Raw genomic sequence first — 72,089 nt, 5'->3', positions numbered from 1 at the left:
TTTAGGAAGGTTAGATTTAAGTGCATTAGCCTATGTAGAGCTACATGTCTGCATTGAACTATGTGTGATAGGTGCAGTGTGTGTACTACTGCCAAGCTGATTGACATTAGGAATGCTTTTATGTGAGAGCTTTGCCTCCAGTGACATTGTGTAAATACATCTCTCACATACCTTATCAGTTTGAGAATTAGCTGGTTGTCAGTGAACATCAGACAATTTCTACATTACCCCAGGATGCCCATATCCTCCAGTCTGGTAACAGAGATAGTGGGAAAGTTGATATTCATGGCAATAGGCTGTTTTTATTGATTAGAAGGTTGTGGGGAGAATATAAAGTAATGTCAGGAGTTTCTGGTTTGCAACTCTGGCAGCAGTGTTTGTCACTGCAAACTAGCTGCCCTATGTGCAACTAGGAATTGGTGAAATTTCAAGTGTGCTTTCACAGGAAAACATGTCACTCAAGTTATTTGAGTCTATACATGGCACTACCAAACATTTGAGGGAAAACTAATAAGTAAACCCTGATGATTTACGGATGATGTATTTAGACAGATATTCTGAAGTTAGAAGCCAATCAAGAAGTACTTACTGAAACAAAATAATTAGCTTGTCAGGAATGATGAAAAGAGGGGAGTCACCTGAATGGCTACTGCATGACTACTGCTAGTGTTGGTCTCACCACAGCTTCACTCTTCTGGGATACAACACTCCTTTCCTTCTTTTCTCACCAGAAGCAAAACAGTAGCACCAATCTCAAGATGAGATGCAGGCCACAGCCTGTTTGTTGATCAGTGGTCTTGTCCTAGATGATGCAGGTGTCTGTAGGCTTGTTGTAGCCTTTTCTAGTAGATTCCTTGCATAGAAACTGGACAAATTAGAATGGTCCCACACAAACACTAACTGACCAATCAGAGACAGACAGAAATCTATGCCCTCTGCTCTTTCTGTCACTAGGATTAAAATATTAAAATATAAGCACAAATTTGAAGCTGGCACCTATGAAGCAGTTGTCAGGCTTTCTGGTGTATCAGCAGTCTCCAGGAAGTAATGTTCCTATGCTCCTCTCACCATGAACAAAACAGAAGCACTAATCCCAAGATGACTACTTAGAAGCAGAATGTGGGCTCTCTAGTAATTGGTGGTCTTAGACTAGATGTTACAGATTTTGAAGGTAAGATGAAAAAATGGTTTAATATCATACGAATTACAGTGTGCATTGGGCAGTTAGATATGAAAGAGAGGATAACTGAAGCTTTAGCAATGTAAGTGGAGAGCCACTAATTTTAAAGGAGCAAAATACACTGAAAGTGGTTGAGCAATTTGTATTTTGGCTGTATGGAATAGGATAGCCAATATATGTAAATAGCTGAAGGGATTAACTTTGTTGTTTGATTTGTATGCATGACTTCACTGGCCAGCAATGTCCTTGACTTAGAATTTTTATGATTAAGCAGGATAAAAGAAAGGTTTCCCTCTTACAACTGCAGGCCTAAGCCACTGTTTCCTACAAGAGCATAGTTGTCAAGAAAGCAGAGTTCCTATATATCCTGTAAGTGTACTCATCCTTACAGGAGACTTCTGGGTACTCCTGAAATGAGTATACTTGTCACTGTTTTTAAAGTCTTATTTCTGAAGTCCTGGTGAAGGTACATACATAAATCTAAGTCACCTACAAGCTGACATAATTTGCTAAGCGTAACAGCAAAATAACCATTGAACGATGGACAGATATGGGAAGCGTATTTTCTCATCAGCGACTTTTACCCTTTGGTCGCTGAACTACTTTATGCACATCACTAGGCTTCAAAGAGATCTCCTGAAGGAGTTAGGAGATACTCTACAAGGTTCAGTAGCTGCAGGGGTTTCAGATAAAGTGACCTTTCAGCTGTCCACCTTAAATTCCATAGTTAACTCCTCCATGAGGCTGATTTCCTATGCAGAGGCTGGAGCGAGCAGAGCAGCGGGTTAAGGAGTTTCCCTAAGGAGGCACTCCTGGATGCGCTTGTGTAATTTTGCAGAACCTTTTAAGTCTACCTTTGTCAACACCCCTTTCGATGGTTCCTCATTCTTTGGACTGAAAGTCAATGACACTCTCACTAGATGCGAGCAGGAAAGGAAAACTCTCTCTGCCATTGGGGTGTGTTTTTCCATCCCTTCCAGACCCTATCCTAAGGGTCAGAATGGTGGAAAAATGTGGTTCAAGAAATCCCAGGGAGTTTTTCAGGACGCACGTGGTGAATCCTTCTCCAGGGGCAGAGGGGGACGTAATAATGGTAAATGCCATCCACGAGGCAAGGGGGGTCCACAAAATTAGTGTGACTGTGATTCCTTTCGTGGCCAACCCTTTCAGTGCCCCTGAAAGAAGGCTCATCTGTCCTACTCTGGAGGCAGTCGAGGGGGGCAATTATCTTTGTACCCAGAAGCCTGGTGAGATATCACAAAAGACAAGTGGGTACAAAGTATAATATCCAGAGGTTATTCCATTCCCCTTCTCCTTTCCCATCCCACAGCTCTGAAGGATCCCAGACGTTCCACCCTGTCTAAGGGAACTGGCAACTATAGAGATTCAAAAGTTGCTAGACAAAAGAGTCATCCAAGAAGTCCCCGCAGACCAAGTATAATTCGGAACTTACTCAAGATTCTTTTTAGTGCCAAAAAAGAACAGGGGACTGGAGACCCATATTGGATCTCAGCAAACTAAACAAATCTGTAAAGAAGTCCAATTTCCGAATGGTGACACTGCAGTCAGTTCTTCCTTTTTTAGGGAAATACGAATGGATGTTCTCAGTAGACCTCCAACCAAGATGCATAGCACCACATAAAAATGGACAGAGCATCAAGGAGTCACTTATGCTTCCAGCTGGGAGCCAGTCATTATCAGTTTCTGCCCTTTGGTCTCACTACAGCCCCCAGAGTGTTCACCAAATGTATGGCAGTAGTCATGGCTTACTTGAGATGGCTAGGAATACAGGTGTTTCCGTATCTAGACAACTGGCTCCTGACTGCCACCAACCAAGCATCTACTATAACAGTCCAGAGACGAAACCTTACAAATTTGTTCTTAAGTAGGAATAGCAATAAACTTAGGGAAATCTGCCGTGTTGCCTTGTCAAACAACAAACTTCCGATCTCCTGCCAAAGACAAAAGTAACAGTAAAAACAGTTCTGAAAGTTCTAGGGATGATGGCATCAATGATAACCCTAGTTCTATTAGCCAGGATACACATCAGCATTTTTCAGTGGCTTCTCTTTTCTCAGTGGTCCTTACAAGAACGTCCCATGTCCCACCAGATCAGAATTACAGAGTCTTGCAAGAAGGATCTAAGATGGTGGCTCCTCTTCAGTCATGTCACATCAGGTCGACCCTTTACTTCACAACAACCTCTGGCAACAGTGACCATGGACGCCTCCCAGATAGGGTGGGGGGGGGCATTATCTGGGGAGGACGGTACAAGGCACTTGGCAGGAACATGAGAACCATTTGCATATCAATGTCCTAGAGATGAGAGCAGTGCTGTTGGCATTGCAAGCACTTCAGGACTCTCTTCCTCTAGGAACAATTGCAATTCAGTCAGACAATATGTTGGTGGTTTGGTACATAAACAAACAAGAAGGAACCAAATCTTACCCCCTTTGCCGAGAGGCACTCAGAGTATGGCAATGGGCAATCTCTTCCCAACGTTTTCTGATAGCAACGCACATCCCTGGGAAATCCAACGTGATAGCAGACAGGCTAAGCAGAGCAATTCTCATGCCTCACGAGTGGTCCCTAAAGAAAGAGATAGCGTAAAGGATATTCTGGAAATGGGGTCAGCCTTGCTGCAACCTGTTTGTCACTCTCATGAATGCCAAATGCAGCAGCTATTTTGCCCTAATCCCCCCCTCTGGGGGAGCCACCCAAGGATGCTCTTGTTCACAATTGGCCCTTGGGACTACTGTATGCATTTCCTCCATTCCCCCTGATTCAGAAAGCCTACTCGTTGGGAAGCAGGGTGATTCTCATTGCTCCATACTGGCCTTGTCAGATTTGGTTTCCCTTCCTCTGGCCACATCTTCAGGAGGAACTGTGGACTCTGGACCTAGTTCCAGACCTTCTCACTGATATGTCAAGAACCCTCCACCCCTCCCTCCAAGGCCTCAATTTGACAGCATGGCTGCTACAGTTCCCAACTTAGTCAGGCTTCACAAATTTTACGCCGGTAGTTAAACACATAGTGGTATCCTCGCACAAAGCTACAACTAGGAAGCTATATTCTAGCAAATGGAAAAGGTTCCCACTCTAGGCTCAGAGTAAAAACATCGACCACTTTCTGCTTTGATCTCTTCTATCCCTGTCAGAGCTTTTTCAACAAGGTTCAGCGGCAGCTACTATCAAGGTGCATTTAGCTGCAATTTCTAATTTTCATACAGGAGATGGAACTTCTATCTTGATGTCACACAGATTATGTAAACCCTTTTTAAAGAGTACCTGTTTATTAAGACCCCCCCATTAAAGAGCCACTCTTGCCATGGGCTTGAATTTTGTTCTAACATATCTGACCTTTCCCCCTTTTGAACCCTCATCATGTTGTGACCTCAAATTTCTGTCTCGGAAAACAGTTTTCTTAGTTGCTATTACCTCTGCAAGAAGAGTCTCGGAATTGCAAGCTTTATCAGTCAAACCTCCTTATTTAATCTTCCATAAGGATAGGGTATCTCTCCAGACAAACCCATCATTTTTACCTAAAGTGTGTTCACAACATAACTTAAACCAATCTATTGAGCTGCCAGTGTTTTTCCCTAATCATGGCAACAAGGCAGAATACAAGCTACATCAGTTAGATGTGCATTGACAACTTCGCTTCTGTTTACCTAGAATCAAAGATTTCAGGAGGTCTGATCAATTGTTTGTTTCATTTTCAGAAGTCAAAAAAGGCATGCCAGTTTCTAAAGTCTAACTCTCAAACTGGCTCTCAAATTGTATTACCTTTATTTAAAGGTTAGGTTGTCATCACCCTAACAGAAACATGGCTAAAACCCCAAACCTCTTATAAAGACATTCTCCCCCCTGGTTATAATATACTCTGCATAGATCATCAAAACAAAAAAGAGGGTGGCATTGCCATCCTCTACTCCAACCACCTCACCATTACAAGTATTATGAAACCTACCCCATCCTTTTCTCCTGCTGAACTACTTACTGCTAACCTTAAAATAAATGACCACACCACTAACACAGTAGCAGCCATCTATATTCCTCCAGGAGACAACATTCCTCTGCTCGAAAATATTCTTTCATACTTTTCTCACTACATACCCAATGAAACTATCCTCCTTGGGGATGTCAAGATTAACTGGTTAACTCTCAGTAATCCAAACTCTAATACTCATATTAATTTATATGGCTTTACACAGCTAATCTCCCAACCTACTCATACAAACATCTCTCACTTATCTAGTACTCTTATTGACTGCGTACTTGTATCTAATCCTTCCAAATATCATAACCCTGAAACCCTACCAAACACCCCGAGGGATCACTTCCCTATAAAAGTTCTTAGGTTCACTCCCCACTTCTCAAAACCTCCTAAATTTATCACTTGTTGTAAACTCTCTAACTTTCATCCAGAAACCTTTAATGCCCTCCTCTCTAAAGTAAACTGGAAATTCCTTACCCAACTCCCACTAGAAGAAGCAGTCCTAGCTTTCAACTCCACCTTCCTTAGCATCTTAGGCTCACTTGCTCCCCCTTGCAAAGTCTGAATTAAGTCCACCATATCTCTGTGGCTTTCAAAAGCCACTCGTACCCTTATGATAAGTAGAGACAAACTATGGAAAAAATGGTCACAAACTAAGCTCTGTGCAGACTTACAAAAATATAAAGAACTCAGAAATATGACAGCAAAACACATAAGCAAAGATAAAAAGGACTTCTATAACAAACCTCCCACAGCCTTAAAATCTAATCCTAAAAAATTCTTGAACTCTATTAACCAAATATTACATTCCAGTAATCTTAGCTTCCCCAATCCATGCTCTAGACAAGACATCTGAAGAAACTGTCAGTATTTTCAATACCTATTTTATCGATTCAATATCCAAGCTACTGAACCCTAACCCAAACTCCTCTACTACTAACATCTCCAATTTTTCTGAACCTACTCCTAATACTGTCTCCTCAAATACCTTCTCCCTCAAACCTGTACTTACTAGCAAAATCAAAACTCTAGTCTCTAAATTAAAACCATGCTCAGCATCAGCTGACAATATTCCTTCCACTTTTCTTCTAATAGCAGCTGACTATCTTGCTCTCCCTGTATCTATCCTAATTAATTGCTCTAGCTCTGAATTTAAAGTCCCTTCTGTCTGGAAACAATGCTACACTCTACCTATACACAAAGGAGATAACTCCTCTGATATCTCCAACTTTAGACCTATCGCTATCCTCTCCCCTCTCTCTAAATTACTAGAAAAATGTATTCATAAACAAGTTATGCAGTATCTAATACAGGAAAATCTGCTTACACCCAATCAGCACGGCTTCAGACCCAAACATAGCACCACTACAGCTCTATTATCCTTCCTCAACACTGTCTCTATAGCCATGGATGACCATAAACTTATTTCTTACCTATTCTTGGACCTCTCAAAAGCTTTCAACACTGTCTCACACTCTCTTCTGCTGCACAAACTGCATAACCTCAACTTCTCCTCGGATACTGTTGCATGGTTCTCCAGCTACCTCACTGATAGATCTCAATCAGTGAGATATCAATCTGCACTCTCCCCTCCTCTCCCTGTCAAAATGGGTGTACCTCAAGGGTCTATCCTTGGGCCTTTACTTTTTAATATCTTTACTAGTCAGCTCTATACCTCCTGTCCTCAGTCATCTTTAGTGCAATACGCAGATGACTCTACAGTCATCACCACAGCCAACTCTCCCTCTAAGCTCTTCTCAGCTACTCAGACATCTTTTAACTTAGTTGAAACATGGCTCTCCAACAACCAGCTCATCCTTAACCCTAAAAAATCAAAGCTGTTACTCTTCCTACATAAAAAGTTCAACAATATTAAACCCTCCTTCTCCATACAGTCCCTTAATAACACTCCCATTCAGGTAGAATCCAGTACTAAGCTCTTAGCTGTAACCATCAACGATCAGCTTACATTTGACCTGCATGTTAATAACTGTATCAAAAAGACTCATTCAAAACTAGGACTCCTTTACTGTAACAAGAAATTCCTTACTTTTGAAGCCAAGATTACTCTCTCTCACCTACCTTCTACCCAGTCTAATGTACAATTCTCAAATTTTCACAAATCTTAACTCAGCACTCCTGACCAAACTTGAATCTACCTACAACAAGGTAGCTAGATTTGCTGCCCAACAAACCTACAAATCCCATCACTGTCTCTCTCTAAAACACCTAAATTGGCTTGAATTACCGTACCAGCTTCTTCTGTCTCAGCTCCAGATCATACATTCTATCCTATACCAGCCTTCCTACTGTCCAGCACTATCCCTTCTCATCCCCCATTATTCTGCCTCAAGACCTCTCTGAAGCTCTAACCAAGACCTACTACAAATCTGCAAACCCAAGTCTAAATTTGGACGCAATATGTACAGCTATCACCCCACTATTGCCTGGAATATGCTCCCACTAGAAATCAGGACCCTTACACATCCTAAACAATTTAAGACAGCCACCAAAGAGCACTTTAAAAGTCACTGGTCCTGCCACTGCACTCTCCCTCCTTAACATCCCCTACTTCTTATACCTTAATCTACTTTCTGCTCTTAAATCACTCTTCTCACTAGCTCCCTCTAATCTTCCTTGACTACTCTTTCTACTGTCTTCTAAAATCTATTAAGCAAATTGCCTCAGAGAAACATGCTGTTGTAATTGTGTTGCCTTCATGGAACTACATCATGATAAAAGTAGGTTTTTGTAACCACTTACCCCAAAAATTGTACTCATCTTAATGACATATTTCTTTTTATACATCTTCAAATAATTATGCTATACTTCTGATTATTGACACTGTATAACATTGTATTGCTACTTAATGCCTTGTAATAATCCTGTAACATTACTGTTTAATGCTAATTTATAATGAAAATCGTATAATATGTTGGAGCTTTTCTCCCCGGGCCTCCGCTGAAAAGGGGCTCTTCATCTCAGTCAGACAATCCCGGTCAACAAATGTAAAATAAATAAATAATAAATAAATAAAGGACAAAGTCAAAGGTCAGTATACTAGGGCTATGGCAACATCATTTGCTTACCAGGCTAAACTGTCAATGGATAATATTTGTGTTGCTGTTACGTGGGCAACACCTCACACATTTATCACTCATTACAAAGTGGATTTGGCCTCCAGGGACAGGGCCTCCTTTGGTTCCACTGTGCTGAAAAGTGTACTCCCATGAGCCACCCTGGGAATATGGTCCTAGAGATGCTGTCCCAACCAGTAAGAATGAAGGGGAGATAGGACAACATAACATAAAGAAGTTATGTAATCACCATAATGTTCCACGTTTGTTGTCCATCTCGCCATTCATTCTTACGATCCCTCCTACATTCCCCCTGCCTAAGACTCCTAGAGAACCTGAAGGATTTCTTCCTTGGACAGGAGCTCCTCTGGCTTTCTTTCCTTTTGGTATCCTTTATTGTAAGACAAGTGTTACCATATGCCTATGAGTAGCAGCAAACAAGATCTGGGGACTCACACACTGCATGATGGGATAGTTGTTTAGCCATGAGCCAAGTAAAAGACTTTGAGCTATGGTATGTGGCCGAGTCGGAGCCGAGGATCGGCTCCGAACCCAACCAGTAAGAATGAATGGCGAGATAGACAACAAACATGGAACGTTATGGTGAGTACATAAATTCTTTTCTGATTAGTGAACCCAGTACCTAATGAATCTGCTAACAGATTTGGGAATGAGAGGTAGTTTTTTTTTTTTTTTTTTTTTTTTTTTGGTCACATCATTGCCCGTTGATCATTAGCCCTTCCCTTTGGCTAGTGGACTCACTAGTTTCCCGTAGTAGGGAGATAGCAGACTGAGAAGGGATGTCATTAAGACAGCCATCAGGAGATTTTTCTATTGCATCCATAGCTGTTTTTCAAGCCCAGTGAGCATTCTCTTAGGGGGATGCACAATGGGAATATTGCAGGACCATCTCTCACTTCCTTGTATGAGGTAAGCTTGCAAATGGCCATGCCTTCTAGGACAAGTAGAAGCAGGCTACTACTCAAACTTGAGCAACCAAGGTCATAGTCAGGGCTTTATCTCTTTATGCCAGTAAAGCTGGCAGAAATAAGTATTGGTTTTGCTGGTTCATCCCTTCTTGTGGGGGAGCAGAGGTGTTTTGAGTAGGGCTTGGTATGGAGCTGTTGGTGGAGCCTTGAATGGGAGAACATTTCAGCAGTTCATCGGCTGTTGAGGTGTATATGTGAATGTGTACATGACATAGATGCACTACTCGCATTAATGTAATTGCATATTGCTGGTGGGTAGTGCAAAAAAAAAAGGATTTATGCCAGCCAAAAGTAATGGCCTGGATGGCTTGCTTTGGCATGACTCTCACTCTAGTTGGCAGTGTGGTCACAACCAACAGTGTACGGAATGAAAAAGTCAGAATGGTGATGCTTAGTGATCAGGACAATGAAACTGGGGTTGGAGAATGAGCATGAGTAAAACTCTGGCTAGGCAGTATATCAGAGTGTCATTCTAAACAGGGACCTGTCAAGAAAAGACAGGCTCGTGGGGTTCATAGACAGTTTTAGATAACAGTAGACCTTCCTGAAGAGGCCACCAACCAATGTTGGTTATCTTATTTTGAACCATAATGACAAAAGTTCAGTACACTGATGTTCGACATTGTAACGTATGATCACCAGTATTTTAATCTGAAACACAGAACAGTAAACATCAAAAACTGGTGTAACACTATTAAAGTGTTTTTTTGCATGAGGTATTTTCCTTTATTTACTCCTCCCATATAGGTCATGTATTCCACACCCCTGATAATTAACGTATTTTTGCTCTGAAATTGCTACCTCTTGGAGCAAGGGGAATTCTCTGAGATGCTGCTATCTTGGAATTAGTATAGAGTGGAAGAAACTTGCACAGAAGTTTGTTTATGGTATCAAAAGGTTCTGCCTCACACCCTTCTTTTAGATGGGAAAGTTTATCAAATCAACAGAGGCTTGTACATGACTTTTATCATATGTATAGTAGTGACTCTAATGTGGTGAAGAATTCCAAAAACTAACACTGCTTTGTATCTCATTAAAGTTTAGTTACATCTCTAGTTGTACTAAAACATAAATTTTGACTGACAGTGTGCACAACAAATTAAACTATGTGACTATCTTTCTTGGAATGCCCTTCCTGATTTCAGTAAATCTGCTGCGTCCATCCCTATGGCATAGGAAATGAAGCCCTGAGTAATACCTAAACAACCTAATTTGTGGCTCAGGTGCTGGAAGATGGAAGTGAGCATCCAATGTCAGCTCACACATCCTGGGGCAAGGGATGTAATGTAGCCCACTGTTGTGTTGACACCTACTATTGAGAGTGGTGCATGGCATGCAACACTTAAGGGCTGGGAACATAGGACACTTGGCTCTGCCAGGCTGTATCCATGAAGCAGCCTTCATGGGGCATGTCTGGGAATGTTCAAATTACAGGGGCAGGAAGAGAAAACCCACATATCAGCCACTGGGGGAGCGGGATAGGCTAGAAGATGAAAATACCAGTCATGGCTGTCTGAATGATGGTCGAGCCATTGACAACCTTCGCCTTGGTGGTGGGGAACAAATGGGTGGTAGTAGCAGTGGCTAGATGGCCATCAGGTACATGGGACAGAAAAAGGTTGCACACAATTAATAAGAGGTAAATCAGTCACTTAATCTGCTGTGAGCCCTTAACTCTGTTACAACAAATGGGGGCAGTATCATTCAATGAATCCTATCAAGAGCACATTATTGTACTAAAATTATATGAACACCTTAGTATATTAATTATGATAGGAGGCCTGTTTGAATGCTGCTGTCGAACTTTTGACTCTTATTAATTCTAATGGGTGCCCAGTTTTTCAGGTGATCCTACTGGTACTTCCTGATTCTGTTTACCTTCATGAGTACTTGGTGGTTCTGTTAATTCTGCTAGGATTTTCTGACTTCTTTAATCCTGTTTTGAGTCCTGTGAACTAATTCTTCTAATATTCCTGATGCCATCAATATGCTGGCACGCTGTTTCACTTCATTCTTCTAACAGTTTGACTTTATTAATCGTGCTGATGGCTTTTTAAATTTTCTAGTCCTGTTGGGACCTCCAGCAGTCTGTTAATCTTGTTGAAATCCCCTTATCCCTTTTAATCCTGTTGGGGACCTGCTTAATTTTGTTAACGTTATCAAAGTCCCTGAATTCTCTGGAGGTCACTACTTTAGTCATGCTGTAGTTTTACTAGCTTCATTAAGTAAATCATGTGGCCCTGGTTGCTCTAGGCCTCCAAAACCCTAAAGCTCACTATGCTACCCAGTTATGTGTTTAATCTGGGAACAATGTTATTAGTCAGTACATTTGGGAATGACTTGTATTTGATTGGCCATTCTTTCCTGATGTCATTTTGTTTATCAGACTTGCACTGTTAACTTGAAGACCACTGATCTATAGAGTAAGAATGTTTTTCCAATTAATCCTGAGCTTTACTAACCTTGGAGTTAGTATACATTGGGTTGTTGGCACGTGTGGAGGGGTCTTTCCTGCATCCACAAAAACACAGTTTTATTTTTACTTTTATCATATGTTGATGAGTTCTTGTTTTTTTGGTGGGGTGGGGATTTGTTTTAATTATAGGCTCATGGGTAATCACTAAGCTTGCAGCCTACATGACCTTCAAGATGCTTAGTCAAGTGACTGCAAAATTATGAGTTGCTATGATCAAGAAGTTTGTTACATATATCCTGGGGTGAATTTACAATGATCAGTCCAATTACCAAATATAGAGTAAAAAGGAATTGAGGCTTTTTTATGCTGAGTATGCAGGGAGTCTGTTCCAAAAACAGGGAATGTGCTGGGTTAAGCATCTGTCATGCCAGCAGGTGTTGTTAATATGATGATGGAAGCTTAGGTTTTTGGTGAACGTATTCATAGTACCACCAGTTCAGTGGAGATGGGAGAGATCAGAAAGGGCAGGGTCTTTCATCATGAATAGACAGGCAGGGATCATCACATAAAACAGAGTATAATGAGAGCTTTTTTAATCTGTCTTTATTTATTTTACATTTGTTTACCGGGAAAGTCTGACTGGACAAGTAGTCCTTTTTCAGCGGAGGCCTGGGGAGAAATGCTCCACAATAGTATCAATAGCAGAAATACATTACATACGTTACATACAAAAGAGACATTTAACAGTGAAAACAATTCTACAGAGCTGTACAATATATAATAGAAGAAATTAATACAAATTTAACAATAGTTTCTCTTAGGTCAGGTAACATTCAAACGTGGTAAATACTGACGAATGAGTAAATGAGTAGAAATTTAGAGATTATTTACAAGAAGGTATACCATCCTGGAGTGGAGCAGGAGCAAAACCAATTGTTAGCTAGGTGATGTTTTAAGGATGTTTTGAAATCTGATAATGAGGATTTACTAGTGATGTTGGAGGGTAGGGAATTCCATCTTCTGGCCATATAGGTAGAGTGTAGGGATTCACCTGCAGAGTTATTGGGCTGAGAGACTTCTAATAGCAGTTTGTTACTTGAGCGTAATACTCTATTTTCAGTGTATAGCTGGAGTACATTTCTTAGGCAGGAGTTTTTTCTGGGTGATTTAGGATCTTATGGGATAGTGTTAGCAGGTTATACAGGAGTAGATGGGGCAATTCTAGCCATTGTATTTGTTTCAGAGCTATACAGTGGTGGGTCTTATAAGGAGAGTCGGTGGCAAATCTAGCAATTTTACTGTAGCATGTTTCTAGTTTTGAGATTTCTGCTTTTCTTAGGTTAGTGAGAACTGGGGAGGCATAAGTGAGTGTAGAGAGTAGGTGTTTGTGGGCTATAGTTTCCTTAGTTGTTTTTGTTAGGAAAGGTTTGTTCCTATATAGAACCGCTAGTTTTTGTGGACTTTTGTTTTGGTATGGGCAATGCGAATGTCAAATCTCAAGTTACAGTCAATCTCAACACTGGCAGCTTAGTGTGGGTTACAGGTGAAATAATGGTGTTATGTTTGGATACTATGTTGAATGGTAAAGAATGTGGTGTGAATCTAGTGGGGTTGAAAAGTAAGAGTTTTGTTTTATTGGGATTCAGAATTAGCTGATTGACAGATAACCAGGATTCAACAGAGAGAACGGATGCTTGACTGAGTGTGTGAAGTTCTTGGATGGAGGGGGCTGTACAGATCAGTTTGGAATCGTCTGCATATTGTATGACTGTAGTATGAGGTGGAGATGTGTGAAGGTTATTCATAAAAATAGATAAAAAGTAGCGGCCCCAGGATGGAGCCTTGGGGAACGCCTAATGATACTGATAGTATTGATGAAGTGTCAGAGTGCCACTATATTGCCTGTTGCCTCTCTGTTAGATAACTCTGAAACCAAGTAATAGTGGATGCAGAGAGATTGAGTGTAGAAAGGACATTGATGAGCTTATCATGTGCTACCGTATCAAATGCCTTGGAGAGATCTCGAAAGAGAGCTGATACAAAAGTATTATTGTTTGTTTACAGTTTCTGTGAATGACAAGAGGGCAGTAGTGGTGCTATGAGAGGGACAAAACCCATGTTGAGTGTTAGTAAGAAGTTTGTGGGTTTTAAGGTAGTCCATAATTTGTTTATGGATGCACCATTCTAGAATTTTGGATAGAGGAGAGAGGATTGCAATGGGGCGGTAATTTTATATTTCTTTTGATGTACCCCCTTTGTGGAGAGTGATTATGTAAGATATTTTCCATATATCGGGCACTAGATGTTCAGCTATAGATCAATTTATAAGAATTGTTACAGGATAAGCTAGAGCTTCTGCAGCTTTTTTCAGAAATTCAGCTCGTAGCTTATCTGCTGCCAGAGTAGTAGGTCTTAACTTTTTTAGTAGTGTTTTGATTAATGCCATAGGAACAGGACGAATAGAGAAGCAATTGATGTTATTATTTGCCTTACATGTTGTAGAAAGGGTTTAAGAAGGTTGGGTTTTGGTTAAGGCAAGAACTGATTCTGTGAAGTACTTATTAAACAGCGTGGCTATGTTTTTGTTACTATTTGCTGTGTTTGGTGGAGGTGTACTAGTTTTGCCCAGTGAAAGTACATTGTTGATGGCAGACCTGAAATTTTGAGGGTTGTTTAGGTGTTTTTTCTGTATTTTATGATAGCAGTTTATTTTATCTAGTTTGACCTGTTTTTTTTGGCTTTGTTTCAGAGTTCTAGATATGATGTTTTGGGAGCAGGAGAGCCTATTTTATGCCAATTAATCCAGGTTTTATCTCGTAGCTTCATTAAGGACCTGGTTTCTTTGGTGAGCCAGGGTGCATATTTAGATTTGACCCGAATTGTTCTGGCAGGGGCGTAAGAGTAAGGATATTTAAGAATACTGAGTTGAAATATTGGACAGTGTCATTAAGAGGGAGGGTTTTGAGTGGCTCCCATATACATGCCTTTAAAGCAAAAATAAAATGGTTAGTATTAAAGTTTGTTTTGCTTCTTATCAGGCGATAGATAGTTGGTTTGGTTTGATAGGTATGGCATTTTAGTAAATAAGTGGGATTATGGTCACTCAGGATGTCTGGTAAACAACCAGATTGGTATGAGGGGGGTGGTTTATTTATGAGAATCCAATCTAGCAGAGATTCCTGCTTGTAGGACTTATCAGTTCTTGTTGGAGATTGGATAACTTGAGTAAATCCATGCAGGTTTATGTGGTTAGTGGGAGTATTTGAGGAACATGTTATCCAGTATGTATGTTAAAGCCTCCCACGATGAGCGTTTCATGTGAGAGAGAAAATGTGGCCCAATTAAGTAGGTTCTCTAAAATAGGTATATTGTTAGCTGTCTTGATAGTTCAGGGTGCATAGTTCTTCAATTTTCTTTATTAGGAATCTCTGTAGGCTTTTAGGTTGGAGTACACATTTAGAGATGTACATACCAAACTGGGCATTGTTTTCAGTGATGAGTGGAACGAAGACCCCCTTGGACCTACAGGAGATGACCCTAGGAATTAAAGTGCTAGGAAGAATGATCTCCAAGCCATCGCAGAGACATGGTGAGCAAGAGATAGCTCATTATCAAAATACATACCCAGATCTCTAATGACTGTGTCTGTTCTGAGGGGGAGTATCTTTGATGTGGTACGGGCTAAGGGTGCATGATTTTCTGAAAGCAATAACACCACATTTTTCACACTGAGGGTGAGCCCATGGTCACTGCACCAAGCACTGGTCTGATCAAACCCTAGTTGGAGTACAGAATGTCAGAAAGGGAATTCTCAGTAGTTTCCAGTTTGCAATCATTCACAGACCTGGCCATCTGTAGTTCTTTGGCCTCTGTTTTTACGTCAAGAGAAGTAGATGCTAAAGAATAAGGACCCAGGAGAGAGCCATGTTGCACACCACTTGTGACATATTTTCTTTGTGGAAGAGTTTCTTCCAACCTGAACAGTAGGGGATCTGTCATTGAGACAGCAATCCAACATGACATTTGATGTTTAATTTAGTGATTTTTATCCATCGTACCTACCTGAAGAATGGTGTTGAAAGCCTTGTCCATGTCCAGATATGCAGTATGCACATCGGATTCTCATCCAGGCCTGTGTGAACGCTTTCAAGCAGAACCAACTAGGTGAAATCAGGTTACTTAGGATTTGTGGTCTGGAGGTGGCCTGTGCCATTTTTTATGAGTTCTGTAAGGTTGTTGATGAGATTTATGGGTCTGTATTTAGCAGCTACAGTAATAGGAATATCCTTATACAGTGATGTACTAATGACATTCTCTAAACCGTTGGGACAAAAAACATTTGTGAGGCCTAGGTTGAAGAGGTTTAAGAAGGGCTAAGCTAAAGCTATTTTTTCAGTCTTCAGGCTCACTAACTGGCATTGATGACCTATTATTTACAATTATGTGATAGTTGGTCTTGCTTAGTGATATTAGCAACCTGGTACACTCCAGGTTAGTATTATGTTAAGATATGATGCAAGATGATGGTGTTACAGATAAATATGGACTTACCCCCAACAATTCTTGGTGGGCTTGAAAGCATGATAGACAGTGAACCATGAGCAATGCACATATGGATTTTGATATGTGAAGCATCAGGAAGGCCTCAAGTTTTGGCATTTTATTGTTCAAGTTTCTGGCTTAAAGAAGTGCTTTTTGATGTTTTCCAGATTAGAATTAATTACTTTGGAATGTCCATCAGCTGAAACTTGCTTAAAAAAGCACTAGGGGCAGCAAATGTTTTAGCTAGTGTGCATATACCATGTGAGGAGCAATGCAAACCATCCATAGCAAAACAGAAGGGACTGTCAAACATTTCATCCCATGCTATCACACACAGGATTCCCCTGGAGTGACACCATTTTATTAGCTAGTTGTCGTGGTCAGTGATGTTATCCTTGTACTTACATATAATTTTGGAGCTGTGGATTACTGCTACACATGAGTGCCTTGCTTGTCTCAGAGACATAGGAGGAGAGTTCCTTCGTGTCTCTGCAAGTCCCTCAGGATAGAGTATTTTAGATTATGTATGCTCACACTAGCCAGTATAAGATCATAATCATAGTTTGGTTGGCAAAGAGTTTTAGGGGTCCCAGTACTATCACTAATTTTGGCACTCTTGTGCAGTCAGGTTAATGTAGAGTCTTTTTTTGTGACTTTGGAATCAGCAATAACTAAGATCTTTCAAAAATTAGCTGGAGGCTTTGAGGACCGTAAGGGTGTAGGCTGACAACTTTGGTGATTCTCCTTGGATACCACGTCAGCATATGTTAGTGCAGTGTTGTAGTATTGGTTACTGACCGTGTGGTAAGGAGAGATCAGTCTTCAGTTTAATTAGGTAGCTGCATCTCTCACAGCTAGTGCTGGTATATGGAAGGGATAGAGGACTGTCGCTAACATTAGGCAGTTGCTATAGTGCCTTAATACACCCATGTGTTAACAGGCCTGCATCTAGCTGTGGTGCCATGGTGATAGGTGCTAGATAAAGTGCTGTAGTAAGATGATAAGCTGTGAGGAGAGTAATCCAGTGATAGAAGGAAAGGTGAAATGTATGTATGTACTGCTGGAGAGATAGGTATGTATTCCAGAGACTACCGCATCTATGGAACAGACTCCCCATCTGTGTGAAGCAGAGTTCCTCCCTAACCAAATTCAGGTGCAACTTGGACAATTGGATAGGAAACTGGAAATTCATACCTGGTTTGGCACCTATGTCTCTAATGGACACAGGTAACCTGTAAATGGTTCATCTCCCAAGCCCATGCTTACACTTGTCAGAGATTTGGGATGCATGGCTATGCTTAAAAAGGCCCTTGTGGTGGTTAGCCTAGTAAACACCTATAAACCTATGCATGCAGAAAGGATGATGACTCTGACAGCAACAGCAGGCACTAGTGAAAGTAACAAACACATGCTGCTGTAAGCTTAGGACTGCTAAGCAGCAGTTAGATCAGTAAGCTAAGCGGCAGGGAAGTAAATTAGTGATTCAAACAGAGGAGAGAATAAATGTGTGCATTGAGGTTAGTGCCTCTGGTGGTAATGATTCACTCATGTCTGATAGTACAAAGGATTAAGGCAGTGAGCTGAATCCTATGATCCAGGTTTGATTCTCTTATCCTCCATATGCCTCTTGTATGAAACTGGGCAAGTTGCTTAACCCCTTAGCACTCTGGAGCAGTTGGGCTAGGCTTCACAGTGATATCCTGGCCCACATCCCTAGTAACTACCTATGAACTAACTCTAACCGTACCAAACACATACTGTTGTAAGCTTAGGATGGTTAAGCAGTAGCAAACATGCACCCTTGTATAAGGTTAAGATAATTGTGCTGGTGGCTGCAAGTGAGGGACTTAGAACTGCTGTATAAAGGCTGGCTTAGGAAGAGGTAATGGCAGTTCTGTTGTTCAGATAGCAGAAACAGTGACCTAGAGAATGACAGGCCATGTATAGCAGTGCATCTTGAAAGGAGAGAGGCTAGTGGTATATTGTAATAAATGACAATTACAAAGGCAGTTATTGACTATGAGCAAATGTAAAATGATCCAACAGAGGTATTTTCACACACTTTAAGAAAAGGAGAAGAATGGTCTTAAGCAGTATTAGGCAACACAGGGGAGACATACGACAAATAGTTTTACGCCACAGGATAAAACATACCTATCCCCAAAACACCTACCATGATATAAAAGAAGGATGAACTAAGGTCTATACAGACAACCTTTCCTTATGGAGATGGTTGTGTGAAACAACACTGTCTAACCTTAGGCTCATTACATGGGTTCAGGGCAGTTCCATTCAAAAATGGGTGGAGCAGGTGTCTAACAAACATTCCAAGTAATGAGAGATACAGACTTACAGCCAAGTGTTAATGTGAATGGACTTGAGGGCTTATTAGTTACTGGATGTGTTGGCCGATGGAGGAGTTAATCTAAGCAGAGTGGAACTCCAGGCAGTGTAGCAGTCCAGAATTTAAATTTTAAAAATTCCTGCAGAAATGGAAATCAGTCAGGTACAGACACTCAGACCCTACTCCAGTCTGGAAACAGTCAGGAAACAGTAGCTTCTGTTTCTTCTTTCACAAAACACAAGCAGTAGCACTAATCCTGAGTGAATCCACTATAGCAGTTTACAAAGGTTCACCACGATCAGCAGTCGTGTCACAGATGTAGCAACTAGTCTTTAAGATGAGTCTGCTTTCATTATTTTTGGGAGTGCTGTTAAGTGCAGTCCAGATTTATGCACATCAGAGCGATTGGTAATATAATGGTCTGGAATTTAAACAGTAAAATTTCCACCAAAATGGGAACAAAGCAATTAAGGATAAGCACTTGGGGACTGCCCCTGTTCCAGAAAGGGCTGGAAGTCAACGGCTTCTGCTTCTTTTGTCACAAGGTGCAAGCAGCAATACTAATCTCAAGTGAGTTAAAAGAACAGATTGGAAAGGCTCACTGCTATTTGCAGTCACATCCCAGCTGCAGAAAGGGATCTTAAGTTGGTTAAGCTTTCCTCCTTTGTAAGTGAACTCGGGAACTTGGCACAGTAGACCTAGATGACCCTAACAAAGAAATGTTTGCAAACTCCAAGAAAATAAAATAAAGTAAAACAAGCTTCAGTAAAAGAAGAACAAAAGAAGCTATTTAAGTATGCAAACCATAAATCATGAAATCCAAAATAGTTAAAGACCTGCTTTAACAGACAGCTCTTACAAATGTAGGTTTATGCCATTCATCCCATTGCAAAAAGGTGGGGCTTCAGTGGGCTTAAGTAATTCTAAATTCATAAATCTGATAAGTCTTGTCTGTAATGCTATGGAAAGGATCATTATGGGATTAACATTTGAGGATATAGGCAAACTAGAGACTCTCGACCTAAGCCAGTTCAGCTTCATTAAGGGCAGGTGCTGCTTATTTAACCTGGTCGACTTCTTCAAGTTACTGAAGCAGTGGCTGAGGGTAAAACAGTACACATCACTTATGTGTACTTAACTGAGGTGGTAAACACCTTCCCTCTCCTCTTTCATGGGCTATTGTGAGTAAGTACAAAATTATCGTTTTGTGAAATCATCCCCTTTTAACTATTTAAATTTATTGGCCATCCCACTCTGTTCCATAGAACCAGAATACAAACTGTCCACTCCCTTCTAGTCTGTCTTGCTCTTTTAAAATTAGTGGCCCTCCACTTAGATAGCTAAAGTTTACCAAAGCTGGTAATGGAGCAAATCCCATTTTTATTATCTAACTGCTTAGTGCAAATGTCAGCTCTTAGGATATTAACTCATTTTTTTCATCTTACCTTTACAATCTGCAACATCTAGTCCAAAACCATCAATTACTGGATGGCCCACATTCTGACTCTCAGTAGTCATCTTGGGATTAATACTTCTGTTTTCTCCTGGTGAGAGGAGTACAGAGACATTATTTCCCGGAGAGTGCTGATTACCTTAAAGCTTAATAACAGCTTCATAGGTGACAGCTTGCAATTTGTGCTTATATTCTGCTTCTGGTGAGAGGAGGAGCAAAATGCATTGATTCCTGACTGCTTCTGGTTGGGCAGTGAGTGTCTGTTCTTCAATTCCTGATTGGTCTGGTTGCAGTTCAAGGCATCTACCAGGAAAAGGCTACAACAAGCCTACAGACCCTTGCATCATCTGGGATAAGACTGTGTATCACCAAACAGGCTGTGGCCTGCTTCTTATCTTGGGACTGGTGCTAATATTTTGCTTCTGGTGAGAGAAGAAGGAAAGGAGCATTGTATCCCAGCAGCACGAAGCTGTGGTGAGACCAGGACTAGTAGTAGCTAGGCAGTACCCTCTCAGGCGACTCCTCTCATTTCATCATTCTTGACAAGCTAATTCTTTCTTTTCAGTAAGTACTGCTTGATTTGCTTCTAACTTCAGAATATCTGCCTAAATACTTCATCCTTAAATTTTCAGGGTCTACTTATTAGTTTCTCCTCAACAGTTTGGCAGTACCCTGAATAAATGCAGACATCTTGAGTACACATTTTTCCTGTAAAGACACCATTGAAATTTCACCAATACCTAGCTGCACACAGGACTAGTTTGCAGTGACAAGCACTGGCCCCAGAGTTTAAAACCAGATACTCCTGACATTACTTTCTGTTCTCACTCCAACTGTCTAATCAGTAAAAAAGGTCTGTTGTGGATATGAACTTTCCCACTATCTCCGTTACCAGCTTGCTGGATATGGACATCCTGAGGCAATGTAGAATCGTCTTGTGTTTACTGACAACCAGTTAATTCTTAAAGAAACTGATACAGTATGTGTGAGAGATGCATTTACACAATGTCACTGGAGGCAAAGCTCTCACATAAAAGCACTCCAAATGTCAATAAAGTTGTCAGTAGTAGACACACTGCACTCATCACACACAATTCAAAGCAGACATATAGACCAGCATATGCTGAGACACTTAAATGTAACCTTCCTAAGGGTTACCCTAAGGGGTAAGTTACTCTACCGAAAGCATACTGAATAAACTAATCGTGCTAACTTTACATCTTGGGTGTGCTCTGAACTTTTTGAATTTTCGGGCTGTGCTCTGTTTGGCAACTGCTCCCTTCTCCATTTTTTGTGTGCAAGTTTAAGTTTTAGTGTATCCAGTGCCAACCTTCCTAAACCTCAAAACCTCCTAGACAAAGTACACATAACAAATACCCTCAGCAGGACCTGTTCTCTAGTTTCTCTTCTCCCAAAAACTGGTAATTTTTTTGTTCCCCTAGGATCTTATCTTACCAACCTTACCACCAGTGCACCACAACTATGTCGGGTCTGCCAGCCATCCTTCTTTCTCCCCCGGAATACTTTGATATTGCTGGGGCTGGTTGTCAATCCTAAAGGTGTCTTGGGTCAACTCCATCTGTACTTCCATCTAGGGGGGGTGGGATTTCTTTTTATATGCACTCTTATCCCCCCCATACTTGTCAACTATGTCCGAGGGCAACTCCCCTCTTTGAACCACACTTCCCCTTCTTTGAACCACACTTCCCCTTAGAGAGCATCACTGATGAGTGCCCTCTCACTTAGGACAAGCCTGCCCATCTCTCCCTGCTTCTCTATCAGTCACCCATGTTGCTAATTGAACTTGGGTCACCTAGACTCTAGTCAGGGTTTTATCCCTGTATTCCACTGGAGTGGCTAAACACCAGTTAATGTTAAGATAAATACACTCATCTTGTAACAAACCCAATAAAATAGTTCTGTATCATGACATGAATGATACACTCTTACCCAATGGCAGATTGAGTACCTTGGGCCCTGGATGGTTTGCAAACTGTGGACCCTCCACAAACCTTCGTTTTCAGGCCTTGTGTATTGAATTTTATTTCCTGATTATATTGTTTAATTAATCACAGGTTGTATGTGTTTGTTTTGAAGTTGAGTAATCCATCCATTCACAACCCCTTTTCCCATTTTTCCACAATGGATTGGGGTTTCAGTCCAACAGTGACAATCATCTAGAGTCAAGGTTCACCCTGCGGCTTGCCCTGCCATGGTTATTTTTTCGTACCACTCACACCTGTGGTCAGTTTAGAGTATCCAATCCACCTACTGTATGTTTTTGGAATGTGGGAGGAAACTGAAGCCCACAGAGAAAACCTTTGCAAATACAGGGAGGACATGCAGACGTCTTATAGAAGGTACCCAAGCCGAGAATCAGACTGGATAACATCTTGTGAGGTGATAATGCTATCTGCTGTGCCACTATAAATGAAACAAAATTTACTTTCCAGTGATAATAAAATTACCTATTTCAGAACAATTTAGCCATAAAAGACCACTGAAATTGCTGTCATTATAGTCCACCAATGTCCATACTTATCTGTTGATGTCTGCTTAACTGTGTACATCTCAAATGCTGTATTATAAGAAAAAAATCATCACAGTAGTGCCAGTACAAAAATAATTTGTTAACAGTTATCAGTAGTACAGAATATGGTAAAGTAAGCTTCTTCTTTTCTTTAAACCAGGAGACCATAATATATATTCCTGTTTTAGTGCTATATAGTGAAACAGTGTAAACACTGTATATCTGAGACAGAACGCCTCAATTTATCCAGCTGTGCCATCTCTGGTTAAAAAAAAAATAAAACAAAAAAAAACAGTGTGTGTTATCATTCATAATATTATATAGTGCCTACGTTTTCCAGCATAATTCAGTTACATTCCAGATTACAGTTGCATTTCAGTAAGCTGTGGTTTATTGTGCTCACAGGTTTGAAGTAATTTCTTTAAATGTAAAAATGTGTTACACTTTTTCTGAAAAGTCAGGAAATTTTAAAGACATTCCCTACTCCCCACCACACACTTTTACAATAAAAAATAGCCTTTAGCATTCACTGTTTTGTTGATAAATGTATAAACTATATTCCCAAGCCTTTTTTGAACAATTCTAAAATAATAAACTGCAGAAAATACTGAAGCCTGAGTCAAAAATGTAGATGTCTGAGCACTTGCCCTTTCTGAAAAAGCAGATTTTATTAAATTAGTATAATGTATGTGGCAGCATACTTAAAAATAGTCTTATGTTTTACTGCTCTTTCTATTCTGTTTCAGTAATACTTGGTGATTCTGCCTTGCCAGTACCCACCCTTAGGCCCTACTTCTTATTGAAAAGGGAGAGGTGTTAGCAGGCTAACCACAGCTCTTTGGCAGCCTGTAAAGGTTTTAGTAAACCGACAGTCTTAGTGCGTACCAGTCTTGGTTAATCCACTATATTTTCTCAGAAAATCCAGTTTTAGAAGCAGCATAGAATTATTTTTAGCCAAAATTAAGCACATCGCTAAAAATAAGGGAAACTTGAGAAGTATGCATGCAGATAAACACATCAGGTTAGATCATTAAGGAAACATAACAAATGTCTTAAAATTAACATTTTAAAAAGCTTTTCCCTTAATGGCTTCCTATTGATAATTATCCTTGGCTTTAGGAGCTACATTAATTTCAGGGTTGACTTAATAACTCTGAAAGTAGATTTTATCTCCTTATTAAGTTTATTTAAGCTGATGGCCACCAGGTGGCTTTGTTCTTAAACTTCCCATTATATTTCGGTAAAGTTGGGATGGCCAAGTCGAGGCTATTTCTGTGCCTTATACCGTATCACTTTCCAGAGGCTGTAATGCTTTTTTTTACTGCTCTGTTTCTGTTTTGGTAGCCATCTCACACTACTCCCTGCACTCCTCCTTTCTTTTGATAACTTCATTGACTTTTACAATCTACCACCTTAGGTATCTTATTTCTACAAGTTATATGACTACATATCTGTTCTATTGTCTTGACATATTATGTTTTGAGGTACTCTTTATGTTCGTCATATATACCACTGCTGCAGTAGCCTTAGCTACATGCATTATATCCTACCAAGGATATAACAGCTGGTGAGCTTCCAAAGCTTCGCAGCACCTTTCATGCAACCAAACTTATAAGCAGCTCTAGCCAAGCTGACTAAAACACAAGTTTGGGAGCAAAGCCTTCCAGAGCCTTACTGCCTCCAAAGTGTACACGCCTCTGAGGCTTGCGAGGATCGACAGTCGTCCTCTGCTTTCCTTATCTGGGCAAATAAATTCTCAATGGGGAAAAACTTCCATTTTCTTATTTTTACTGATGTTTTATTACCTTTCTCTTCAGAAAATATATTTTAAAGTTAGAAGTGTTGTGTTTTAAAGGATTGTCTCAAGACTGTAACATACTTTTAAATGGAACACTCAATTCTATCAGTTTAAAAGTAGTGTTAACTAGCTGATAAAATGTTTTCTGTGGCGAATTGATATTTGTTTTTCCATTGTGAGACTGCCATAGTGTTTGAAAGTGCTCTTTACTGTGCTTTTTTCTGTCAAAAAAGTAACTTTTGTGGGCTGGTAGTTTTACTGGCATTGTTGCTTGTTTTCCCCAAAATCGAGGCACCATTTTTGGCTTGACCATGGAACAGATTGTCAGTACCATAGTCAGTCTTTCTTCCAGCCACAAAAAGAAAAAAAATTAAGCAAACAGCCTTTGCCACCACAGCAGGTTAGTAGTTTGCCTCAGCTGCAGATGGTTGACTCTGCTTTGGCCATTTGTTGTACCTCAGACTACTCATTTTTTACCCTGGTCTCTCTGGTGTAGCACCTACAGCCACTGTAGATCGGGGGTTAGCCATGTGCTATGTGCTTGCAATGGTCCACTCAGTGGGCAAGGGAGAACCACTCTTGTTGGTCCAGGGAGTGGGAACATGGAAGGTTTCCCTGTTATGTCAAAATGCTGTGCCCATCATGGGGAACAGGCAGCTGCCAATAGTAACATGGTTGGCCACATTTTTCCTGTCAAAAAGAAACAGAAAACCAAGCATGTATCTACTCCTCAAATTTCTTTGGCTAGGAGTAATTTACTGGGGTTAGCTAAGGGTTTAATTCAGGCCAATGATCCTTCTTGTAGAGTAATTTCTGGTAAAAGAAAGAGGGATGCCTCCTTTTCTGAAGAGATTCAAGATTCTGAATCTAAACAGGAATATGCAGGGCCGGATTCAGGGTTTTGTCCTCAGATTTCTGATTCAGGCTCAGAGGAGATCTCACTTTCTGATTCTCCCTGTGGGGGTTTCTCTTTCTGTGAGGCTATTGCTAGAATGTACCGATGTTTTCAGTGGGAGAACACTGAGGTTTCTTGGTCCCTCAGAAAATACTGTGAGTTGTTACAGAAGGATTTTCCAGAACCTGCACCTATTCTTCCTCTTCTGTCTGTTTTAGAGGATGTGTGTCTTGCTGCCTACACCCCAAAAAGGCAGATAGGATGTATAAAGCTCCTCAGTCTTTTAAATTTTTATACACTATTTCCAAACCTGACCCAGCAGTTATAGCCTGTGTTGACTCTACTGCTGTAAACACTTAGTTAATTTCAATTTACTCTTTCTAATACAGATATGAAAATTATTGATAGGTATGGGGAAACGTGTACTATCAATTTCAGAATTTTAAATAGCCTCATATGTTAAAGTTTATTCTATAGTATTGTGAAAGTATGAGGAATGTTTTATGTACAGTTTCTTTTTTGTGAGAAAAAACTGCTTTAATTAACTTACTTTTTTCTATTTCACAAGTCACTACTGATTGTTTGCAGTGTGCGTATGACTCTGTTGATACTTCTTACAGGGCTATGTCCACTGGTATGGGAGGTTTGCTTGGCTGTATTCTCAGAATCTCCCAGATGATGATAAAACTGAGATTTTAAATTCTCCCTTAGACAGAAATATAGTGTTTTTCCTCTTTGCTGCAGAGTTGATCAAAAAGTGTGATGAAAGGGTCAAGATGATTGAGGGAATCTCTTCGGATTTCTCATCCCTCTTTTTCCAAATTGTCCTAGAGATTTTCTTTTTCTTCATCCAGTTTCAGCAAAAAAAAAACTGAATAAACAGTCTCAACAGACCTCTGGTAAACAGATGTTTAAGATGAAGTAGCAAGGAGTTTCCAAAAACAAGTCTCAAACCTCCCAAAACCAAGGACACTCCACAAGTCTGAATGACTGTTCAAGAGACTTTGTGACACCCTCCTACCCTGGCCCTTTTTCTCTCCCAGAAAGTCTGAATTTCCATTTTTCTCTTTGGTAACAGAATCTTTCAGACAAATGGGTTTTGAAAATAATTAATCTGGGTTACAGATTCACAACCTTTTGCCTCTTTTTCCTCTTTTAAGTTTATTGGTAACACTAGACTTAAAATATGCTTGTCATCACATTCCTGTTCATCCAGATTCCAGGCACTTCTTAAGGTTTTGGGTGTCTGGATCACATTATCAGTTCTCTGCCGTACCCTTTGGCCTATTCACTACACCAAGAGTGTTCATAGTGTCTAGTTCCAGTTATAGCTCATTGCAGGCTACAGGGTATCCACATTTTTTATTTAGACGACTTGCTTATCTTTGCAGAGTCTTTACAAAATGTCAGGAATCTCTCTGTTGGGTGAGGGATCTCTTGCACAAGCTGGGATTCCAAGAGAACATTCAGAAGTCTTTCTTGACACCTCAGTTCAAAGAGTTTTTCTTTCACGTGAAAAAACAAATCTTTATTTAGGCCTTTTTCTAAGGTTTTTCACTTAGACTTTGGTCATTGCGAGGGAATACTTCAGGATTTTGGGTCTTATGGCATCTATGATTCTCATGATACTTGTGGCAAGACCACATGAGAAGGATACAGTGGTATCCAAAATCTCTTTGCTTCCAGCATCAGCAAATTTATCTTTTCAGATCTCAGTACTGGGGTTTGTCAGAAGAGAAATTACTTGGTGGAGACAACAGATATCCTTGAGGAGCAGTTTCAGGACAGATAAAAGTGTAGGATATGGGGGTCACCAAGGACAGATGCATGCACATAAATATCAAGGAGATGCTTGTCCTGATCAAGCTGCTCGACACTCTCTGAACTATGTTTGGTCTAAGAAACACGAACCAAAACAAGTGTATTATGAAACAAGGCAAGGATGTAGTAAAACTACTTTAATCACGAACCAATATATGTAAGCACTTTCGGTCGCACTTAGAATGTGCAACCTTCATCAGACAGACTTTTTGTTTGTCTGATGAAGGTGGCACATTCTAAGTGTGACTGAAAGTGCTTACATATATTGGTTCATGATTAAAATAGTTTTACTACATCCTTGCCTTGTTTCATAACTATGTTTGGTCCCCAGGATCTCTTCAAGTGTTAACAGACAGCACCACAGTGATGTGGTTTATCAACAGCAAGGGGGAACCAGGTCATATCCTCTTCGCAGACTAGCCATGTTAGCTTGGAATACAGCTTCACAGCACAGGCTCACTCTACAGGCATCCTACATTCGTCAGAGCAAAATTGTCTGGCAGACAAGCTGAGCAGGATCTGGGCAGACCCTCACAAATGTTAACTAGATTTGGGGATATTCCAAGATTTGATCCATCTGTGGGAAGTTCCTTAAGTAGACCACTTTGCCTTCTTTTTGAACAATCAACTGGCAAAATTCTGTTCCGGGACTCCAACCATGAAGGCCTGGAAGACAGATGCCTTTATTTTTCTTTTCTTTGGACAGGAATTTTCGTGTATGCCCTTCCACCCTTTCCATTAATATGTAGGGTACTTCTGAAGATTCAGAAAGACTCCCACAAGATCATTGTGGTGACTCCCATCTGGCCCAGACAACCCTCTTTTCTTTTGGAAATGACCAGGGGCAGTTACCACAAAGTTCCTCACAGAATGGATCTATTCACAGAAGAACAGGGGTGTTTGAAATACTCCAACATCAGTCATCTTCGGTTGACTGCCTGGATGTTAGGGTCTTAATTCCTTTTAGGCACCTGTTTTCTGATGTGCAGCAGGTCCTAATGGAGGCCAGAATGCCTCCTACTAGAAAATTATATATCATCAAATGGAAATTGTTCTCTAGTTGGCACCAAAACTATAACCAACATCCATTCAGGGCTAGTTGTGCTCTGATTTTACAAAATTTGTGTGAGTTACTATCCTATATCAAGGTTCATTTATCAGCAATTTTAGCATGACTGTCCATGGATCCTCCTCTTTAAAGACAGTCTTATGTCGGAATGTTCTTGAAAGGAGTTTTACGTAAGAGGCCACCAAGTAAACTGGTGGACCCTACTTGGGATCTTAATATTGTGTTAGAGAAGCTAACACTTGCTCCATTTGAACCAGTTAATCAGACTGATTTGAGGTTCTTAACATGGTAAACAGTTTTACTGATTGCTCTGTCCTCTGCAAGAAGGGTATCAGAGTTGCAAGCTCTTATAGTGAGTCAAACCTAACCTCATTTTCCACAAGGACAGTGTTTCTTTGAGAACTAATCCTTCTTTTATGCCTAAATTAGTATCTCAGATTATTTTAAGCTGAACTATCCATCTCCCCATTTTCTTTCCTGAACCTAAAAATGAGGGAGAAAGGATACTCCATACCTTGTTTGTCTACAGACAACTCATGTACTATCCTGACAGAATTAAATCTTTCAAATAATCAGATCAGTTGTTCATTTCTTGTGAAGATAAGAAGGGACAACCTGTGTCAAAATAGATTATTTTCAAATGGTTGTCTAAGGCTATTACCTTTTGTTATACTCACCATGACAAATCTATTCCAAGCAGGGTCAAGGCCCCCTCTACAAGGACCTTAGCTTCTTCTATGACTTTTTGGAAAGGGTTGGATTTTAGAAGTATTCTAGAAGCTGCTAATTGGTACTCTGCACATACGTTTACAAAGCATTATAAGATGGATTCCTGCTCTAGGTCTAGACCATGCTTTGGTAGGACCATTCTCCAGGGGGTCCTGCACCATTTTCTTTCCATTTTCCAAATTTAGTTGGCTGTGATAATCTACTCATATGGCTAAGGCTACTGCAGCAGTGATCACTGTGAAGAATGTAGTACAGTTGTGTGAGATGAGCTTACCATAACAGTAGATGTTTAAATTATCATTGCAGCAGCAACCACTCCCTCCCCATCCACCCCCTTGTTCTTTAATGTGCTTTTTATGCCAGGGTGTGGACATTTATTTTTTGTTATTCATAGCTTCGTCCTTTCAGGACTCAGCCTCCCTCTTTCTACTAGCAGGAAAGCTCTGAAGGGCTTTGTGATCAAACTTGCCCTTTAGTCATCTCAGCTCGAGCTGCTTGACAGTTTGGGGGCATGGAAGGTGCCCTGTAGTGTTGGAAACTGTCCGGCTATTATATCTTTTGCAGGATATAATCCATATAGCTAAACCTACTGCAGCAGTGATCATTCAAAAATCTACTGTTACACAACTGTACTTTCCTCTTTGACTCTCCATAATTTCTTCTTCTTCCTAAGGATTTAGATATTTTCTCGAATTCTTGTGCTTTCACATCAGTCAACTTCCAGTTTTTCAGTCTAGTCTCGTTTATCTGAGCGCCTTCTTTGAGAACTGCTTGCACCTGCCTGTGGCCACCAATAGTTAATGTTCAGTGCAAACCATTTTACTAGTGTTGACGTTACACTTACTGGTCTCATTTCTCTTTCTTTACAAGGATGACACTTTTATGTGATCTTGTGACTGTGTTGGCAAGCAATGATTTTGTCACCATCAAGCCATTTGCCAGTCAGTGGTCTAGTGGTCTTTCCTTCATATACAAGCATCTGGGAGGAAGAACAACTCATATTGCACCACTTTATTGAGGAGGTCATTCAACTGATGCCTGAATGCCCTCTTTTTTTTTCACCATCACAGCCCTTCCTTAGAATTGTGACTTGGACTACTTCAGAAAATGAGTTATTCAAGATCTACCCATGAAGAAATGTCTTTCAAAAAAGATTTTCAACACATTTGATCAATGGCATGTGAATCCTAGTTTAATGAGATGATTGCAGTCTCGTATTACACTGCACTATACACTACGACTACTACTGCACACGATCTTAGCCAATGAACAGGTAGGGAAGCAGATTAATATAAAAGTCCTTATAAAAAATACAAGATGACTTATGTGCTGATAAGCAGCATCATTTGCATAACCTGTGATACTAGAGATACTAATTTTGGAAGGGGGAAAATTAATTGTGGAACAGTGAAGTCAGTGCTCTTACAAAGGGAAATTAAAATATAAACTGTGATAGGTAAGGGCTATTATTTTACTGTCTTTTATTGCTGGAATGATTATTTGTGTTTACATTTTGAGACTTTAAGTAAATGAGGGTCTTCAGGTGGAGAATGGATAGAAATTGCCATGCTGGATAAATGAAGTAGATATCAATAGTCAGATTGTGTAAGTGCACTTTGGTCAGTCTGATTATAGTCAAGAAGAGAGAAGAAAAGAAAGTACAAAAGGACAGACATTATCTCAGAAAAGTGCTATGTATATGCACGTGACCAGTTGTAAGATCCTTTATTCAAATAGTGTGAATTGTAAGAAATGACATCTAAGATAAATGGATACTTTAGTAAAAATATATTACAGGAACAGATTATCAAAAGAAAATGAAGTGGGATGTAAATATAAAGAAAGCAGGGAAGAGGAGTATTGTTTGAATCTTATTATGTCAAAAACAGTATTTAGTCATTTCACAATCTTGTATGGGTGAACAGGAATCTAACAGTATATAAATGGGCTATATGTACTACCTTTTTCGTTCCCATTGTATACAGATAGTATTTGTGCGCTTTTAAGAGGTATATATAAATAGAATTAACCCAAATATTTGCGGTGGTGTCAGAGTTACAATTGTTTTATTGAACATATTATATTATCTTTTAAAGTCTTGTTATTATTAAGACAAATATTAATCTTGGTTGTAGATTTTTCTATGTAGTTTGTGTAAATAGTTTTGTTTAAACACTTGCATAGAGTCAGGGACATTTTTGAGACTGACCAGATGAATTAATGGAATTAATGACTGTACAATTTTTTTTGTAACAGAAAGCAAACTGAAACAACAGTTCAAAAATATAAACAGGAATTTACAGAACATGCATTTTTTTATTTGGAATAGATTTTTTTAGATATGGAAGACAAGGGAGGACCATGAAAAATTAAGTAAGAGCTAAAAGAATTGCAGTGGCACTTAAAACACGTTCCACTTGGTCCCTGTGGTTTAAATGATTCAGTGTCTTTAGCATGTGTTTTAAAAAGGAAATATTTGGGATATTAAATTTTTATATATATATATATATATATATATATATATATATATATATATTTTAATATCTATAAATTTTAAACAACAATGTCTTTTGTTAAATGGGATAACTACAACTTTAAAATCAGTAACAAATGTTAAAAGAATGGAGGAGTATTGTGCTGTAAAAGTAAATTGGTTCAAGTTTTTATTAACTGTGATGAAGTCCCAAGACGTTTAGGGGACAAAAGCACTTAGTCTTCTATTTGTAGTAAAACTGGAGTAATTATGCACTGGTGCACGGATTGCATGTTTCATTAAAGTGTGTTGTAGCCCTTGAATTCTATTTGGATACAGAGGCGGTACACCACTTTTTATTTTTGGTGTGGTTGATTTCACAGTTGTGTGGAAAGTATGCTAAACTGCAGCGACAGTGGTATTTGGTCAGTTCCATTTTAATATTGGCTATAATCCATCAAGAGATGCATTTAGGATCATAAGAGGTTACAAGGCTAATGGCCATGGGGCTCTTACAAGCCTAGCCAAGAGTTTATCCCAAAAAAGAAACCTCAGTCAGCACTTGTCGCCCTTATCAATGAGGGACATAGGTGGAACCCCTGGACAAATTTGTGGTTTCCCATCCACTCATCAAGGTTGCTCTTGAAGAGGGTCAGCGAGGTGCTCTGTTTGGCATGTATGGGAAGTCTATTCCAGAGAAGGGGCAGCCTCTGGGAAACAAACCTGTCTCTCCAGCAGGTTTTGCTGATGTCACATATTAGATTTAGGCCTTTCTAGCGGGTAATGCGTGAGGAGTTAGACTTACAGATATGGAGCATCTCTAGTAGGGCAGGGTCTGAGATTGCCTTGTAGGCGAGACACAGATCACCCCTGAGCACTCTGTATGATAGAAAAGATTCTAAGTGAACAACATATTTGATGCTCCCTCTTTCTGTACCAGAGGTCTATAATATTTTAAGTAGAGTGTTTGGTTCCTGTTTTCAGTGTAAGTGTCTTAGACATTATATTCGCCATTTTCTTACAAAATAAATACAGGTTAATGTGAAGTGATATTATATATTACATTTAAAAAATATATATTTATTTGTAACCATGTCCTTTTGAATTAAGATACCCTGCATTTTTTAAATAACCAACTGGAGGAAAACTATTCCACTTGTACAGTAAAAGATGACTGATACTCAGAAAATGTGCACACTGACTGGATAGAACAGTCAGTATTCCCATTGCACTGTCATCTACAAAAATAAGTCCAGACAGCTGTAACTATTTAAGAAAACAGAGCTACATCTGCCATATTCTCTGCTACGCAGAACAGTGAACACAACTAACTAGTGGAAGGGTAGAAGGCAAACCTCCATACTGCTCACAGGCAAATATAAAAAAGTCTTGTAATATTAAAAAAAAAAAACAGTGTAAGAAACTTCTGTGTGTGGAAGATTTTCAGTCCATATATCTCAAGTTAATCACTGTATATTAATCAGATCAGACAAAAGTAGTAGAAGTAGCAAACTTAAACTCGTCTTAAGTAAAAAAAAAAAAAAATATATATATATATATATATATATATATATCTATGAAATATTGTACAGAATTACTAAGTATTCGAAAGTAATCCAAGCAAGGCAGGCAGTCTGTTTCCAGTCGAAAATCCTTTATTAAGTACACAGACAAGCGATCCAAGTAAAACAAAATTAACAGAGTAAACGTTTCCTCACAAGCTTTCTTAATAAATATATATATATACTTTTTATCAGGCAAGGGAGTGGTTTATTGTGCTGTAAAACAAAGTGTTATTGGTACACAGGTTAAATTCACATCCCTTCCCCCATCAGTGTGACATTCAAGCTGGTCCTGCCCTACTTAGTATCTGTCATAATAACATAACCCTATTTACTTTAAATACAATTTATAATGATATGGTACCTCTTATTTAACCAGATTATTAAGTCTGCGATTTTATCCAAGACAATATACTACATGGCTGGAAATATATCAACCTTAGTCCATTTGGCAATCAAAAATATATATAAATATAGACATATACACTTTGCATGTAAAAAATCAGTTGTAAAAATCATATTCTATTTTCATAACCCATTGTTAACAAAGATTGCCTTTGTCCTTCTAGACTTCTTCAGGTCTGTGTACAAGAACCCTAAAAACTATCTATAAAAATATTATTGTATAATTAGTTAAGTACTGATGTGAAGTTGTTCTGTCTCACCGTTCATTCTTACAGATGGGCTCGAAGCTGCTCCTTGGCTCCGAGTCGGCCAACTACAAAGCTTGAGGTCTTCAAACAGCTTGAGGCCAAGTCCCTATCCCATGTTGCACCTCGAGTTACCTCAGATCTAGTTTGCCGCTGCAACAGATCGGAGGTTTCCTCACAGCTCGAGCCAGTATATTTTTCTAAAAAAAAATTTATCTTTAATAATACCTTTCAATTTTATATCTTTTATAACTTTTAATATCTTGTTGAACTAGTGTTTAGCTTAAATTGTGACAGTTCCTTATAGTCTTTTTGGCTGTCATTTATATAGGCCTTTAGTATCTCCCTTCCCTTTCTTTGGTGTTCCTTTTTATAGATTAGAAGAGGGTTTATTAGTTTAGAAGTGTGTTTTAGTAGACATTTATAAGCTTTAGAGTGTGTTTCTACAACATTAATAGTTAGTTCATATTTAACTTTATAGAGTCCATTTGTTTTTTTAAGGGCTGCTTACTATTTAGAATTCTACAGTGTGGTTTAAATTTGTTGAACACTTGTGCATTTTGATAATACATTTAATACAAGTTTTCTTGTGTGCATTTAATTTTTTTTCATGGCTGACCAGGATAAGGAGAAACATCCCAAGTCTGGGTTTAAAAAATGTCCAAAGTTTGGACAAAAAATGTCTGTGACTCATGGTCATGTTAATTGTGTTTATTGTTTGGGTGCTTTGCACTTGCAAGAGAGATGCTCCATCTGCCATTCCTTTAGTAGCCATGTACTTCAGGAAAGGAAAAGAAAGTTAATTGATAGAGGGCTATTAAAGTCATCCTTTCAAGAATGTTTGGGTGATCATGATAAAGCTAATAAATCTCCCAAATCTTCCAAGTCCTCTAAGTCTTCATCATCGGATCCGACAAAATAAAAAAAAACTTTCAACGTCGGCTCCACAGCCTTCAGAGCCAAGCATCTTATCTTTTCAGAGCCGTTCCCCAGTCCTGGAACCGGTCTGCATAGTACTGAAGTCACCAATCCTACAATCGGTACCACCCTCTATCCATTCATCTTGGTGCTCGATAAGCATATCCGATTTGAATATGGATCATGTGATGCAGAAGTTGTTACAAGCACTGGCATTTGCTAAATTTTTATCGGTTCCGACCCAAGTGGTTTCGAAAACTGTTCCTCCATCTACTTCATTTCCTCTTCCAAGCTATACTAGTCCGTTGGAGCTGGAGGAGTTGGACGTTATGATTGTGGAGCCCTCGGAACCAACGCCTGCTCCAGTGCCATCAGTTCCAATTACTAAGGCATCTTCGGTACCCATCGAGGAGTCCAGGAGTCGACACTTGCTGGTTGGGTCCAGGGAGGATAGTCAGACCGACCTGTTGGTTCCAACTTTACTTCTTGGGGCTCTGGCGCGGATGAGTTCGGCTACTACCCCTCGATCAGAGCCCACTGTTCCGGTGCCAAGGGAGTCATCTGTTTCTTCGGATCCAGCGGTTCCTTCTCACCGGAGCAGAGGTGCTTTTGAAGCCATGAGGAGAGTGATGTCCCCCAGGACATCCACAACTTCAGGACCAACTACTTCTTCCCCAAAAGCACCTGTGTCCACTTCTGCCTCACAGTTCCCATTGAAGCGTAGAGACCCTGAGCCTCAGGAAGCCCCACTGGGTGGTCCCTGCTCTTCCGAGACCTCACCAGAAGCTCCCACTGATGAGGTTCCCAGGAAGAGAATTTGCAAGAGGAAGTGTCTAGACTCCCCGCAGGAGTCTCTCACATCTGACACTGACTTAGATGAATCAGAAGGGTCCCCACGGTCCCCCATCTGAAGATATCTCATTTGCAGATATATTGGAAATCCTGAAGCAGAGGGGTGGGTGGAAGCCCACCAACCCTAATGAAGATGAGTCGGTCCAAAAGCTTTTGGGTCTCAGCCATCCACCTCTTCGATGTCTCTGTCCTTCGATGAGCTTATGGAACTGGTCTCACGAAGGGTGTGGGAGTCTCCAGATGCCATGCAGCCTGTCCCTAGGAGGCCCAATAAATTTATTTCTGCCCCTCATGATAAGATCTTTCTCACTAAGGGTGTGCCTGTTGATGCCATGGTGGTGGCAGCAGCCACCAAAAAGGATATGTTGGAAATGTCTTCCTCTATCCATCCTCCTAACAGAGACTCTAGGATCATGGATAGATACTGGAAGCACATGTTTAGTTCAGCAACTTTTGCCATGCGTTCACTGAATTACCTTACACATTTCACAAGACTGCAAAGAGACCTCCTAAAAGAGCTTGGAGATACTCTACAGGGTACAGTAACTGAGGGAGCTTCAGACAAGGTTGTGTCCCAACTTACTACCCTTAATTCCATAGTGAACTTTTCTATGCATCTGATTTCATATGCAGCTGATGGAATGAGTAGGGCAGCGGGTACAGGAATTGCTCTTAGGAGACATTCCTGGATGTGCTTATGTTCCTATGCGGAAACCTTTAAATCATCCTTTGTCAACACCCCTTTTGATTGCTCATCACTTTTCGGACCCAAAGTTAAGAAAACTCTGACCAGGTGTGAGCAGGAAGGAAAGATTCTGTCTGCCGTCGGAGTCCGTTCTTCCACCCTTGCTAGACCCTACCCAAGGATCAAAAGGGAGGAAAGATGTGGTTCCGAAAAGCCCAAGGGGCCTTTCTGGACACATGTGGTGAAACCCCCTCCAGGGGCAGAGGAGGGGGCAATAATGGAAGACGCCGTCCTCGCCTCAGAGGGGGTCCACAAAACCAGGGTGACAGGGACCAGTTTTTTGGGAAGCCCTACCAGCGCTCCTGAAAGGAGGTCCGACTGTCCTACTCTGGAGGCAGTCGGGGGTCGCTTATCTTTGTATCCAGACATCTGGCTAAAAATAACAAACAACAACTGGGTACAAAGCATAATTTCCAGAGGATATGTTATTCCCTTTGCCACTCCTCCCCCTTGATAACAAAAATCCTGGACGTTCCACCCAGTTACAGGGAACAAGCAACAGTAGAGGTCCAAATGTTGCTAGAAAAAAGAGTCATCCATCCAGTCCCAGCAGATGCAGATAGCATCCGGAACTTACTCAAGATTCTTTTTAGTTCCAAAGAATACAGGACTGGAGACCTGTTTTGGACCTCAACAGACTAAACAGATCTGTCAAGAAGGAGATGTTCTGGATGGTCAGGCTACAGTTGATACTTCCCTTCTTAGGGAAAGACAATTGGATGTGTTTGATAGATCTCCAGGATGCTTACTGCCACATAAAAATGGCCAGACCATCAAGGGATCATCTGCGCTTCCGGCTGGGAGCCAATTACTATCAGTTTTGAGCCCTGCCCTTTAGTCTCACTACAGCCCCCAGAGTGTTCACCAAATGTATGTCAGTGGTCATGTCTCACCTGAGGCGTTTGGGATTCCAGGTGTTTCCATACTTAGATGATTGGCTCCTCACTGCCACCAGCAGGCATCAGCTGATACAAGCCACGGACACAACACTTACTCTTTCCAATCAACTGGGGATTACCATAAACTCAGAAAAATCTGCTTTGTCTCCATCGCAACATATCGTTTTTATTGGAGCAGAATTGCACACTACCACCACCACTTTAAAACTTCCATCAGACAGGATATCAGTATTTCGCCAGCAAATTCTGAATGTCATATCCAGAGACAAGATGCCAGCCTCAGAAGTGCTAAAGTTGTTGGAGACGATGGCAGCTGCAATAATAGTGATTCCATTGGGTTGTATGCACATGCGGATTCTACAAAGGCTTTTGTTCAAGTAATGGTCTTATCAAGAGCTCCTAATGTCACATCTCATTATTCTAACAAACACATGCAAAAAGGATCTTCGGTGGTGATTGACCTCTCTCCAAGTAACGATAGATCGTCCTTTTATCCTACCCTCACCATCAGCCACTGTGACCACGGATGCTTCCCTGATTGGGTGGTGGTGGGGGAGCATTTTCAGGGAAGAATAGCCCAAGGGACTTGGACCGAACAAGAGACACATCTGCACATCAATGTCCTGAAGATGAGAGTGGTACTCTTGGCATTGCAGTATTTTTAAAACTCTCTTCCTATGGGGACAGTTGCGATTTAGACAGACAACTTGTCGGTAGTCTGGTACTTGAACAAACAAGGAGGAACTAGGTCCTATCCCCTTTGTCGAGAGGCCCTAAGAGTATGGCAGTGGGCTACATCCACCCAGCACTTTCTGATAGCAATGCACTTCCTGGGGAAATCCATCGTGATTGCAGACAAACTGAGTAGGGCAATCTTGTTGCCTCATGAGTGGTCTCTCAAAAAAGAAATAGCGGAAAGAATATTCTGCAAATGGGACCAGCCTTGCTGAGATCCCTTTGCATCCCCCATGAACACAAAATGCAGAAGCACTCATACACAATTGGCCTTCGGGTCTCCTTTATACATTCCCACCAATTCCCCTGATACCCAAAGTATTACAGAAAGCCAAAGTCCTGGGAAGGACCATCATTTTAATAGCTCCTTATTGGCCTCGTCAGATTTGGTTCCCTTCCTTCGACCTCATCTATTGGAAGAGCCTTGTATTCTGGACCCAGTTCCCGACCTTCTGATGCACTCGTCAGGGACTCTTCATCCCTCCCTTCAGTCCCTAAAATTGACAGCTTGGCTGCTCCAAATACCAACATAGCCAGGTTCCATAACCTCTCAAACAAAATGCAACATATCTTAATATCTTCTCATAAATCCTCTACTAGGAAGTTGTACCTCAACAAATGGAAGAAATTTTCCATATGGGCTTCTCAGAATAACATTGATCCTTACCAAGCCTCTATTTCCTCTATTTTAGAATTTTTGACTATGCTCTTCAACAAAGGAGCGGCAGCAGCTACAATTCATGTGCAGCTTGCTGCCTGCTGTAACTTTCATCTTGGTACTGAAGGCTTTAACATAATGTCAGACAAGCTATCCAAAGTCTTTCTCAAAGGGACTTTCCATCTTAGACCACCAGTTAAATCCCCTTATACCTCCTGGAACCTAAATTTTATGCTCGCATGCATTATTCTCCTACCGTTTGAGCCAGCTTCTTCATGCGATTTGAAATTTTTATCTTGGAAGACTATCTTTTTAGTAGCCATCATGTCTGCTCGAAGAGTCTCAGAACTACAAGCCTTGTCCATAAAACCTCCGTATTTGGTTTTTCATACTGACAGAGTTTCATTGCGTACAAATCCCTCATTCTTACCTAAAGTTTGTACTGAAGCTAATCTTAACCAAACTATAGATTTACCATTGTTTTCCCTAAACACACCAACAATTTGGAATATATGCTGCACAAACTTGATGTTCACAGACAACTCAGATTTTACCTAGCTAGAACTAAAGAATTCAGAAGATCTGAACAACTTTTTGTTTCCTTTTCAGATTCTAGAAAAGGTATACCTGTGGCAAAAACAACTCTATCCAAATGGTTATCTGATTGCATCACTTTCACGTACACAGCTGCCAGTTTTCTTCTACAACACAAAATTAAGGCTCATTCAACCAGAGCTGTGTCCACATTTTCAACTAGGCTACCAGTAGACAATATTTGTGCAGTAGCCACTAGGTGAAAGCCTTATACCTTTATCACTCATTACAAAGTCAATAGGGCCTCCTTTGGTTCTACTGTCCTGAGAAACATACTCCCGTGAGCCACCCAAGAAAGATGGTGCTTGGGATGCTACCCATCTGTAAGAATGAACGGCGAGATAGAACAACTTCACATAAAGAAGTTATGTACTCGCCATAACGTTCCATGTGAGTTGTTCATCTCGCCTTCATTCTTACTTCCCAATCTCCTACCCCCTCCAGGTTTTCTCGAGGACCGAGATTCTGGTTTTATCATGGTTGCTTTATCTTTCTACGGTTTTTACCTTAAAAATTGACAGAATGGCATGTGGTATTATGCTACGCAGCAAACAAGATCTGTGGTAACTCAAGGTGCATCATGGGATAGGGAGTTGGCCTCGAGCTGTTTGATGACCTCGAGCTTTGTAGTTGGCTGACTCGGAGCCGAGGATTGGCTCGAACCCATCTGTAAGAATGAAGGAGAGATTAACAACTCACATGGAACGTTATGGTGAGTGCATAACTTCTTTTTTTTTTTTGCACATCATTTTAAATAAAGTGGAAAAAAGAGAACGAGAAAAAGAAAAAAATAATAAGAAAAAATGTATGATGGAAACAAAATATACATTTAAAACTGATCCAAAATGGTACTTAAACCCAACTGGTAGAATAAAATAAAATTAGTCATGTAAACAATGTGGCAGTTTTCTAACTTCCAGTACACTTTTAATTGAACAGTAGTAGTGTAGTCCAGGCTTACTAAAATAGTCCAGCTTTAATTGCCACATGAGTTCATGTTTCTCCAGAATATTCGGGATGTATCCTTCAAGATCACCCATGTCTATGCGATCCAGGATCTGGAACTTAAAACCTGTGTGTCTTTTATGAAGAGAAAGGTGTTTGGCTAGTGCAGTGGTTACGAAACGTTTTCAGTTCTCGGCTCCCTTGTTGAATCCAGGTTTTCCCAAGGCGCCCCCCCCCTTGAGATATAACAAAATTTCCAGGAAGGTCAATAGTATGAGCTGCTATGGCCTCTGTTTTGGAGGTGTTAAATATCGACCATTTAAGAATTAGCCACCGATGAACAGACCCAAATCACCAAGTGTACTGTAAACTATTAGGTAATGTGTTTGTTTGAATAGCAGTTACTTTTAGAGCTGGCAGGGGTGATACTGCTGAGAGAGGCCACACACAAAGCTTATAACTAGAATATGGAAGAATGGAAATTATGGCAGGAAAAAAGAAATAAAAATTCACAAAATATAGGGGCCTACTGGAAAGAGACAGGAAGAACAGGAATTTGTTTTGCCAAATGAAAGTGAATTTTGGAAAGCAACATGTTTGATCTTGTTAGTAAAGGGACTTTTATTAAATTATTAACACATCACTGCACACAATTATAAGTGCATTCAAGCAAGTGCTGGTAACTTTGCACTTCCCTCCATCTTTTTATTACCCTCTCACATCATGAAAGTTAAACATTTTGCAGTTATCAACTTAACTTCTCATTTCTATTTGTGGCAGAATGATAAGAAAAAATGTTGCATTAAAAGGAAGCAGTTGGTACATTAATGTATATGCCCAGCCTCTGTTATAATCACTTTCTAAGATAGTCCTCTGTGCACAGTGAGATTCTGCATGAAGTAGACTAGATTAAAAGCTTCCAGTAGTGGCAGCACCTCTTACATAGCAGAGGAGAACCACACATGTACAATGCAGGAGGATATGGAATATGCAGACAGCATGAGGAAGATTTTGAGGCCTACAAGGAGTTGGAAACTGACCTTGAACCTAGTGTTTCTCTGTTTATAGTTCTGTATTTGTTGTACAAGTAGATTAAGTAGCAGTCACAAGGCCCTTGCTAACTAACTACCACAACATTTGCAGTCTATTTCAGTATGCCTCCCATGTGTGAATCACTTCACCTGTATCAGTCTACCCATAAAACAAAGCCAGTATGATGTCTCTCCCAGAGAAGCAAACTTTCACATTCCTCCCACACATCAGAAATTTATCCCAGTAACATCTTGCAGTCTCAGTTCCTCACGCCAGCAATGTGTCACAAACAACTTTAGCATTCTGTCTTAACTCTAGTAATCAATTCGAGTTAGTGCTCCACAATCTACCAGAAAAAAATCCTCTCTCAGTGCTACCACAATCTACACTAACAGTTTATCCATAGTTACTAGTAAGCTGTAGGAATACCCGTCTAACAGCTGTGGCAAACATTCAGCTGATGCTTTGTCTAGCAGTTGGTGCAGAGGGCTATTAAGGCTTATGAACTACTGATGAGTGATTCCATTTCTCTGTGTAGTACTCAGCAAGACACTTAACCAAAGAGTGCTACTGGTCTGAGCCTCAAAAATGTCCACATGGACATACCTCTCAACTGTCCACATTTTCACAGAATATCCAGATTTTTGCCTCATATTATTGGTCTTTTCTTCATAACATTTGTGGTCTTCTTGCAAATCACTGTTTGAGTTTTAGACTTCATACTTTTTTGAAAATGCATGCTAATACAAATCATGTTATTCTAGTAACTTTCTAAGAGCAATATTTAAACTCTCTCCCTATATTTGGGGCTTTTGTCCACCAATTCTTATAGGCTTTGTTCATATTTCTAGCACTAACAGTTTGAGAGGTATGTATGTGGATAAGTGCTCTACCCTGGTAAATAAAGAAGCTTTTAACCCTAATAATCCAAAGATGGTCTCACACTCACCACATTATACCTCTCTATCTTAATGCCCACTCTACAAGTTTTATACTGCTACTCTGAGCATCTCCAGCCCCATCCATAAACCTTAAAATTCACCTAGGAGGTCTAAAATAATGTATCACAGAATATTTGAAATCAAACCTATATGTCTATCCAGCACATTACCCAGCTCACAACTTGTGTTTACCTTCACCAAGGAACAACCTTAAGGATATGTGCATCTATCAATTGTGTTGGAGACTGTCCACCTGTGCATAATGCACAGACACACACAGACGTGTGTGTGTGTGTGTGTAATGCATATACTCACATACATACAAACCTCTCAACCTCTTATACACCATTTGAACAAAACCTATTTTCAATGCAAGCTCAAGGAGATCAAACAGAATTTACAAGTAGGTGCAACTATATAGAGCTATACATGTTATGACCAGGAATAGCCCACAGGTCTGTATCCATTTTCAGAGGAGTCAGACAGAGAAAAATTTCTGGGACAGCTGTTAAAACAGACTTTATAACACATTAAGCACGATTACTAATCTTTTAATAATTTAGAAAATTCAGTGTATAATGGAAAAACTGAAAAAAATGTAAAAAGAATACATGAAATATCTGTCATGACTCAGCACATTCTTTCAACTGTACAGATGTTGACAGAATGTCCAGATTTTTGGCTCATATTTCTCTGTTACTTATAAACCTTGTAGATTTTTGGAAAATCATTGCAGAATGAAGTAACTAAATAATGAGCTCAGCAGTTGTTCAGAACTCATTGTAAGCACTAAATAAGCTACAAATTACTGCAGCACTCAACTTTCCTCACTTGTCTAGAGGAAAACAGTTTTTACTACTTAATAAATAAGCACCTATCCAGGCATGTCTAAGAGTCAGCTCCTGGTGCTTTCTCCTGTCTACCTGATGAATCTGGGCATCTTGGGGCAATGCAGCAATTGCCTCATGGACACAGACAACCCTCTCCTCCTACCACCCAACACTACAACCTGTGAGAAATGCACTTATATAGCCAAACTGGAAGCAAAGCTCTCTTCACCCAAGCCTGGACTAGACAGTCAAGAGGAGAAGGTAAACTCTTGCACCACACCACACTCATCACATAGTCCCTCAAAACCTACACCACCAAAACACACACATAGAAACACAAAACACACACTTACATTCGTGGAGGCTCTCAAAAGAAATCTACCCAAGCAACAGGGACCTCCAAAGCAGAAAAACAAGCAACCTCCACCCCCCCCAACACAACCCAGATGACACATAGCCCACAAACTCAGTGTGCTGCTCAACCACAGCCCATAAGGCATAACAACATACCCAACACTCTAGTCATAGGTGACTCTATAGTCAGGTATACTGATGTTCCACTCACCAGGCTAAACAAGAAGAAAGTTACTGTTAGCTGCCTGTCAGGTGCCAGGATCCACCACATAATGCATGCACTCAGGTCACTCAACAACAAGTACAAATATGACTCTGTCATTGTCCATGTTGGTGTGAATGACCTGAGACGTACCTCCCTGGACTACATGAAAAGAGACATGGAGGAGCTGTCCAATCTTGTAGTCCAGGTAGGCATGACCCTAGCCCTGAGTAGCATCCTGCCATCACCCAGAATGATACCACAGTACAAGTTGATTGATTTCAACAAGTGGCTAAGCTTCTGGTGTCATTCTAAGGGGATCCAGTATCTGACTGTTTGGGATGACATGATTGACAAACCACGATGATTGCCAGAGATTACCTGCACCTGTCGCCCTTGGGATTCCGGATACTGGCTAAGGCTCTTGAAACCCCTATAGTGCCTTTTTTAGGCAAGATTCAAGTGACAAATTCACCACCGTAACAGGTACAAGCAAGCAAAATCTGAGGGTAATGCTACTTAATGCTAGAAGTCTAAATCTCAAAATGCACTCACTCGAGGCACTCCTTAAAATGGAGAACATTGACATCTGTGCAGTGACAGAGACCTGGTTCAAGGCTCCAGAGGGCACACCTGCATTACCAGGCTATAATTCATACCACACCTTTCGGCCACATAACCTGGACCGAAGCACTAAAGGCGGAGGCATGTCCATATTCATTAAGGATATCCACACCTCCAGGCTAGTTGCTCAGCATAATGCATCAGAGATTATCCAAGTGCAACTAACTCTGGGCAAGACCGCAGTCCAAATTGTAGCTTGCTACAGATCCCCCACCATGCCCCAGGATTCCCACTCCTAATTTCTTGAGACACTGGAAAATATTAGGGTACAACCTTACACCCTAATAATGGTCAATTTCAACTACCCCAACATTAACTGGGAAAACTACTCATGTACCAACTCTTGTGCTCAACGTTTTCTGAAATTCATAAATTCCAATGCCTTGGATCAACTTATCCACACCCCCACCAGGGGCAGCAATATCCTAGACCTGGTCATTACCAACATGGGCAACAGTTCCATGCCAGAGGTCAATTCCTCATTGGTCAGATCTGACCACAAGCAAATCATCCTAGACATCCACATCCCACCCCCACCCCCCATTAGGGAAACCACCATAAAAAATTTTTCCAAAGCCAACTTCACGCTTCTTAAGACAGAAGTGGCAAACTTCACGACACCCATGCTGACGGACAATAGAGGTACAACTGCTGAATCCTATACAACTGCAATTTATAAGTACATACACGAGTGCATGGATCGTGCAATCCTTAACAGAACCAACATTCTATCCTCCAAAAAAAGGAAGCCAATCTGGTGGTTCCCTGCCATAAACAAACTCTACAACAGAAGAAAGAAACTGTTGCAAAAAAGAGTAAAATCCCATGATTGGAGGAACTCCATGGTCAGCCTCAGTAAGAAGCTGAGATCCCTCATAAAATCCTCCAAAGCTAGTTACAAAAACAAAATCGCCACTGATTCTTAAGACAACCACAAAGCATTCTATAGCTATGTCAAGAATCTTAATGGCAACACTCAGATCTGCTCTGAGTTACAACACAATGGCAATAAATATACAGAACCAACTGATATTGCCAACATCCTGGCAGATAGATTCAGTGCTAACTTTACCCCACTCTCACCCCCTAAAGAGCCCATCTCTATACCGGAAGAATGCAAAGTTCTTGTAATCACGGCTGCACAGGTAAAAACCACACTCTCCAAAGCCAAGAACACAGCATCCATGGGACCTGACAACATCCCAGGCTGCGTTCTACATGAACTACAGAACAAACTGGCACCCCACCTAAGTACCATGTTCAATCATAGCCTCACCTCAGGCTTTGTGCCCACTGAATGGCACACAGCAACAGTTGTCCCACTCCACAAAGGGGGAGCCTCCAAGGACCCCAGGAACTACTGCCCCCATTAGCCTGACGAGCCTGGTCTGTAAGGCTATGGAATGTATCATCATAGAACATATAAACAATGACATTGGTAATCTTCAAACTCTGGACCCTACCCAGTTCGAGTTTTTAAAAGGCAGATCACGTCTCCTAAACCTGACAGACTTCTTTGAAGCGGTCACCAAAGCCGTAGAATGAGGGTAAGGTGGTTCACACAGCCTATCTAGATCTTGCCAAGGCTTTGACACCATCCCCTACTCTGGAATTATAGATAAACTCACTAAACTAGGTATAAATCCCTATGTCACAAGATGGGTTGCCAACTGGCTCACTGACAGAACCCACACTGTGAAAGTAGCAGACTCTAAATCCAACTTCAGACTAGTGACAAGTGGAGTACCACAGGGTTCAGTCCTAGGTCCTCTCCTGTTTAGTATCTACTACTCTGAAGTACAGGCTAACACAGAAGGTCTTTGGCTAACAACGTTCGCAGATGACTGCAAACTAGGAGCCATAATCAAAACTCCTAACGATGTGGACATCCTACAAAAGGGCCTCACTGAGACATATGCCTGGTGCTAAAGCCATGGCCTCAAGCTCAATGCCAAAAAGTGCATTGTCATCCCTTTTGGTAAAAACAATGTACTCATGAACTACCACATCGGAAGTAGTCTGCTTAACACCAAAAGTGTGATAAGAGACCTTGGGACACAGTTGGACAGTAGTCTCTCCTTTGATAATCACATTGCCACAGTAGTCAGGAAATCCTTCTGCATGGCACACCTCATCACAAAAGGTTTCTCATCCAGGAAAAAAGAGGTCATTGTTCCCATCTACTCATCACTCATTAAACCCATTATAGAGTACAACACCTCTTTTGGCATGTTCCTCACGAGACATCTACAACAACTGGAAAGGTCACAGAAATACCTCACAAAGAGGATTACCGGCCTCAAACAGATGCCCTATGCAGGCCGTCTCAAAAACCTCCAGCTTTACTCTGTCGCATATCACTTACTTAGAGGCGATCTCTGCCTAACATACAAAGCTATGTCAAACCCAGAGCTGTTGGACATGCTCCACTTAAAGAAATCCCAATCCCTCTGAGCTACATGCTCTAGGGACCTAAACCTTGTCACCACAATAAACAAACGTCTTAGAGACCCTTTGCCAAGAAACAGCCGCTTGTAACCCCATCCTTTTTGAAAAAGAAACTAAAGTGCAACTACGATGAGGATTTCAGTCTTGAGATGACTATGATGCTGTGAGAATGGAGCCAGTACATGGTTTTGGCAGCAAGAAAGAGACAAACTCTTGACATTTTCAAAAAAGGTTAAATTAAAATCAGATGTAAAACCCAAGTGAACCTTGAACTGATTTCTCAAGGGTGTTTTTACTCAAGAAGATAATAGTGTGAGCTGCGAATACTTCTGCTTTGGAGTAAAAGTTATATAAGTGTGGAGTAATATGGTGAGTCAGACATACACATACACATTTTATACATATATATATATATATATATATATATATATATATATATATATATATGTGTGTGTGTGTGTGTGTGTATGTATATATACATATTTATATATATTGGACTGGTGCTTTGACGTTCTTTAAGCATGGTTAGTCTGCTATGCTGCACTTGTAAATCGGTTATGTCTGAGCATTGTCGACAAATGTTCAAAGAAAGGGCTGCTGTCTGTGTTTGGAAATCCACAGCCTCATCTCAAAAAAGAAAGTGGCTTAAGTACCTTGTTCAAGTCATAGCCTCACCTCAGGCTTTGTGCCCACTGAATGGCGCACAGCAATGGTTATCCCACTCCACAAAGGGGGAGCCACCACGGACCCCGGGAACTACCACCCCATTAGCCTGACTAGCCTGGTCTGCAAGGCTATGGAACGTATCATCATGGAACTTATAGACAGTGAGATTGGTAATCTCCAAACTTTGGACCCCACCCAGTTCGGGTTTGTAAAAGGCAGATCATGTCTCCTAGACCTGATAGACTTCTCTGAAGTGGTCACCAAAGTTGTAGATGAGGGTAAGGTGGTTCAAACAGCCTATCTAGATCTCACCAAGGTTTTCGACACATCCCCCACTCTGGAATTATAGGTAAACTCACTAAACTAGGTATAAATCCCTATGTCACAAGATGGGGTGCCAACTGGCTCACTGACAAAACCCACACTGTGAAAGTAGCAGACTCCAAATCCGACTTCAGACCAGTGACAAGTGGAGTACCACAGGGTTCAGTCCTGGGTCCTCTCCTGTTTGGTATCTACTTCTCAGAAGTACAGGCTAACACAGAAGGTCTTTGGCTAATGAAGTTCTCAGATGACTGCAAACTAGGAGCCATAATCGAAACTCCTAACAATGTGGAAATCCTACAAAAGGGCCTCACTGAGACAGATGCCTGGTGTCAAAGCCATGGCCTCAAGCTCAATGCCAAAAAGTGCATTGTCATTCCTTTTGGTAAAAACTCTGTACCCATGAACTACCACATAGGCAGTAGTCTACTTAACACCGAAAGTGTGATATGAGACCTTGGGACACAGGTGGACAGTAGTCTGTCCTTTGATAATCACATCACCACAGTAGTCAGGAACTCTTTCTACGTGGCACACCTCATCACAAAAGGTTTCTCATCCAGGACAAAAGAGGTCATTGTTCCTCTCCATTCGTCACTCATTAGATCCATTATAGAGTACAATGCCCCTTTTGGTATGTACCTCACAAGACATCTACAACAGCTAGAAAGGCCGCAGAAATACCTCACAAAGAGGATTACCAGCCTCAAACAGATGCCCTACGCAGACCGTCTCAAAAAACTCCAGCTTTACTCTATTGCATTCACCTACTCAGAGGCGATCTCTGTCTAACATATAAAGCTATGTCAAACCCAGAGCTGTTGGACATGCTCCACTTAAAGAAATCCCAGTCCCTCCAAGATACACACTCTAGGGACCTAAACCTTATCACCACAATAAACAGAATGTCCTGTCCCAGAGACTTCCCATACTCTGGAACAAACTACCTATGTATATCAAACAAAGCTCCTCCTTAGCACTCTTCAAGAAAAATCTTGATGACTGGATGGGAGATAGGAAATTCACCCCGGGGATCACTTATGTGGCTCTGCTCGACAGCGGCACAGGAAAATAATTTTCTTGGGTGGAGAAAGTCAGGGTACCTTTTTGGCTAGGCTTATACAGGCCCTAGGGCCAATAGCCTAGTACCTACCTATGAACCTATAAGTATAGCTATGGGAAGAGGTAAACTTCAAGAAGGGGGTTGTTTGATTGAGGTAAGTGTTAAATCTCAAGCTGCAAGGTGTCACCTTCCCACACAATAAAGATGTCATCAATAAAGTGTAAATAGCATGTGATATGCTGCATGTAGTCTGTGTTGTTTAACATAAAGTCCTCCTCCCACTTGCCCAGGGCTATGTTAGCTATGCTGGGAACCATGGCAGCCCCCATTGCTATACCGTTTTTTTGTTTGTAGTGTTTGCCATTGAAAGTAAATAATTTGAAGTCCAGTACAAGATTAATGAGCTCTCTTAACTTTTGCAGTTTACCTGTGTTCCTTGATTATGTTTCTTAAAAGATGCACGTTGTCCAACTGGCAATAAAACGTAAGGCAAGAAAATTCACTGTAATGTATCCACATTCAAAAGACAACGTGCATGTTTTTGGAGCAGCAGCAGTATATCTTTTTTGCCTTTACGTTTATTGCCCAGTGGACAACGTGTGTTTTTTATGAGTTTACAGTTATCATTATTGTTGTGTTTGTAGCCTCCGTTTGTTTGCTGTTCCATTTTGGTTTTGGTTTGGTGTTTTGTTTAAAAAAAGAAATAGCTGCTGTTATACAGTAATTGTGAGGGAGCACTGTGTACAAGGATTCCACATCAGTAGTTAATAAAATACTGTCAGCTTCCACTGTAATGTTTTTTATTTTCCTCTAAAATTCCATTGAATCTCTTATGTATGACATTCTTTTCTGCTAAAGGTTTCAGCAAGTAATCAAGGTTAATGGCTGTGGCTTCAGTAAGGGAACCTCCACTTGCTACCACCGGTCTATAAGGTGGGTCTTCTCTATTTTGTGTGGCTTTGGTATTCCACAAAAGTAAGGTAAACGTGGGCATGGGCTCCATAAATAATTATAAAGATTTTCAGTAATAAGTTTTTCTTCCCATAATGTGGAGAGATTAGTATTCCATAAGTCATATGCTCTTTTTATGTCATCCATGGTAAATAACTCAAAATCTGTTATCCTCTAGCATGTTCTATTTCTTTTGGCTGTAGCTAGTGGTATCAGTCACAAGTATACCTCCTCCCTTGTCTGCTTTCATTACACACCTGGATTTATCATTGCCTAGCTCAAGCAATGCTTTTCTTTCTGCCTGTGTTAAGTTATAAAGTTTTTTCTTAGGAGGTTTTTTAAGTAGTGTCGTGATATCCATCTCACATTTCGCTTCGAAAGCAGCTAATGTTTGATGTAGTGGTGGACAATAGCTGCTAGGCCTTTTTATAGTTTCAATAGGCTTATTTTCAATGTCATTAATTTTGCCATGAAACTTTACCCTTAAGTTGAGCTTCCTATTTATCATAGGGTGATCACCCAGCTACACACACACACACACACACACACACACACACACACACACACACACACACACACACACACACACACACACACACACACACACACACACACACACACACACACACACACACACACACACACACACACACACACACACACACAGATGGCTTCTAGTGCATAGGTACGATATGGCGACCCCCAGCTACATACATACACACACACATGGCGTCTAATGCATAGTTACCATAGGGTGACCACCCATTTACACACACACACATGCGCACAGCTACATTCATGCTCCTACATACACACACACATCTACACACCGACACTTCTAGGTCCCAACAGCTCCACTGTATTTAGCTATAATCATGGTAAAAGCAGCAATCAGTTGCATAGGGAGGAATAGGTGTGTGCCCTACAAAGAAAGCATATACATTTTCCTCCTTGTGGAGGAAAAAACGTCATCACTGTGCTAAGTTAATCTGGAGCTGTTGCCATTTCTAAGAGAAAGCACATGTAAATTAGCAACAGCTGCTCCTATCGATTGCCACATTTTTATGCAGCTTTACTGGTTAGACTGTTCTCGGCACTACCACTGTCATCAGCAGAACACCATAGTAGGAGAGCAGTCTGTGACTCAGACAGTATCACTACTATGGGAAAACCTTCCGAGTTAAGGCTTCTGTGTCACATTAAGCCTTTCGGAATCCCAGGGCTAGTCTTGATGATGTAGCATTTTTATTACATCCCAGAATGGGAAGTGAAACTGGTAGCTTATTTTTACTTATCAGTTAAACATTAGAAAGAATTTCTTTTGACTTTTTACTCTTTATCATTATATTTATCAAGGTCAGCTAAGCACTCTGGCTGATATACAGCTGGTTGATAAATAGCGTTTAAAAAGTTTTAAACATAACATTAGTGTGGCAGATTTTATGTTAAAAGCTGCACAACTGACAAAAGATAAATTGTATTTTCAAGTTTTAATGGTATCTTTAGATTAAGTATGCTTACATTTAGATAATTTACTATAACAATGTTTTGTTTTAACTTGATCAGGTTAAGGCTGTGTGCTTTGTGGAGGAAAGTACAGTTGTGTACACCTACCATAAATGTAGATGTTCGAGTGTCTTCACTGTTGCAGTCATGACTGTAAGGTTCTCCCCTGCCGGCAGGCAGCCCTCGGTCGGCCAGAATTCCAAAGTCTGGGTCCGGCGTCGGCTGTTCAGCCATGCTCCCTGACGTCAGAGCGCCAGGAGTACAAAGCTGACAGCCGACGCCATCTTCTCCAGTTTTTCTTGCCCCAGATGTCAGGAGTTCCAAAATGGAAAAGGTCCCAAAACCTTTGCAAATACACCTCAGAAGAATGGTGAAAAGTAAAAATAAGAGGACAGGAGGGAGGGAAACCCAGACTGCAACAGTGAAGACACTTGAACATCTACATTTATGGTAGGTGTACACAACTGTACTATGTTCATCGTGTTTCACTGTTGCAGTCATGACTGTAGGGTAGAATCCCAAAGCTGAAAGAAAGGGAGGTGGTCATAAAGAAGAAGGGCAGCTAAAAGGCCCTGCAAGACTGCAGAGGCAAAGCCTGCCCTAGACTTAGAGTAGAGAGGTAGATTGTAGTGCTTAGAAAAAGTATGCACTGAACTCCAAGTTGCAGCTTCTAAAATGTCTTTGGTAGGAAGGCCACAGAAGTGGCAGCAGCTCTGGTGGAATGAGTCCGTATACTCCCTGGGATTTGCTTTCCATGGTGTGAATAACAAAATCTGATTCCATGAGCAATCCATTTAGAAATGGTCTGTTTTGAAATGGCTTTACCTTGGGAACTTGAAGCATAAGAAACAAACAATTGTTCTGATTTTCTGATGTCCTTGGTTCTGTCCAGGTAAAAATGTAGTTGTCTGTGTACATCCAAGGAATGTAAGATCCTTTCCCCTTTATTTAGAGGAGTGGGGAAAAAAGTAGGCAAGTGGATAGTTTGATTTAAAGCCACTTTGGAAACCACCTTAGGCATGAAGGTAGGATTAGTCCTCAAAGATACCCTGTCTTGATGAAAAATAATATAAGGTTCCACCGCCATAAGAGCTTGTAACTCTGAAACTCTCCTGGCAGAGGTTAGGGCTAACAAGATAGCTGTTTTCCAAGATAAAAACTTGATGTCAGAAGAGGCAGCAGGCTCAAAAGGAGGCAAGGTTAGTTTTTCCAAAACATAGTTGAGATCCCAAGCAGGAATGGGAGGAGATCTAGGAGGTCTTAAGTTCTTAGCTCCTCTGAGAAACTGTCTCATGAGCTGGTGGGAAAAGATGGGAGGGTCTGTATTATAATGAGCAGAAATAGCAGAGGCATGAATCTTAATGGAAGAGAAAGAGAGACCCTTATGTAAAAGATCTGTCAAGTAAGTAAAATTAAGGTAATGTTAGGAAGAAGAGGATCAGAATCCTGAGCCTGCATCCAAGAACAAAATCTTTTCCATTTTCCTGCATACGATTTTCTAGTGCTAGGACGTCTGTCTTCTAAAATGACATCCATAACCTGCTTGGGAAGGAAAGAAGAAATCAAAGGCCCTGGATTAACCAGGCCACCAGGCTGAGAGTTCTGACATGAGAGTGTAGAACCTGACCCTGATGTTGGGACAGAAGGTTCGGAGACTGAGGTAAAACCCAAGGAGGCTCAGACATAGGTTTTTTTGAGTAGGATACCAAAACTGCCGAGGCCAATTTGGAGCTAGCAAGATTATCATCTTGGGCTTGTCCTGTTTTATCTTCAATAAGACCCGTGGAAGAAGAGGAAGAGGCAGAAAGGCATATCCCGAGAGGTTCCTCCAACTGAATGACAGGGCATCCACTTTCCAAGCTTCCCTGTGGAAAGTCCTGGTGCAAAAATTCTGTAGTTGATGATTGAGATGGGATGCAAAGAGGTCTATGTGAGGGCATCCCCAGACTGCTGTTATCATTCTGAATATTTTGGCGCCCAGCATCCACTCGTGTGGTTCCGAAAGGTTTCTGCTCAGACTGTCTGCCAGGAAGTTTTGTTTCCCTGGCAGAAACTGAGCTTGAAGATCCAGATTGCAAGCTAGAGCTGTGTTCCATAGATCCATGGCTAGACTTCAAAGGGGGTAGGAATGAGATCCCCCTTGCTTGTTTATGTACCACATAACTGTGGTGTTGTCTGTCCGTATTAGTAGCTGTCCTGGTTGTAAAAGATTCCTGAAGGCCAATAGAGCTTTCTGAACGGCTAACATTTCCTTTAAATTGATATGTATGTGCTTCTGATCCTTTGTCCAAAGGCCCTGCAGACAGTTGCCCTGAAAATGGGCTCCCCAAGCATAATCCGAGGCGTCTGTGGTTAGAATCTGAGAGGCAGGAGGCAGACTGAAGGGTTTCCCTTTGTTTAGAGCACATGCCCTGGACCACCAAAGAAATTCCTTTTGAAGGCAAGGAAGGACGGAGATCAGTATGACTAAACTGTGGCAAAGCTGAGACCATACACTTTTTAGGTACCACTGTATTTTCCTCGTGCAGTCTTGCATATGGTACGAGAAGGATGCAGGAGGCCATGTAACCCAAAGCCTGCAGGAATTTCCTTGCAGGTAGTTGAGTTAAAGTTGCCAAGGTTTTGAAAGTTGAAGCCAGCTGTAATTGTTTTTCGGATGTCAGAAATGCCATCTGGGTTGTGGTGTTTAGAAGAGCACCCAGAAAAGTTATCTGTTGTGATGGTGTCAAAATGGACTTTTTTATGTTTACAGAGAATCCTAGGAACTTGAGGAGGTTCTGTACAAATTCTAGATGCTGGAGTAAGACATCCTTGCTGTCTGCTTGAATTAGACAATCGTCCAGATAAGGGTAAATTTGAATTCCCTTGAGTCTGCAGTACGCTACTACTGGAGCCAGTCATTTGGTGAAGACCCTGAGCGCAGTAGATAATCCAAAGGGCAGCGCAGAGAATTGAAAGTGCCTCAATCCGGCTATGAACCTGAGGTATTTTCTGCGATCCTGCCTGATGGGAATGTGTAAATATGCCTCCTTTAAATCCAAAGTTACCATCCATGCATTTTTGGACAGCATTGGAAGTAGCTGTTGTAGAGTAAGCATCTTGAATTTTGGAATCTCTAGAAAGGTGCTCAAGACAGACAGATCCAGAATGGGTCTCCATGAGTTTTGCTTCCTTGGGACTAGAAAGAGCCTTGAATAAAACCCTTTTCCCTCTCTGAAAGAGGAACCAGTTCTATGGCATTCATAGCCAAAAGAGCTTCCACCTGGTTTAAGGCCTCCGTCCACTGATGTTTTGGAAGGTCTGGCCATCCGCTTGGCCTTGGCAAGGTATGAAAATGGAATTTGTAACCTGTTAAAACCACATCCAAAACCCATTTGTCTTGGGTTATTTGAGTCCAATTTTGATAAAAAAGAGAGAGTTTTCCTCCGAGAGGGGCTTCCAGGGAAGAAATTCCTGTAGCCCCACAGAGGGAGTCATTGAGTTTGTTTCCTTTGAGATTGTGACCTGTCCTCTCCTCCCCTAGGGGTGGAAGCAGTCCACTGTCTTGGTCTATAAGCAGCTTGTGATTGAGGCCTTCCTCTGGAACGTCTATATCTACCCCTCTGAGGCCTGTCTGAAGTGGGAAAGGACCAATTTTTCGAAGGCCAATTCCTGCTAAATCTAGGAGGCTGTACTTGTAAGAAATCTTTAACTGTTTGCATTGATTTCACCTTATCCTCCATCTTTTTAATCACCTCTTCAGCTTTCGATCCAAACAAAACATTAGGCTGAACAGGAGCATCCAATAATTTTGCCTTTACCTGTTCAGGTAAATTTTGTTCCTTTAGCCATGCATGCCTCCTAATGACTGTGCCAGAGGCCGCAGCCCTACAAGAAGCCTCCAAGGCATCAAATACACAGTGTAAACCATGCTTCCCAACCTGTTCAGTGGCATGCAATAAGTCATGTAATTCCTTTTCCTCTGCACAGGCAGAAATGGAAGTAAGCTTTTGTTTTAAGACAGACAATAGAAATTGCTGGTATTTAAACATATGAAACTGACAGTTTAAAGCCCTAATGGACAAAGTAGCAGAAGTGTACACCTTTTTGCCCCATCTTTCTAAGGATCGAGAATCCTTTTCAATAGGAGTAGGATTTTTGGCAGAAGCGGCCTTAGCTCCCTTAGGACCCTGAGAAATGGTTTCAGGGTCAGCAGAAGGTTTCTTGTATAAAAACTGATGGGAATCAGGAACCCTGTAATATCTATCAGGTTTCACAGGAGCAGGAGGAAAAGAGTCAGGGGTTAAGTTAGCCTCCGAAAAGGCATCATCCACAATATCCAAAACAGGAGGAATAGCCAGGGGTCTATGTTGGGGAAGAAGAAGAAATTCCCTCAGTCTTTTCTTGGATTCCGAATACTCCTATCCTTCCCAGTGGAAATGTTCCCTCATTTCATGCAAAGTTTCCCCAAAAGAGAAATCCTCAGGGGGAGAAGCCGAAGGAATGGATTCTTCAGCATCAGAATCCTCATAAGGAGGGAAAGAATATTCCTGATCAGAAGAAGAAGAAACTGAGGAAACAGAAGCCTGATCAGAGGAATCATAAGAAATATCCAGCCTTGGCCTTTTGTCTGGAGGGGGATGAGAACCCCTAATCATAGTAAGTAAATCCTCCGCCATCTTGAGTAACTGTTTCTGTGACTTGGGAGCCGGTTCTGAAGAAGCCTGTGTAGACGTCTTTGATTTTGAAGGAGTCTTTGCCTTTGGCTTTGCCTTTATTAGTAGCTGAGTAGGCCTGAAAACCCCTTCGGAAGCCGGTACCTGCACAGCGGCTCCGGACCCATCCGAAGGAGCATTGTCCGAAGGTCCTGCAACAGAAATATTTAAAGGCCTGGTTGGCTCCTCATGAGAGTCCATTTCGGCCGTCGGTTCTGAAATGGCCAACGACAGGGGCTGCAAAAGTGCCTCACTGACGACGGCCGAACCTGAAGCTGGCTCCGCTTGTGCGCTATCATCAGATTTGGACCTCGGAGGCCTGTCTTTATCCTTGCGATGTTTATGAACTCCGGTAGCCGGGACCATATCCGACGACATTTTGTAGTTAAAGCGCCTACCGAAGTAATGAAAAGCAAAATCGTACCTTCGCTTAATTGTACGTTGATTGAATCTAGCACAAAACCGACAACTAGCTACGTTGTGGTCAGGGCCCAAGCAAGGAATACAGTAAGAATGAAAATCCTTATGAGGTATTTGCTTCCCACATGAAATACAATTATTAACTTTTTCTGACATCAGAGTGGAGCAAGAAAAAAGTTTCCCCAATGGGGTACTTAGCTTTGAGTGGAGAAGAAAGTCTTTGGACCGAAGTATATCAGTAAAATTCGTCAGGAGTCCGCTGACCAGCAAATGCGAACTGCTATCTCCGCACGGCAAGAAAGACTGGAGAAGATGGCGTCGGCTGTCAGCTTTGTACTCCTGGCGCTCTGACGTCAGGGAGCATGGCTGAACAGCCGACGCTGGACCCAGACTTTGGAATTCTGGCCGATCGAGGGCTGCCTGCCGGCAGGGGAGAACCCTTCAGTCATGACTGCAACAGTGAAACACGATGAACATTCAATGTTCTGATTAGTTTGCATTTTTTTGTCTAAGCACACATTTCCAAATGGAGAAAATTGTGAATTTACTCTACTGATTTAAAAATTTCATGTGTGTGTGTGTGTGTGTGTGTGTGTGTGTGTGTGTGTGTGTGTGTGAGTGTGTGTGTCATGCCCCCAGATTTACTAAACTGCCATGCAGGACTAGCGTAGTCCTGCACGGAAGCGCCCGTTTAGGAGCAGGACGGCAATGCATATTAATAAGGTGCGCTGCCCGAGCTCCTAGATTTACACGGAGCGTGTACAAGTGCAGGGGGCGTGTCTGAGAGCAGAGCTCTCAGAATAAACATGCCCCTGCAGTGTAGAACAGCAGAAAGTGGTAAGAAATGAGTGAGACCGCTCATAGGTGTCCGCATATCCCCACCAGCAGTTCCCCATGTGTATAACAGCAACAGTACATAAAAATTAAATGAAGAAACCCCTTTACTGTTTTTAAAAATCCGTGTACAGCTAACCGTAGGTGCGTGGGTGTGCCCATCGCTTAGCTACGGGTAAAGCAGCTTAAAAGGCTGAAGAGGATAACAAGGAGGATATATGCAAATGAAGCAGCACAGCAATATTGTAGTGTACAGAGCATTTGCCTAATGAGCAGGCATTCCCGGTTCGAGTCCCACTGCAGCACAGCCTATTTTACATGGCAAAGCACGTTATAACCAATATTTTTGTTGCAAAACCCACTACATAAAATATATTTATGAACTGGAGAACTGCAGGAAATGCACATGTGAAGTGTCAGTGTTGTAATAAATAAGGTACTAGTAAGCAGGTTTAAGCACAACTAAACAGTAGTAAGCATATATAAGCACTAGTAAGCATGTTTAAGTGCGTTTGCGCGGGGGTAAGCACTGCCTACACAGGTGAAGCAATGTAGAAGCTAACTGAGTGTAAGAAACTGTATCTGGAAGTTAGCAGTGCTTACCTCCGCACAAACTGGCCTACAGCTGCTTTAAAGTGCCTTAATCACTCTGTATCCAACATCCTGTGTTCTGCCCAGCAACAAAATAAACAGCCTCTGGAAGGCTCAAATGCAGGACCATAGGCAACGTGGTTTACCACTAAGCCATGCCAGATATACATAAATCTGATGTATTCAGAAACATAACATCCAGCCCAGTCATGCAACAGTACAGAGAATGTATACCAACATCTAGGTGTGTGTAAATATATTAATATCTAAACAGATACAACATATATACATATGTATATATATATATATATATATATATATATATATATATATATATATATATATATATATATTTAGAAATATATACATACATATATATATATATATATATATATATATATATATATATATGTATATATATCTATGGCCACACATCTGTAGATAGCAGTGGTAGATTGACAAAAGCAAATATGTCCACATGTACCATTAATGGGGTTGAGATACTCAAAACAATATACATCATGTACGAATAGGCATTCCCCACCACAGCCAAACACATCCACCCTGCAATACACTACCAAGTGTTATAGATCCCATAAGCAGGACCTGACATGACATGGGCACAAGATGTTAACAGTACTACAGCCCACCTGTATGATGTCAGGCTGGTATTGGTAACATATCATGCAGTACAGTCTGGCTCCCATAGGAAATGTAAAATGTGGAAGCTGTCAACACCCCCAGGATACATATACACAGACACATATATGCAGATACAGATATACATATATACACACGTACACACACACACACACACACACACACACACACACACACACACACACACACACACACATATATAGATATACATGTGACTACACAGACACACGCAGAGATATGTACAGTAAGATACATATGTAGAAGGTGCACACAATATGGAACAGCCACTATGCCTTCAGTTCACACCTGAACAACTGTACACTGTATGGGCCACCCATACAAATTACAATCGTTGCCTGCAACATATACCCACAGAGAGGTCATAGAAAAAACACCACACACAGGTTTGCAGAAATGGAAAACCTTTATTTGTGTACTATTACAGTTCTATATGCCATGTCATATTGCTGTTCAGACACTGACATACATATAAACAGAGTAATGCAACTGTAAAATAGTTATACTAATACAGTAGTTTGGAAAGGTTCACAACTGTTGCTGTCCAGGTCAAAGCCTTCACAGTGTACAATAGTAATGGCAGACTGGGCTACAGGATACCAAACAATCAACAGTATGTAATGCAGGTGTATAGTTCTGCAGCCTCTATTTACACTCTGTAAAAAATCACTAGGTGGTTAAGACTTCAGCTGACCAAATGGGATGTAACTGTTACATAACAAGGCATAACTGACACCATCACAAGCACACTGACAAACAGAGCAGTTTGTATGGCAGGAGGCAGTAGTCCTGCATTAACCCAATTTATGTGAGTAATGTAAATATAGGTGAAGTATACAGCACTGCACATCCTGATACCTTACGGCAGCTCACCCCTGATACCCCCACATTTTGTAACAACCTAAGTCATTTATAGTGCATCCCCCCAAGACTCAATACTACAGGGCCATATACCACTGTTACATACACTGGCCTCTGGAGTGCATAAGGGCACACATGTATTGTGTAGGTGAATTCCACACATATATGGCCCCAGCACCACTATGTGTGGGGGATAGAATAGCAGTGGACTGATGGCAGTAATAGCAGTGTGATATACACACCTCACTACAGAACAGCCCCCTGACAGCATTTCATATGTGCAAAGCTTGTTATGTAGGTGGAGGACAGAGGCTGGAACACAGGCCCATATGTGAAAAACTGTTACCATACATTAAGCAAGTTGCTGGTGTTACAGGATAGTCTGCAACATACCCTTAGCCAGGGAATTGAGGTTAGAAACATAAATGGTTGTAGCCATGTACTGATAGCACTCAACACACATACTGCCAGTGAAATATCTGACACAGGACCTGTGTGGTGGACAGACAAAACACGATAAACACACCTCTGGCCACCAACAGGATAGGCCCATAGTTGAGAGCTATGCAGACAGACTGCATTCCAAGGTAAACTAGTATGTATACACACACACACACACACACACCCTGTAACACCAGTACTATAGAAAGCACAACACAACTCTACTCACACTCTGTCTGTAGTTCTGGAACCTCTGACAAATATGTAGCTGGCATAAGTGTGCCGGTTCCCCTAGAAGAAGTATTGTTACCTGCTGTCTGTAACACTGATGCCCACACACAGGAGGGATGTCCATCACACAGGAAAGGTAAAGGGACCATGCCCACATGATATAGGGATTTATAGTAGGTTGTTGCCATGACAGTGGTAATTGGAAGTACTACACTGCAAGCTGCATGCAGTTAGCAAGTGTAGGGCACTGATTGGTGCAGAGGCCATCACCTGATCAAGTGCATCACCTACTAAAGCCAGGCTGCAATCTACCCCAAGCAGCTCAATCAATTCACAGGAGAGAGCAAGCAAAAAAAAAAAAAAAAACAACACAACAGCTGAAAATGCAGCCATCTAGGCACCTGCCATTCATAAATACATCATTCCCACAACAGGTATGTGAAGTATATGTACATGTATTAGAATGTAGTACCTGGTCCATTGTAATATGACAGATTATGTGGAATGAATTATATGTGCCATCAGGTGTTGTTGTGATGATGTTCAACTAACAACTGCTATGGACAATAGTGTTTGCCCCTGTGGGTGGAGGGTCATAGCTGTTAACTGTGCAGGTCAGCACTGACAGACAGTATGTAAGCCATCATAGTGTGTGTTGTGTAATGGGGATTATGTATATGACATGGCCAATAGCTGGTGCTGGAAGTAATGCCAGTATAATGGACATGTGGGAGCCACGGACCACCACTGGCAGGATACCCAGGTGAATCTGTAATGTAGCATGCCGGAATGCCATAGGTTTGTAATAGGGCTACCTGCAAACAGGTTCCACATATACCCCACTAATGTCAGGCCATGTCCATATGTGGCACCTGTCTGTGTTGTAGCAGGGCAGAACACTGCAGCTGTGCAGGAATGTGTTGTGAGATTGTGGAGCTGATGTCTGAATGTACCCCACATAAACAGTTCTCGGACTGATGCTCAATGGTGTTTTTCACCAAAGGCTTAATGACCGGACATGCTTAGTGCTTTTAACTGAAAAAGCACTTTCACATATGTATGCCTGCAGCCAGAGGGAGTTGTGGGGGGGGGGATGACTGTTGTGGAGATCGTACTACGGGTAAAGGAATTTTTTCCTTTTCCCCACTGTAGTGCGATCTTGGAGTGAGAATATTAAAGTAGGGGGTTGTGTGGGAGGGTGCAGTGGGGCATAGCCCCCCTGCATAAACACCACTTTTTTTTCCCATAGTTTTTTTTTATGCACTTTAACGAAAGTGCTTTTTTAGTAAAAGCGCTTTCGTTAAACTGTGTTCGGTGATGTTGGATTCAGACTGTTGAACTTTCGTTCAACAGTCCTAGATCCATATGTGCACATATATATATATGTATATACATATATATATATATATATATATATATATATATATATATTTATATATATGAATTCACATATATCTATACGTATATAGATATATACCTATATGCAGATGTCTACATATGTACAAACACACACACAAACAGATATGTATGGAAAGATATGTCCCCTGGATCACTACCACAGTGATGTGTGCTATGTGCGAGGCAGCAGCACACACAGCAATACACATAGATATCTATAACTGGCAGTGTGTGCACCATGGATGGGTATGTCACATATTAGTCCCTTCCTAGCACCACAATGCCCCCATCTGTGAAGTATGCAATGGGAATATAGGGAAGTATGGCAGATACACACGTGGAGGTGGTCAGGATTCAGGGAGTGTATGTGACACATATGGTGGGTAAACACCGTGGATGGTGTGTGTGGTCCGTGATGTGGACGCCCCATGGTCCCCAATATGGGCACAATAGGAACAAGACTCCCACCAACTGCCACTCACAACAGCAGTCCACGTCCTGAAGGTGCCAGGTCTGGTGGCTGAGCAGGAGGAGCATGTTGGGCTTGCGAATGTGTACTGGGTGCCTCAGACTGATGTAGCACATCCCTCATGTGTCTGTGGAGCATGGTATGGAACAGACCCTAGACCTGAGCTCAGGGGACAGGAACATGTTGGTGTGTGCCCTGGAGGGGGCAACATCCCCTGGGTAGTTCCACCTGATGGTATTGCTGTAACAGTACACGAGGAGGGCCCAGGCACACACATGTGATGTGGCCAGGCATCCTGGTCAGATGGGTGTGGTTATGTGGATCAGCTGGCCAGTGGAACATATACATGTTATTGTGTCACTGTTATAGTATATTTGTTGGTAGTAATAGTCTACACAATCCCGGTACATGTCCAACAGCATACATAGATTCCCCCCAATAACACAGACTGCCAGATGTGCAGCAATCTCAGAGCAGCCATACCACTGGCATATATGTAACCATAGTAGCCTTGACAATGGCATGCAAGTGAATAGTCTGTAACAGGCCAGCAATGTTAATGTCCACACAGGGGACATGTCTACAATCACATAGCAGAAGGTGTGGTACAATACACAATCTGTCCAAATGGTAATTAAGCTATAGCCATACCTAATGAGTTGTGTGTACAGTCTGTTGAAGCTGATATGGTGGGGGGTGACAGAGATGTGTATTATGAACTGTGGTAACCTTGCCATATGAGTTACTCAGGCCTGTTTCTATTTTCATGTCTTTCAGGCAAGATATCACACATCAGGTTGCCCGTGTATTCAGTGGAGGAGAATGACGTCATTATCAACCACCTGGTTCAGCACTACCAGGTTCTCTTTGGCAGGACAGCCCATGGCTAGCAAGAGCGGGCCGCCCTGTGGAAAGATCTAGTCCACATGGTCAATGATGTTGGCCTGCATAACCGCAGTTATGATCAGGTCCGGCATCATTGCAGCGACCTGCTTCGCAATGCCTGTCGGCATGCTGCAGCAGTCCGGGGGATCACCTCGCCACAGGGTGGGGGGCCATGCCATTCACCCCCCGACACATGTGGAGGAGCTCCTGGCCAGCCTCATGGCACCTGCCCATCCGGAACACCATCAACCACTGGACCCCCTTCTTGGAGGTGGGTGTCACCCACACACCAGCCAAGGAGCGTGCAGGTAAGGAGACAGGGCACATCAGTAGACCACTGTTGTGTAAATATCCACAGTGGTATAGGTAGATCATGCATATCTTATATGTCATACATATATTGTGTTGCTGCATTGTAGTGATAAACAGATGTCCAGATGTGGTAGTATTGGGGGAATTTATGGTTCATGAATGGTAGTACTGCACCCAGCCTGTAGCAGTGCCACAGGTGTGGCCACTGTCATTGCATATCTCACCCACTTATGTAAGTCCCTCTGGGGTAACAGCAAAGCAGCAGCCTGTAGCTGGTGAGTATGTCTTATGTAGATGCATGCCAACACACTGGACATGTAATGCTGATAGTATATTCCATGCACACATCTAACACACCTACCCTGATTTCATGCTGTACATGTGCATGTTTTGTTGCTGTGAAATGCATGGTCTCACAGGGATGACCATGATGGGGTATTGAAAGGGTATGTCACACACCTGCATGACAACTAACATCCTGTTATTGCATAATGTGTCCACAGGGGGGTAACATACTGTTGGTAGACATGGCCTACAGTAGTGACATGTTCTGAACAACACCCATATACAGTACAACACCAGTGTATATACCTGTAGGACAATGCCAACTGCTGCTGAGATACACTGTGGCATATGGCATTACAGTAGTCCACATTATCAGCTGGGTCTAGGCTGCAACATGTGGTGTTCAGTGTATGGGACACTGCAAGCTGCCACAAAATGTGTAGGGCTTACCTGTCATGCATCTGCATAAACACTGAGGGAGTAGGTCTCAGCATGAAACACCAGTGCACTACAGCAGGGATCCTAAGGATGGTAGGAATGGCTCTATCTGCATATAGTCAGGTGCAGGACCTATGGCAGCCATAACCCTACCCACACTACAATAGTGACGGCATTGTGTGAACACCATGGGATGTGCACATGAGTAGACCTTGCAATCATGCAGAATAGGGGGACATGTGTAGGGTAGGCTGAACACACACTGGCAATTGCAGTAGGCCCACGCTGGTATACCCCTGCCATGAGCAGTGACTTCTGTAGTAGACACAACAAGAGATGTGATAACCCATCATGATAAGGGTATGCACACATATGCCCTATGTTGTGTATGCATTGCGGTCAGCAGCCACACACCTAACACAATCTGTTGACACTGCATGTGAAAGTGCAGCACTTATGTTACATACCGGGCTTGTGTACAGCTAAGATATGCAGTGCTATGGTCCCATGACAGATCACAGATGTGTGTGTAAAATCAATAAAGGTGTATACCCCCCCATAGCCATGGTATGCTCTGATGGTTGTCAGTGTAAGCATGTCTGCAGTGGTCATACATGGTCTGTTGATGTTGACAGCTGTAAATCAGGCATCAGGCATTCACCAATGACAACAGTCCACATATTATCCCAGGTATGTGTTGCTGAAACACATAGGGGCTGTGAGAGGTACAACTGACATAACTGACACAGTACTGCACATTCCGCAGTGGGTTGTACACCTGTGAGTTGTGGTGCACAGTACATGGCAGGATGCAGAACAGGTGCACAGCAATACTGTCTACATGGGTGCAGTGGTATCCAGGAGAAGGGGCATCACCTAGTCACAACAGATGCATCATACACATGTATACCGTTGCTAGCATGGAGTGAGTATAGCTGAACTGCATGCTGTTCTATACCATATGTTCTGCATGTTGGCAGATGGGTAATAGGAGGACTGTGTGTACAATCATTGTGCAACCTCACCTGTATGTGTGTGTGTGTGTGTGTATATGTGTGTGTGTGTGTGTGTATGTGTGTCTGTGTGTATGTATGTGTGTGTGTGTGTGTGTGTGTGTGTGTGTGTGTGCGTGCATCCTGGTGGTTAGTTAGTTTGCCTGCAGGGTCACTCTGAAGTGGTGGGAGGTAGATGCGTGTCTGTTTTTGTGTGTGACCATGTATGCACATGTGTGATTGTGGGGTGTTCATACGGCTGTACCCGTCTTTGGGACCATGCAGTACATGGACACGGAGTGCCATGCACACCAGGAATACCTGTCATGTACTCACAGGACAGCAAATAGTATAATATGGTCTGTAACAGGGAACAGGCATCCACAAGGAAGGTAGACTCCAGGTATGCACTTAATACTGCAGTCAGCAGAGAGGTCACCTACAACCCACGGATGCTCTACAGATGCATTGGGGAAGTAATAGTCAACACCACGGAGTGTATCCAAATATTATAGCTGACACATGATGGGCCGATGGAGCAGCATATCTGGCATGTACTGAGCATTACATACACATGACACACCAGTGGGAGCTATTATGGTTACAACATAGTAGCCCACACAGATAGGGACCATGCACATCATTCCGGCCATAAAGAGGGTACATACCGAATGACAGCATTAAGGCCATGTAACGCCACCACACACAGGTCAGGCAGGTAATGTAGCAACAGGCCTTGTGTTGTGCCCGCTTATGTGGGCATTCAGAGGACTGTGATGTTAATGAGTGGTATCAATGTGTATATGATAACAAGTGTGATGCAGGATGGGGTAACACATGGACATATATGTGGGACTGTCTAAAGCCATGGACAGGTAGGTATTACAGATATTTTGTGTGTGTCTGTGTGTGTGTGTGTGTGTGTGTGTGTGTGTGTGTGTGTACTGTTAAGCAATGCTGTACAGGTTTTAAAGTGCGGTTATTGTTATCCCCCACAGGTGGCGAGGTGGGTCAGAGTCCCTCCTGCATCCAGTGTCCATACAGACACCGATGATGATGTTGAGGCACAGGTGGAGTTGACAGGGACTGACACTGTGCCAACATTTGACATCCCCTTTTAGCCACCCCACCTCTGTACACAGTTACAGTGCCTATAAATACCCCATCACCAGTGGCCATAGCAGAGGGGCAGCGGGCATTCAGTGGCAGTGTACAGGAAAGTGTGGTAACCATGCCTACTGTGCCCAGTTGCAGTGGGCATAGCCGAATGTCTGGCAGGCTGCCACATAGGATGTCCCAGGGTGCTCATGGTAGGGCCACTGGACATCATGCCCCTGGCATGGGCAACATAGCTGCAACCAGCAGAAGCATGTTCCAGGCTGTAATGGTGGTACAGGCACATATTGAGTGTTACACCAGACAGGGCCTTAGGCTGCAGAGGGCTGCTCTCTCATCTGTAAGTGACAATCTCCGTGAACTGTCGGGTGCCATCCGTGCTTCTACTGAGCAAGCAGAAAGATATCATGATGAGATGATGGCCCTCATCAGCTGTGGTGTGTCCATGCTTCAACATGTGGCGGGGATGCGGCGACTCCCGCATGGACGTGGGCCAGCAACACCAACAGATGGCACTCAACATGGGCATGTTAGGACACCAAGGGGCTCGCGTAGTGGCAGTAGCAGCCCCAGCAGTGTGGGGGGTGTGCTATCCACATCACACCACAGCAGGTCACATGCATGTGGTCCTGGCACAAATGTCATCAGCAGGTGAGGGTAGCACTTCAACACCTGTACATGCCCGCAGAACCCCTGGCAGGCACAGGCCACGTGTCCGTGGCCAGAGGCAGTGAACTGCACACCCTGGCCAGGTATGGTCTGCAGCTGTCCATAAACACCTGTGTAGGGCAGCCACAAGGCAGAACTGTGTGCATGCATACCCACACACTATGCAGACACACCTAGGGCAACCTCATACCTACACACACCACATCACCTCAGCCAGTTCCCCAGAGTACACCCTTCACCCACACACATGGTGTCAAATGTATGGCCCACCCTCAGCCTCTGGCAGACCAACACCACACCCTGTGCATATGATACCTGTGCCCCATCCCTGTCATCCATACCATTGATGCAGGGACAGGCTGATATGGTTCTGATGCACAAGGTGACTGTACACAAGTGTATCACATTCCTGCAGTGTAACATGTAGGGTGTAGAGTGTGAGGCATATTTGGCAGGTAGTGTAGCCATCCAGCAATGATGCCTTCTAGCTGTTAGTAACACTGCTTGGTTGTGGCCCCTAGAATGATATGCAGTTGTGTTGTAGGTGGACATGTGTCAGCACCAGGATGGTCTGCAGTCATATTGCACAACGGGGTATGTCACTGTGCTGACACCATGGCAGTGACATATCTGGAGTACAGTCGAACATTTCACAGGTTACTATACCAGATATTTAACTGGGTATTGCTGTACCACATGGACAGGTGGCCCGCTGAGGCGAGTATACCCTGCAACCTGATGTAGACCCATCCACATACTCGCACACTGTTACTTGCCAACACTGGGACTAGACCTCTACCTAGCAATGTCGTGATACTGATGTGTAGGCTTACATTTTACAAACACTGCCTTAAGCACGCTGTATCCAGCAGTCCTTGTTCTGCCCAGCAACAAAATGAGCAGCCCTTGCAGGTTTTGAACTCAGGACCCTTTTACACTGAAGTCACAGCACTTAACCACTACACCATGACCACTGTGGTGACAGCTGATATACCAATATAGCTGTCATTACACATATTGAGTGGTATTGAACAATTGCCTTTACTTCCTAGATTGTGTAGTCTTTGTCATTAATATGACTGTTGCATCACATATGTTGTTTTATCATAATATACACATAGCAGATACATACGGTGGGATATATGTGGGAGGGTATACACAACCATGACGTTTACTCATGACAGGTATATGGTTGTATACATATCCAGGGCCGGTGTTAGCATTTTGGGGGACCCTAGCAAGTTTCAAGTTGGGAGACCTACCCTGGAGAATATAAAGTGTGACCACATTGCCATCACACCCCCTTCCCTGGCAAGCTCATCCAGCACCATTTAAAGATCACTATAGGGGTGGTCATTAAAGGCCTAATTGTTTATACCTGCTTAATTCCCATGATTGCCTTCTTTTCCCTTTACCGTAGTTAAAATCCTTACTTCTTCCTTACCTTTGTCCCAGGCTTCCTCTAACTGTTGTTCTACTCCATCTGCGGCACCAAGCTTATCAGTCATTATGCTCTAAAGCCATCACTGGAATGCACCCTGCTACATGAGTAGGGAAGTGCCAATGTGGTTCAATAAATTTATTGTTTCATTTCATCAATATCACATTTTTTTTTTTACATGGGGTTGGGGTGTCAAGTTAACTGCTTCCATTTCTCTCAATTCAATGTCACACTCCTGCTCTCTTTGACACTCATGCCAGACTGTCACACAATCCATCCACCTCTTTGCTGGATGCCCTAGTTTCCTCTTAATTACTTCCTGTCTGTCCCAAATCTTTTTCACCACACTGTCTCCTGCTTATCTGTTCTCTTTGATATTTTCTGGAATAGGAGCTACTTTGGCTTTTGATCTTATGTTCACATTTCTTAATCTGTCCCACAGTGTGCATCCTACCACCCTTCTTAGGGTGCTAGAGCCCTGAATAATTCCTTTTCTCTCCAGACAACTTCCAGGTGTTCAGCCTGGTTTCTGTTGACCTTAGAGCCTTCTCTGACCACTGTTTGCAGCTGATTGTATCAACCAGTGGTTTATGCTGTGGGCTGACTGTTTCACTGGGGATGACTTTGCAATCACTGACTCTACCCCAGTAGCTTCTTTTTATTAGGAGGTGTCTACATGAGTTGCATGTTGGCCACTCTTGTATATGATCTTGTGACTGTCCCTCTTTCTGAACCATGTGTTGGCTGCTATCAAGCTGTTTTCCAGACAGAAGTCTAGAATGGCCTCTCCCTCGTTATTCCTGTTGCCCCACCCATGTGGACCAAGGCAGACCTCATATCCTGTTCAGTCTGTTCCCATTCGTGCATTCAAGTCACCCATTCTCATCATCAATTCATGCTGGACTGATTTATCTAGGAGGCCCTGAATCACTTGAGTTTGTCTTTCAAACTAAAATGCCTGATCAGAAATGCCCTTTGGCTTCAATAAGCAGGTTTGTTTCTAACTAATTTATAAAGCAATAAACTAATTCTTCCTCAGCTATATTTTACTTTTATTAAAAGTAGAATGAATTTCATTTATAGCCACTTATTTTAAATTACTCTGTAAAGTTATTTAGTTAAACAGTAAAGCATCATTTTCTGTTACAGCTGCATACTGTTTAAATAAAAGAATATTTTGAGTCATTTAAATATGAATTATATTATATGGCATTTACATATGAAAAATCTTAACGTTCTTCCCCAAATTTATTATATTGCATCCTACATGCTGCTCATGTGTGTGTCCTTCCCCAAATTTATTATATTGCATCCTACGTGCTGCTCATGTGTGTGTTTTCTTCCACCAGAATACAAACTATTCATATATTTGATGAATGCATTAAGAGCTTTTAATGTCACTGTCAAGTCCTAAAATGCAGAAAGTGTCAGCACAACATTAATATTAATCTCCTATGTACAGGAAATGCAGTATGAGCACAGCTTTGACAGAAATCCTTCAGTGCACGCATTTAACTTTTGGGGATAAACTGCATCACTTTGGACAATATACAAATAAATCAAGCACTACGGACAGCAACAATGGGCAAGATGTAGAATGCTGTGGTTTACATATTTACCAAGCTTCAGCATTTTGTTTCTTAATATTAATTTTCTTCCATATGTGCAAACTGTAGTATTTCTGATACTGTTTATTCTGCTTATTATGTGAGCTGACCAAGCATATACTGCCAAAGCCTATACTACTGCTGAGTTTGTTTGCACTTGAAGACTGAATACGTGTGTGCATGCATGTGTGTGTTCTTTTTGTTGACAAAGTGAAGTGTTTGCACAATAAAAATCTACAGTTTAAGTAACTATACCAAATTAGGCATAATGTAAAATATTGAGTAAAAATTGATACAACTTTAATAACAATGATTTAATATTTAGAGAAATTTTAGCCAGTTTAAATTAAAAGTAAATTAGTATAATACGAACAGGACAATATTGAAGTGGGAGAAAAAACAGGGTTATGGCATATTTAGAGAGTCAGACAGTGAAATTAATCAAAGTAATGGGGTGAAGAGGTAGTAATAAGGAAGTGTCAGTTATGAAGATGTATAATAATGGTTAAGTGCTACTGCAGAGGGAGACCTGACTTTTACAACGCTTGAAGGACTGTTAAGCACTCCCTAGGCACAGCTGACATCGAGTCTGTATTAAAAGCAGACTGTGCTGACAAGAAAGCCGCAGCAGCATGAAGCAGATGTAGTTCAAGTCCCCTTTCTAACTGTTGTCTGCTAAAGTATATCTAGCACTTTCATTACAGCTGCTTCCCTTACACAAGGAATACACAACATCAACCATTTTCTACTGCTTTACCAGCTTTAAAAGCTGATTCAACATAATTTTTTTAATCTATTTTTTTCACTAGCTGGCAGTACATGGAGAAGATAAATCTCTATGCACTACAAAAAATTAAGAGCAGATATCCGGCGTAACAAAAATTGTGTTCTCGACATGGATGCCAAGATTCATCTCCACATTCGCTCTCAAAGTGAAGTTCTTGGCATCCATGTCTCGAACACATAACATGCTCATTAAGATCAGTGATATGATCACAATTCACTCTTATAAATATCGTCAGTTACTAACCATGCTGTGAGCTTCCAAGTTGTTTCACATTGTGGGGCAGTGTTCCACAGTTTGGAGATGGGGGTTCAATGAGGAATAAAGCCAATACACAATTCCATGCTTGAGTTACAGCTTTCTTGTTCAGCACAAAATACATAGTATTACAGATTCTTTTCTTATGTCTTCTTCTTCTTTCGGCTTTTCCCCGGTTAGGGGTCGCCACAGTGGATCACGTGTGCACTCATGATTGGCAGTGGAGTTTTACGGTGTCGAGTTGCCAGCCCGGCGCCCAAACTTCCAAGGAAGGCACACACATGCACGCACTCATACCTAGGGCCAATTTAGAGTGTCCAATCCACCTACAGCATGTCTCCATAAGTTCTGTAAATTAATACTGTCAGTATTTTAAAATTGTTTTTATCAGTGTGGCTTTACTCATGATTATTTGCCCCTGACGTTAGAGAGAAGGGATTGAGAACTATATGGTAAATGCATATTAAAACACACAAATATGCAACTCGAACACACACACACACACACAGATATATATATATATATATATATATATATATATATATATATATATATATATATATATATATATATATATATATATATATATATATATATATATATATATATATATATATATATATATATATATATATATGCATATGTAGTGCTAAAATAATATGGGATCAGTTTTGCCTGCCTTTGTGGAGCAGATCCCAGACAGTTATTTTGCTAATTTATTCATTGGCATATCACAAACGTTTCTGTGCTAACAGTTCATTTGCTAACATAAAAATGCAGTACAGCCATTCATCAAAATGTATTATCATTTTAGGGTTTATTTATAGTTTATTTATATTAAAATGTAGCACAGGAGTCCATCAAAATGTGTTACCATCTTAGGGTATATTTATTTACATCCGTTGATCAGGACTGTTTGGAAAATCGATGTTCGGTTGAGTACCAGAAAGAGAGATGGTCGGGGACCTCCACATAGGGAAAGATCCGAACAATAACAAGTTGTCACACTATCAGATGCACAAAATCAGAGCACTTTTTACTGAGACATTACATTTAGTAGAAGATGCATCTTCACCGATCAATAAAAAAACAGGAACCAAGAGGAGCACAACTACGACAGCCAAAGTCTCCAGTAGCAGTCTTTACTTACTGCACAGAAACACAAGCACTTTCACAATAGCATCATCAGGTGTAATGAAAAAACACTACCTAAACACACCTTATATACAAAAATAGCATAGTCACATGACAAAAGCAATTACAAATTAAAAGGGTAACTACTATATGCTTATGTAAAACAATTTTAAAAACATACATATACATTTTATACCATAAAAACAACTTAGAATAACATATATAGGACAAAACATACTTATACATTTTATATCATAAAACAACTTAGAATAACCTTCATAATGGTGCATGAGTTTACTAGATAAAAACTATCTCCTTAGAGGTCTTGATTTCAGCCTCGGTCTAAGTGGTACACTTTCATTTAGCCACTGCCTACATCTGCCCTCATCCTGACAATCCAAGTAGACTTGAGTTCCTCTGTTTTATGCCTCACATCTTCTATTCTGATACTATCAAAAACTCTCCCAATAACTAAAAACTTAAAACTGTGTGCAGTGTGTGTATTATGAATATGTTTAGCCAAGGCATTTACACAATTAGACTTACTTGTGTGATAAATATGTTCCCTTATTCATAGGTTCATAGGTTGGTATTAGGCTGTCAGCCTTAGGGCCTGTACAAGCCTAGCCATAACAATTCCCTGGCTATTTCTTCCCACACTATTTACTTCCCTGGACCCCTGTCTAGCAGGGCAACTGACGTGATCCCCGGGGTGAATTTCCTTTCTCCCATCCAGTCG

This window comes from Protopterus annectens, chromosome 1.part1 (genome assembly GCF_019279795.1).
Source record: "Protopterus annectens isolate FY-2018-M chromosome 1.part1, PAN1.0, whole genome shotgun sequence".
NCBI lineage: Eukaryota > Metazoa > Chordata > Ceratodontiformes > Protopteridae > Protopterus > Protopterus annectens.
Note: the sequence above shows the minus strand (reverse complement) of the source record.